This window comes from Coffea arabica, chromosome 5e, assembly GCF_036785885.1.
Source record: "Coffea arabica cultivar ET-39 chromosome 5e, Coffea Arabica ET-39 HiFi, whole genome shotgun sequence".
NCBI lineage: Eukaryota > Viridiplantae > Streptophyta > Magnoliopsida > Gentianales > Rubiaceae > Coffea > Coffea arabica.
The window spans coordinates 41,852,994-41,923,623 of record NC_092318.1 but is presented as its reverse complement, the minus strand read 5'-3'; the positions used below and the strand labels follow the sequence as shown (position 1 = coordinate 41,923,623).

Below are 70,630 nucleotides of genomic sequence, written 5' to 3'. Positions count from 1 at the left end.
TTAATTGTTAATTGATTTATAGTACTTTGTCATTCATTGGATATGTAGCACAAATGGCAAATCTGGTACAAAATTCTAATTTCACTCCCTAAAATAATATTTTAATCGTTTGGACTAAATTTGCAAAGGATTAGTAACCTCAGGGGAGGTCAGTGTAATTTTTCAAACCACAGGGGAGGTTAGTGCAAATGTCAGAAACCTCAGGGGAGGTTTCTGCAATTATCCCATATATATATATATCTATGTAATTTATACCATCTGATCACCTGAAACATGTTAGATGTGACTACATTTGAAAATTTGAATCATTGCAAAAGTTGATACATTAATTTTTGAGCGCCATACCTAAACATCAAATCCTAACTACATGTCTAGAGTTTTTGAGGTTTGGCATGCAGTTAATATATGAAAAGTTTAAGATGTAATGAAATTTGAACTATTGCAAAAGTTGATACCTCAATCTTTTGAGGCCCCATATAATATTCATGCCCCAGCTCTTATCAACATGTCTGGAGTTTTTGAGGTTTGGTATGCACATAATGATTTGATTATACTGGATTGGAACTGATGGAATCTAATCTAATCTAACTGCCAAATTCAACCAAACAAGTCGCTATGTAGTTTGTTTGAAGGATAAGCGTTAGATTTTTTTTTTAATTGAAACTTCTTGAAAGCCCATATGAGTTGGCAAATTGATGAGAGCAATTCAATTGTCAGATACCACGAGGAGATAGGTATATTCCAGTGCCAAACAATGCAAGTAATCACAAGGATGTACGAAAGATATAAAGGAAAGATTGTGCTTTGGTAAAAGGAATCCAGATAAAGGAATAAAATGAAAGAGAGAAAGAAAATGGAATCAAGAGCAGAAGGAAGGAAAGAAAGAAAGTCATGGAAAAAAGTGAATCATAAAAAACCAATTTGATTAAGCTTTGGCCTCTTTTTCACTCTCTCGATATTGAGATTGCTAATTACAACTGTTTGATCATCTGTACATCTGTTGAGAATCATTTTACCACAGCTACTTTTACTAGAGACATTTTGGTGTAAGAAATTCATTGAATTCTGATCACCGGAATTTCTGCTTTCCAGCTTCACTCCATTGGAATCAACATCTGTCAATGACCCACAAATTTCCATGGCCTCATCTTCCCTTTTCACATCTTTACTGCTTCTGATTGTGATCCAAGTTTCACCAGAATTCCAGCTTGGATACCCTGAATTTGAAGCCAAGAATTGTAGTCTTTGAGCTGGAGTAGAATTCAATGAACTTTCTTTAATTTCACCATCGCTCAGATTGTCTGGTTCCTCCATTGAATTCCAGATATCTTGATCAAGAATACTTGTTGGAGAACTGGTAATCAGTTCTTGATTCTGCTTTGAATTGGTATTAGCCCCCTCAAGAAACTGATGATTCAGAAGCTGTTTAGCGGTCCATCGCTCTTTCGGATCTCTTCTCAAGCACTTGCTCAGAAAATCTGTTGCTTGTTCAGATAGAAAATCAGGAACTTCAGGCAGTTCCCCTGAAAATCCAATCTCATACATCAGAGATGCTGCATTGGTTGCATTAGGCCAAGGCGAACCACCTGTGGCCATCTCAATAATTGTGCATCCCAAAGCCCATATATCAGCTGGAAGTCCTTGATCTTCCCCTCTGGCAACTTCGGGGGCCATGAACAGAGGAGTGCCACCCACTGCCACTTTCTTGATTTCCTGGCTAGTGATTCTGGGCACCGGTGCAGCCCACTTGGCACATCCAAAATCAGCAATTTTAGCACCATCTTCATCTAACAAAATGTTCCTCCCCTTAACGTCGCAATGCACTATGCCACTTGAATGCAAATATTCTAGTCCTTCAACGATTTGCCTTGTGTAACAGCTGATCATGGATTCCTCGAGCCGACCGCCTCTTCTGTGAATTGCATCCGCTATTGATCCATCAGGCAAATACTCCAACATGAGATTGAACATAAGCTTATTGTTTTCCATACTTATATCATACCCCTTGTAGCCAACTATGAAAGGACTGTCTAAAGTAGACAGAATTTTCTGCTCATTTTGCAGGAATTCAGACTTCGATAGCTCAGTGGACTTCGCGGCAAATGTTTCGCCGGTGTGGCGGCAGGTGGCTGCCGACACTGTGGCAGTTGAGCCATGGCCTAACGTGTGCCCTCTCGTCCAGTTCATGGTTTCTTTTTGGTGAGGAAAGAAAGAAAGATTATTGATGAAGAGAGAAGCTCCTGTTTGTATCGTGTTGCAACAAGTTGGTTAGGGACTTGGGGGCTTTATACTAGGTGACTTTGCATAAGTTGACGACCTCTAATTGAAAGGTGTGTGTCCAAATTAGTTGGGCAGAGGTACTACAGGTGGCTTTCTTTCTCTGTTTTTGAAAGAGTTGGAATGACAATTTCTTGAATTGAAATTTACAACGTGGCAAAAGGGTTAAGGTTTGGACAGCTTGGAGTAGGAGGGGGGAAGCGATGACTTGGCAAAATAGCCGGTCACCATGTGGTAACAAGGATTAGAGGCCAAGTGGACAAATATGGTTTCTAAACTTGGTCAAGTGGATACAAGTATAAGGAGGTGGATGAGGTAGATTGGATTGGATTATCCAAATTGCTCTACTTTTGGATGCGTTGTTTTGTAGGGAAGTGATGTTGATTCCCTTTGAAAGTTAAATTTCATGGATTAGGGGGCTGAATTTTGGGTTGAACAAACTTGTTGAATTTGTTTCTTGAGAAATTCTCTTTTTTGGTAGAGACTTGGATTGTGTTTTAGCCTTGGTTACTTGTTCTATTCTTAATTCTTAACTTTATGCTAACAAATTTGAAGTCAATTTCGCCCTTGATAACTCTCTCAGCATGCACACCAGGCAAGTTAGCAAGTCAAATGGTAATAGTAAATTTGTTTTCAGTCCACGAATTTTTTAGTATTCCATTGAAAAGTTCAACAATTTGATAGCAACATCGATAAGAGAGTTCATTAAATGACAATTGGCTTGTAGACTATAGATTGAAACTTTTCTTTGCAGGCAAAATTTTGTTTGCATGGTTTATGCGGCCATACGATAAAGTGTATGAAACTTTGATGGACAAGGTATGAAATTTGAATAGTACGTTGGATAACATAATAAATATCCCATAAATGGGTTTTTCAAGGTCAATAAGAATTTCAAATACAAAGAAGTTAAACCAACTGAGTTGAAATATTAAAAGTCTTTATGATTTGCAATTGTAGTCTTGAATATACAAAAGCGAGTTCGTGTAAGTGTGCGATCTCAAACTTGGAACCTTTTGTTTAAACTTTCTCGTCTTATATTCTCATCTCAATTCCAGAATCTCTCATTTATGCTTCCTTCCCTTGTATCATCCAATCCATCCCTTTTCCTTTCTTCTTAATTTATCTTTCTTCTTAATTTATTAAACAATGTAAATTAGGAATTAATGTTACGAAAGTCATACAAACACAAAAATTGTTGGTTTCCTTTGATTCTTGAAACATCAAGAAGTCACAATTCAAAACAAAAACCACTTCCAAGTTCCAATCCCCCTTCCCTTTTCATACTTGGAAAAAAAAATTATCTTTCTCTCTGTAGGATTTTCAGGAAATAATGATTTGACATCATTAGTTATCCTTGGTGCACTTCTTTTCAACAACCAGTTTCTAGAACAGCGTTAGGCTACGTTTTAATGATGCCGAACAATAAACTATACATGTGGAACTTTGTGACTTTAAAAATTTTCAAACCTAAATTGTCCAATGTAGTGGTTCGTAACTTATAAATCAAGAATTTGGGCTTTTTGATGCGGCAAAAGTGCACAAAAAGTCGTGATGATTTCCCAAATCTAAAAGCTTCATGAATGATTTATGACCGGCCAACAAAGCTGTTTTGTGTCATGAAGTAACCACCTGCAAGCTATTATTTTTACTTGCTCTATATCTATGAGTATTATTGACATGCTATTTAGAAATATGGAAATACTGTTTTAAAAAAAAATTGGAAGTACCTTTTTTAGCATGAATTTCAATTCCTGCCGTCAAGGTAGATATATGAGAGAGGAAAAATGTAAGTTTATAAGAGGGATTGTTGAATAAAGACTAAGATCATTTTCATGTGTAAGGTCCCAAAGTTGGATCCCTGTAGATGATTAAAGATAGAAAACTGGCCATTTTCTTTCACTTCTTGTTTTTTGGTTTTTTCTTTTCCCTTCTGTGTTTTTTGGAGGAGGAAGTAAAAGAGCTGAAAAGGGCCAAAAGTCAAGAATCCATTTGTTTAGGATTGTTGGAATTGACATTTTGGAATTGAACATCTTGACTAGTTGCATTGGTTTGAAATAGTTAGGCCATTAATAACAGCAAACTTTATTTTTTTTTTGGTTTAACACTATCAATAAACACAAAAATTTCTGCACATAAAATTATAAACAATCTTCAAGTCCACTTGCTTCCCCAAATTATACTTTTAAAAGCTAGAAACCTATGAAATTAGGTATATATATATATACATATAGGGCATTTGACAATTAATGAAGAATGCAAAAGGAGTTGGTTTGAAGAACAAGTTAAAGAAAGGTTGTCAAAGCAAAAGGGAGTAAAGGGTGCGAAAGAAGTTGCAACTAATTATACCAAGAGCAAGCAAGAGGGGTCATTTTATTTTATTGCTCACAAACTAACAATAATAGGTGGGGTTTAGTTGTAAAGTAAAAGCCAATTAAAAGGACCACCTCATCACTTCTTCCTTATTGTTTTCACACACTACACACAGTAGCCCATCTGCTTCTCCAAATTCTCGAGTTAGTTCATTTAGTTGGGCAGCTATTCATAGCATCTAATAGTTATTATATCAAAGCCTTGAGATTATACAACTTTATGAGATCTTCATTCTCCATGTGTGCACACAAGAAACACACACAACATGAAAGCGTGGCTTGTAAGATAGCCAATCATTACAACGCTTTTGTCTCACTCAACTCACGTGTTGCATGATAGTTTTTTATTCTCTCAATTGCTTGTGTACTTAGATCCAAGCAATCAAATTAATTAAGATCTTCCTCAATTTAATTTCTTGATTAACAAGAAGTGACCCTCCAAAAAAAAAAAAAAACTCATAGGTTAGGAGGCTCCCTCCAATTGGTGACAGCCTAAGAGGTGTACTTATTTTTTTAGTGACAATTAATTAATTCATATAGGACGTCATTAGTGGTATTGTCATGCAAATCTGACATGCCTCGTGGCTTTGTTTATGACCATATACCAAATGACCTTTTTTTGAGGCAGACCAAAATGGCTCTTAATTAGGTCTTGGCCTCTCAAAACGTGCCAATTTCGAAGGTTGAGCTCAATTAATTAGTGATAATTAATTTTAACAACCTCCAACAACTTTTGCTACTTGTTTTTCAAAAATATGCGGCATTTGGCTAGTAACAAAGATCTTTTCTTGATGAAAGACATTGGCAATCTCATCAGATCTTTAACATTTAAGAAAAAAGTAAATTCATTTACTTAATTACCAGATTAAGTGTATCTAGCTAACATTGAATTAACATGGACTGAAGTTCCCTAATACCTAATTACTATGACCCCATAACAAAGTTTTATTAACTAGGCATAGACCGAAAATTTGGGGGACCATATAAAGATCCAAAGCCAAAAAGACCCAAAAAAAAAAATATATATATATATATATATATATCCTCCATGCTTGTTAGAAAGCTGGCTATTTCATGACTACCCAACAATTAAATGGCTAAACCAAATAGCAACCATAGATTTTTATGCATCTGGGCCGCTTGATTTATTTCATACCTCATTTTAAAGATTTTAAAATCGATGGTTTGCAAGTTGCAATTGCATTGATGTATGACGGTTCAAGTTTGGTAATTAGTTTAGCTAAATACATTAAATCTTTCATAGTTTTAAGCAGAGGTTCGTGGAGCCACCTTGATGTGAGGGTGGGTAATTGCCCCCACCTCAACTTTGCAAGAATCATAAAATAGGCTTGAAAATTTTATAAAATTTTAGGTTTCTCTCACAATTGTCCCCCCTCGAGTTTAAAAAATATCCTTATCTCTTGACATTGCACCCCTATAATTTGGAAAATAGTCGTCTTTAAATAATCAATTTCTTTCTTTTAAGTATCTCTCCTACGGTTCAATTGTTTCAAAGCTATTAATTCAGATACATTTAACTACCACTTGAATGAGTAAAAATATAGAAAGTAGAACAAAAACTCAAAAATATTTTATTTTATTTTAAGTGTACAATCTTGCTCCCACTGAGCCTGGGTCCTCGCGTCGCTACTGGTTTAAGTAAGTTATGCTTAGTGTTTGAATTGAAGATTATTTGAAATATTTATTGTAATGCTTTTCTAATATGATGTTATATGTGAGTGATAAAAGAGTAGTTAAAAAGCGTTTTTATTGTGGTGAATAATGAAAAACATTTTGTAAATAATGCATATCCAAACAAACCTTCAAGGAAAAAAAAGCTAAACATATACAATATATCTAAAAAAAATAGAAATACGTGGAATGCAATACTTTACTTAATTGATTGAATTTAAGAGAGAGAGGGAGATGTGCATCTTAGTCGTAGCACACTATGCTTTTATGTTTATAAGCATTTCGAAAAAAAAAGAAGAGATTTTTAATGGGGAATTATGTGTGACGTACACTAAATAAAAAAAAGTATATATTTTGTTGATTAATTCTGTTTCTAACAAAAGTGATGTCTTTTTTTTTTTTTTTGAAAAGGAACTAAAAAGATAGATAAGACGTACGGCTAAATTCAGGACAAGGTATCACGCTTTTCTGATCCGAAACTTAGATTCTTCCGCACGATTTAATGAATCAGCCGCTTTTGCACCAAACTCCAATTAAAAAAGCGCCTGCAATTCTTGGAAAGAAAGTGCTCCAAGTCGGCTGTTGCTAAGTCTCCGACGTTCCTTTATTCTAGTTTTTGTGTTGAAGAACAAATTACCAAGTGTTGTTGAGGGATTGGTCAAAATGAATTTTCAATTTGACATATAAATTGTACGAGTCATCTATTAGATCTTGTGGCTTAACATATTTTGTTACACAATTCTTGACTTATAACACTGTTGTAAATTTCAATTCTCATGTATATTACTATATTTGTGTATGTAAGTGCAGATTAAATTTAAAGAAAAAAAGTACAACATAGCATCTAATTGAACCAAAAGTCAACCATATCTGTCACAGTCTCGTTTGTTAACCTCCTTGTTATACGTTCTTATAAGTTTTCGATAAGACCCTCAAGTTAAATTTAATTCTTAGTTACCCAATCAATTATTGTTGTTAGCATTGTAACAACGAGAGCGAGAGAAAGAGAAAAGGCTAGGATATCCTAAAAAAAATATTATTTATGTGTTATTGGTACTTTTGTCCTTTTTCACAATTTTAGTTTTCAAATAATACATACTAAAAATAAATTTACTTTATTAGTATCCATTCAACGTTTATTAACAAGTTTCAAACTGAAACACGTAAACTTCTTTAATAAAATAACAAGAAATTGAAAATTACTAAAAGTAAGTAGTAGGATTTAGAGATCATAGCTTCTAATCCCTTGTAGCTCTTCCCGCTTCTTAAATCACACACTTTCTGTGTTAGAAAAAAATTTAAAGGAGAAGTATTAAAGCATCTTTACTAATGCGTACTCCGTTAAAAAAATACAAAAAAAAAAACTATAATGATAAAGTTCAAAATATCAGAAGAATATTTACTCCACTTAGAAACAGTAGTATTACTGCTTCAGCCGGTTTTCCAACAACCTTCACTTGACATGCATAGAAAAAAATTCTGAAAAAAGAGCTGTTGCCATGTTATTTTGACGTTCCGTCGTAGAATTGTGAGTGCAGATTGAGAAAGATTCAGGCACTAAATTGCCATGTGTGGTTGAAGGGTTGAATCCAAATGTAAGGTGAAATAGTAATATTTGCTTTTGGAATTATTCTCACATGAGGAGTTGGGCATTCCTGGATATGCTGGCTTTTGGTAACACGGGACAGCTAGCTAAGAACTACAGTTGGATATGTAGTCACGTAATAGCTTTAAAGCCAAGATCAGTATCATGTTTTCAAGCAATTATAGGCTCTTTTTTTTATACGAGTACTTGACGTTACAACACAAAGGAACATTTCATCCGTAACCGATAAATCACGGGTTTAAGTCATCGAAGATGTTAGAAAACTTGTCAATCTCTTTAAGAAAAAGAAGGAAGTAGATTGTGATGAACCAACTCAATTTCCAAGTGATACTTAGCCCATATTAACAGCAGAACCGCTTAGTTTTCCTCCATAAATCTAGTAGAATTCCTTCATATCTTAATCAATACCATTTAAGATCTTCCTTAAAGAATAATCATAATAATAAGAAGAGAGATCTTCACAAACCCCAAAAAGACTATCACTGTTTAGATCAGTAGAGTGTAAAAAGAAGGGTGGTGTTAATGCCACAGTTAGTATTCAATGGAAGGTATATTTCTCGTTTTAGAAGGACATCATTTTGAAATTAAATTACCTGTTGTAATATCAGTAACTAAGAAGAGTATTATTCAGAACCAGAAAATTTAAAGGTCATTAAAGAGGATTAATTTCTTTCTATACTGATAATGTATATACTAGCGAGTCCGATACATCCTAATTAATCTTACCTTGGGTTCAAACGTCAAGTTTGCACATGTAATATGCATTCAGATCTACTAATGTATATATTATCAATGTAAGAAAGCTTAATCTCATTAATTCTACAAAAAAAAATTAGTATGTGAGATGTTATATTGGAATAAAGAAACATATGAGCTCTTCATAATCTTTTGGCTATTGTTATTCCACAGTTTTAGATTTTCTAGCAGTACTAATGCACTTACCACCGAGGAAAAAATATGAACAGTGATCGACTTTTTTGCTTATTGTACTCAGTTCAAATTTAAATAAAAAAATGAAAAACAGGAAAGGCTTTGGGCAATCTCGCACCGTGTCTAGAGAGAAATTGATCCCTTGACATTTTAATTACCCAAGGAAGGGGTGGTGTTGATGATTTTCATAGTATACAGAGTTGGAAATCCTATAACTTACATATTCATCTCTTCATGTGTATACAATTGCCTAATTAGGTGAATATACACATCTCCATAGCCATTGCAGAATGCAAGCATCTTTTCTTTGAAGTGTAGGCATTTCATTTGTTGGCCCCAATCCTTAATTTTCAATACAGTAGCTTCAAGAATGAAACTGCAGTATCATAGATTGCTTTGAAAAGGACACAAAAAATAAAAAAAGACAAATCGTATGCTTGTTTATTAGTCAACATAAAAACTAACACCATGGCTCATCATCAAACATTGGATAGTCAATATGTCAAAAATGCACCCACAAATGGTGGGCATTGCATATAAACATTGCCCCATGTTGAGAGATAGCAATTTTGTTGTTTCCTTTAGTTTTTTTTTTTTGAGAGCGGGGCAGGGCCCCCGGCCGCCGCAGGGGGGGGGGGGTGGGTGTGTGTGTCACCCTCTTAAACGCCTATAAACAGAATGTGGATATGATCCAAGAGAGTGTCCAAAGTCCCAGAACTCTGAAATAGGTCGAAATCACTTTAACCAAAGCCTTTTTGCCCTTTTAGCAAGCGCTGCAGCTTGAATAAAGATGAGATGACTTTGTCTGATCATCAAGATGGTACTACTTCTTGATGAGAAACACCATGGCCCAGAAATGGAAACTAAGATAAATTGTTGGATTTTAGACAAATTCTTCCAAGGGAACCCAATCGTCTTCCAGTAAGACCTCATAATTTCCAGCATGAGATGTGTATACAGCTAATACGTATTTTACAAACTTTGGAGGTTATATTCACTTAAACGTATGCAGTAAATTAGAGGAAACACAATCTTCCACCATACCATTTAGCCTGCCGTAAAGAACACAGGCCTAGCTGCCTGCTAGAAAGCACAATGTGCAGACACAAATGCAGATCGAAAGTAACTTAACAGTAGCACATTGGCAATTATTTTTTAGCGATTTGTTCTTGCTTATGATATACCACATTGAAGTGTTAGAAGTTTCTGTTTGTAGCATTTATATATACATAATGTTATGGAGATGAGCACAGCCAGCAGTCCATGTAACGACCCGTGAATACATAACAAAGAAAGGATTGCTGATTAAGGTTACATAGCACCTTGATCCAAACAACGAGGTTTAGGCGGCTTCAGCAAATCCAACTCTCATTTTTCCGTAGTCAAATACAGTATGGTATTGACCCATGAAAACATCACCCAGAATCCTGCAGTCCATGGGAACCATTAACAGGAATTAATGGGTATATAATTTTATAGAACTGAGAGTGTTTCCCAGGAAAAAGTCTAAATCAGAAGTACCCAAATCTCAGAAAGCAACTCCTGAAACCCACACCAAGTATGGGAAGCCAGCAATGCAGTTACAAATGAGCTTAATACTTGACTGCTTGCAGAATTTTAGATGTCATTCCACTAATGATGGAGGGAATGGAGTGACTAAAAGCTAATCAGCTATTATTTTTAGTGTAGAAGCTGCTCACTGCAGCATATAAACATGCATAGCAGGAGAAGATAAAGATAAGAACATACCATAGAGGTCCACGAGGAGGGAGGACATCCAAAGCTGTAAATCCACTAATGCACTGAGCTGCAGCTCCTTCACCAACTCGAAGAATATACTGAGAGGCCAGAAATGTAAGTTTGACATTTGTCATACCAAAAATATCATTGTAAATATTTAGAGAACAAAACAACATTGTGAGGAGTACAAGGCAAATTAACTTTACCATGATACGGAGACTCAAAAAAAAAAAATCTTCGTAACCCTACTTTTGTTATTGTCTACAATAGGACTACTCAATATCCAGCCACATTCTTCCAGATTCTCATGCACTATCTCAAACTAGACAACAAGAATTGGCAACTTTTACGCATGCAGTAATCATGTCCAGGTCCTGATCCAATAAGTGCTTCCAAGTTTGATCATAAGTTCCCATTGTACCTCAGTCAAGTGTTACAAATTGCAGACAATATGATCTGAAACTAAATGTAGTTAACAGTAGAAAAGTGCGAAAAGTGAGGTTTAGGAAATGGCCATATAAAACCATTGTTCTGTTTTTCTATATTCTTCAGCTGCTCCAAACATTGCAGCTTTGGATACGGAAGTCTGTAACAACATTCTCCCAACCCACTTATTAATGCTTTTAAAAAATTCACGACCATCGTTGCTATAATTGGCTACTATCAAATCCAATGAAATCATGCATAATTGGACCATAATTTTGAGCAGCATGAGCATAATTGTAGACTCTCTTCTTTTCCAGAAAGCCAACCTGTTTTAAAGTTTCTTCTAGTACAATACTAAAATCAATTCAGAGATGTCAATTCACTTTCATCTAGAGTAATTCCAAAAAGCAACTCTCATAGTTAACATCTAGTGAACTCATAAAACTTAATAAACTGACAACAAATGTAAGCGATGTAAGTGGTCTGTTTGCAATGCAGTGGTTTTATCAGTAAGTTATGGGTAAGGCAGGCAGAAGGTATAAAAGATTCACTGCAAGCCGCATGATACCAAACTAGTGAACATGTTAATGAGGTTTTAGAAAACACCCCCACCCCCACCCCCACCCCCCCCACAAAAAAATGTAATTTAGTGGTTTATTTCTTACATAAAACTGGTACCAGTCCTGCCAAACGCCACACTAGAATGTGGACTTTATTTATATTTTCCCTTCTAAAAAAAAATGCAGGTAAGAACCATATGGGCCAGTAGATCATGACTAAAAAGTTTTGCGAAAATGATGCTCGTGGCTATAATGATCAATTAAGTAAATTCAAAAAGAAATGCTAAAGTTACTAAACAACATTACTTACAAATTCAAAAATAAATAAATAAATAAAATACGAAGTGCTATACTTGACATATGCATAAGGAGTTGCTTTGAGTTCCTTTGAAGTACCCTCATGATTTTTAACTAGCGCATCACGTATATATCTTAAAGGATATTGATAAGACACAGGATTTGCATAAGAATGTCAATTTAATGTTTGCGCAATTATTTTTGGTCAATTTTTTTTCGTGGAAAATATTGCGCACTCTTCCTCCTCTCATTTTGGAGATCTTACTCATCTTGGATTCGTGTCCATAAATCCATGAAAATTTCAATGAATTTCACAATGATTTAAATGCCAAAGGAATTCATAAGAGTGGAAATATCTATATCTTTTCTCTTCCAGAAGTTAGTTGCTTAATCGGGAAATATCACCTAGGTGAACAAACTATAGAAAAAGACAGCCTTTAGGTAGTTGCGAGCTGCCCAAAAGGACTACATTGTAGAATAATCAAGCATCACAAGACAGATGGGAAAACATGCTGAATAGCTAAAACAGAAGCAATGCCGTATATAACCAGAAAAGAATAAGGAGAGTCAAAGAGACAGGTACATGTGATCAATTACCTGCTCAGGAGAAAGCTCAAACGTTTTAGAGCCAATAATGAAAGAAATTTTGGGCATTGAAGCAAGAGCACTGCAATCAACAGCAGACTCCCCCATAGGACTAGGTAGTCGGTCACAAAGCTGCACTCGCACACAAGCCAAAAGGTTAAGATCACCAAAAAACCAACAGTCTAAAACAGCATAGATTAGTGCAGGGACTAATTAACCTGATTAATATAGTCCAAGATTTTTTCTTCAGTTTGATTCCGTCTCAGTTGATTTTGCATCCAAACAACTGCCATTTGACATGCCGTGCACATATTATCACGTGGACCATCAGATGTCCTGTCAGTCTCATTCTCCACCACGCTTTCAATAAGCATACTGCAGAGACATACCATGGTTGACTCTTATTAAAGTTGAAACACTATATACCCTTTCTGTTTTGGTTCTAAATGATGAAAAACAGATGAACCTTTCTTCTTAAAAACACTCTCATTCTTGAATGCCAAATCAGAGAAGAACAATGCAACACTCTTAAGCTAAGTGCAACTGTAATCACACAGAAGTTTCCCATAACTTGTGGCTTATTCCACATTCACTAGTTTCTACAGTGCATCTCGTGGAATGGCTGTTGCTACAGAGAGTAGCTATGTACTTCTCCAGATAATGTGAAAATTTCATGATTATGTTTTCTTTCCAATGCGTTTTGGCCGTCTCTCATTTGCTTAATAGAAGCAAATTATAGCTGTTTCCAATATAAAAAATGAAATTAAACATTCTGATTTGCTTTTTTGCTTTTAGCTTGAAGCTGATATAAAAGTTCATTAAAAAGGCAGGCTAGAGGTAATTCCACCAAACACCTATTTGTTTTTTCAAAAAAATTAATAGCTTTTCCAGGAATCATTATCTTTTTCAGGTTTTAAAAAGTTAACACATACAATTCAGGCTCATAGGATGATCAGATTTGACATCCTTCTCCCATGCTGAACTCGTTTTAGCGATCAAAACAACTACCACGATATCTTGTAGATTCTTCTTCAAATAACAATTAGAACGAGTATTGTCCATCCTGACCATGCCAGCATTTGAAGGTCAGTAAGATATGAGAGAGAGAGAGAGAGAGTTAACATCATTCAAGGATGAAGATGAGAAGATACAAATATAATTACTATTGCCACAAGCTGAATTGCAGCATATACCTGACATCATGAGAACCATCAGACGAGCACAATCCAATTTTCGAGCAGATTTGCTGTGGCTCAGCCTAAAAAAACAGTGTGAGAAAGCAAAGTTTAGGTCTCAAACAAAGAATAGAAAATCGCCGGATTGGAGCAGTAGGCAACATCGTGTATTCAAATTACACATGTAATACCATAATCAAACCACTAAAAGAGTTAACAAAACCACAATCACCAAATACATAGCTCTTGTATACCTTAGCCAATAGCATTTCGATTATGGTTTTACCATACTCAGTAACCACAGACTTGCACTCTTGGCTTAAAACTCCAGAAGCTCCAATGGCATGATTAATTTGTGTTATAACAGTCTGAAAATGGATATCCAAAACATCAAATCACAATTCACGATTTGACTAAATGCAGAAGATGCAATAAAAGGGTAAGTGCTGAAGCATACAAACAGGAAACAGGATCAAAATGATGATATAGCACACAAATGAAATACCCAGAAAATAAATAAGAAGTGTATGTCCTTGTTTGCCACATGAATGATTATCAACGTAGTTACTCCCTCCACTCCGTAGGTTATGACCTTTTGAGGACTCAAGGTTTTATTCCACAGTATTGGACTTGTAATGTTTGTTCGTCAATTGTCAAGTTTAAGTGTTTAACACTCATTCAACCTTTTTCGGTTGTATAATAGCCAATGCACCATAGTTGTTAATGGTAAACAAGTTATGTATGTTGAATCACTAGCTTGAAATTCTCTTCCAAACTTCTCCTGAAACCAGATGTGTTAAGTAACTCTATTGTGTACGTTCAATGGTACAGGTCCATGCTAGCCTATTCCATACTTGAATGTTTTAGAACAAGTTGCATTGAGAGCAGAAAAATGCAAGGGTAGAGCGTGGAATTGGGAGAAAAAAATCATTAGACATTTTAACCAAGTGACAAGTAGTTTAGAACAGCCAAAAGAAGAGATGAATGACTCTATCGATGGGACAGAGGGATCATATACTTTTACAAGAAGAAAGTCAAACAGTAGCAGCAGCCCAACATGAACATGGGGCATTAATAAGCAGAACTCGAAGCAATTTTGAAAACTGATTGACAGTTCTGGTTACAGAAATTATAAACAACCCCCAAAATGTAGACAGAACTAGCTGATGAGATTTCCCAAACAACATTTCACTCACAAGATAAAAATAAGAAACACATATATAGAACCTTCCTAGTTCACTTTTTTCGCTGAAATCTTCAACAAAAGAAGTATTCTTAAGTTTAGGTCATTTTCGTCATCAGAAAAGGAAACATAAAAGGTGCAGAAGTCTTTAAAAACTGACAGAAACGACTCTACACCACACCATTGGATAAAAGAAAAATATATTTCTCCCTTCTTCCATGATGAAGTACTGGTGGCACAAAGAGTCCAGAAGACTAAAACTACACCCACAAATCTGATTCTTACTGATGCAGTCATGAAAATCAATCCTAAAAGTTAACAAGTCTTGAATTCAAAATTTTCAGCCTTCAACGGTTAAATCCATGAGAACAGACTAGTTGAGTAATTACCTCAATTCATTAAGTTGACCAAGAGAGAGTAAAAGACCTCCAATCAGAATCAAGATTGATATGAAGGCTTTTGCATCTGAGTTTGAAATGGCGCGCACTGAATAAGAATAAAAACTAAATGGTGACTAGGACATTCTTCATCACATACGGCACACACGAAAAGGACTAGACCTCTACTTTTGTGGCTGAGTTATGTACTCCAGCAAACATTCCAAAGATCAACTTAAACAGGAGTTTATAGATTGCACAGATCACTAGATTTACGAGTCATTACATGCAAAAAAAAAAAACTTAGGATAACTTTAACTGTGACGGTTACTTCCTATGCTGGTACCAGATAAAGTGAACTTCTTGATGCGAACCCGATTCTCCAAGCTCCCGCTCTCAAAGAAACAAATCGATCAGACAGCGGAAGGATCTATCTTGACCAGGCTATGGATAATTGAATGGAAACCGAAACCCTATAAACCCCTTGATTGTGACCTAAGAATAATTCTTACCCACAATAAGCGATAGATAGAACTGCCACAACCAACCGCGATCATTGATTGAAAAGCCAAACTTGAACAAAGGAGACAAGCTTTGTATCAAGGACGCTCCCAAAGGAACAAGAAAGAGAAACTTCTCAACGTTGCATAAGGTTGGCTATTTATAGCCTTACAAGACTCAAAAACCCTAGACCTAGTTGGAAAAACATAAGTTTCCTATTTTGATTTGACAACTTATCTTGACATAACCTTCTAAACTCAAATAAGACTAATAATTGTGTCTAGATATGTTAAATATGCCTTAATAGGCTTACAATCCTCAAATGGACGCTACGAAATAGAAACTAACTTAAAAACTACGAAAATAGTCTAACAATAGAAAAACTAATTCGACGAAGACCGGCCCGGGACATCACGCCGGTCATTGTGCTGGACATGACCAGAAGTTCACATTGAAAGAATGAAAATCATGTTTAAATGCAGGGATACTGGATCCACGGCCTGGTCCCTTGTGGATCAGGTCACGGATCCGCTCCTGGCTTCTTTTCCCAAGGTTTCCTTTGACAATGATCCATGCCAACATCTTCCAAGCCCGAGTACAATACAAACCCTGGTTTGTTAAGGTCTTTTACCTCCTTTTGCGCTTGAACTAACCCTGGAAAAGCCTTATTGATGCTTTGTTCTTCCATGATCCATTCCTTCAATAATCTTGAGTACTCCAAATGATCACGAACTGGAACTTCACATCATAAACTCTTGAAGGTAGCGCATGGATTCCTATCACTTCTCATGCCAGCCGAAGTGAGATCTATATTTTTCAGCCATAGAACGATAACATGGGACACATTTTCGGGAAAGAAGAAAGAGAACGAGAAAGGGGAAGAAGAAAGAAGATAGACAACAAACAATCTTTTCGTTTAGATTTTTCCAGACAGCAAGCTGCGATGCTAAATTAAGCAGCGACGCAAATTAGTTATCAAAGTTCAGAAACATTTAAATATTGAGATCAGCTTCACCAGTCATCTAGCTAAACTTGAAAACCATAAGCCCTTCAAAGTCGATAGATATATTTCTTCCAATAGGGAGAAATGACTAATTGATAATTTGGTTTCAAATATTATTGTCCTCCTTAATATCAAGCTTTTAGAGATCAATTTTGGCAGCTAGTTTTGTGATATGCTTATACTCCAGTTCCTAGACTGTAAAATAGGAAAGATAACTAGGGGTAAAAGATATAAGATACATACTGTTGGTCCTGCCAATAAGGAAGTTCCAGAGTCGGCAATTGCTGAACAACCTTCAGCACAAAATCCTGAAATTGAAGATTTGAAGACCGTAACAAGCAACAAGAAATGAATAAGCAACAATTACAATATTATCAATATCTCCTAAGCAAGAAATCTAAAAAATTACCTGTTGTTTCACCACCAATCAGTACGTCACCCATATTAAACTGCGAGAATAAGAAACTACATTAAGAACATTCTAGTTTTCAATCATCAATTTCAGGGAAAGAATGGCATAAGAATCAGAAAACCCACCTGCCAATAACCCTTCTGAGTTACATTAACGTAGGCATGGTCACCCTTAAAATGATTAGTATCAACCCCACCAAAAACAATTTCACCCCCTTGTTCCTCTTCAGCTTTGCGATTGAACCAGAATGAAAAAACTGGTTGGTCAACAAGACCCTGTTTCACCATGTTGTACCTAAACAAATGTAACAAAGAAGGAATTGAATTGAGAAAAAAAAATTGTATGTGAGATTTATCCAAGACTAAACAAATACTGTTGGTAAACTGGTTATCTACAGAGAGGAATCAAATTTGTCAGTCGAATAGCAACCAGCCAATTAACAGGAGATACACTTATACCTACCAGACGGGAACAGCATTCCCAACTGATATCTCTTGAAATCCTAGTCCAAGGATACCATCAAACTTGGCAGCCAAGAAAGTGATCCCTGGCTCTCTGGTTGCCTCTATGAAATCCTAATGAACAGAAATGTTAATACTGAGTTTCTAATCGTGAAAGAATATTTTAGTTCTGAAATATTATCAGTGAATTTATAATGATGTGAAAATGTTTATTCTGAACTTTACCTGATCCTTTACAATAAGATTGCCGAGCTTGACATGATCTTGGCTAAAAAACCCAGAGATGGATCCAGTGCCATAATGAATTTCAGCAGATTTTCCTGTCAAGAATGATTTACCATATAATTTCAACTATTGAGACAAAAAGTCAATTAAAGCTAACGCAAGACATCATGTTGCAAAATATTGTTTATGAGGAGCTATGTTTGACAATGCTGAAGAAGAATTTTGGCTTATATCCCTAAGATTATTCCTGTTTCTATGAGGGTTCTATCGATAAACAACTTCTAGCCATTCCTAGTAGGAATTTCTTTGTCTACTGTAGATCAAGTAACATTCCAAAGGCCTTGCCAACATAGTTTTCACCATTTTTGTATACACAAAAATGGTGTAATTTATTTCTTTTGTTGTATTACGAACTGCAGATTGAGGAGACGCTTAGAAACCACATGTACCCTAAAAGCGAAAAGAATGTGAACTATGGTAGTCTTTAATACGATGAACTTTCCTAAGAACGGTCAAGAAAAATGCTTAATTGAAGTGAAAACTGCCCTAATATAGAGTTGCTACAATCCCATATGGAGAACAACTTAAAAAATTAATGATCAGGAACAACAGCAAAAGGATGTAAATAACTAATTTCAGATACCATTTTTCTTGTAAGTACTTGAATGGCCTGCCTTATACTTTGAATGGAAATAACATGCAACCTGCAGCCAATTATAAAATTCAGGTGACAGAAACAACAGCAAGTATGCAAAGTAAATGGGAAAGCGAAGGGGGGTGGGTTGGGTGAAGGAATTGCATTCCGAGGAATCAAAGAATTCCTCGAGATGAAATTACCGAAAAATAACACTTCACAGAGGGCACCCATAGATTAGAACTTCCGGTATCAAATATCACAGTGAACTTCTGAGGAGGTGTGCCAACACCAATTTCACCATAATATTGCGCATCCATGTAGTTCTTTAAAGCAATAATATCAGTATCCGACTGTACTACATTTCCACGACGACGATTAATTCTTGCAAAACCCCCTTCAGTAAGATCAACATTTCCAGAAAACCGGCTGATCTGATCTAACTTTGTTTTCTTCAGTGCAACTCTAATCAATTTATCATTTGATGCTGAAAACACAGCAGGGGACAAAAGCAACAACAGTACAAAAGTAACTGCAGTGGCCCCACATTTAGTCCCCATAGAAACACCTAGGATTGAAACAGCAAAAACTTAAAAATTAACCTCCAACTTTCAGCAATCCATATCTTGAAACACAAAAGCAATCAAGTAGGAAAAGAGAGTCTATCCAATGTTGTCAAGAGCCCACATGCAAAACTTGTTTTCTCTCTTTACACATTATTTTTCTTGCTATTTTTAGGGCCTGTTTGGATCCTAAATTTTTGTGGAAGACGGAAAAAAAAAGTGCAAAATAAAATTACTGCCTCCACATTTGTCTGGTATATAAGCTAACTAAATCTAGGGAGTCCAAATTAAATAGGATCTATAGAATTCAGAGCCTGCTTATGTCTAATTCTAGTATCACTCCATCATTTTAGTCTCAATTCACATTTCTTTCACTTTAACAAACCACATTCTCGGGATAATTACTTTCCTTCAAGAATCATATACTTCCAAGTAGCCCTGCACAAAAGTGAAGCTTTTGACAACATTTTCTTTCCTCATCTTTGAATTAAAAGAAACTTTCCTTAGTGTCTTTCCCAAACTAAAATCCAATAATTCTCCAGTAAATTTAGTCAAGAAACTCAAAGATCACAAAATCAACTCGACCAAAACCAAACATAGATTTATATCCCCAGCAAATTCCCCAAAAGTTCGCCCCCATCGTCCCTTTCCTATGCATTATCTCAACTAAAACCGAGAAACCCACTAAAGATGCTGAATTTCCTACCTTATGTAGTAATCAAAAGCAATAAAAAACATGAAAAACTTTAAACCCAGAAACTAAAGTATGCTACTTCCAAAGTCAACCACAATCATATGAACTTTAGCACTAACCACTAGGAAAACTATGATAGAGCAGCATAATCATATGAGTATGGATTCAAGTAAAATAAACAAAATCACATACAAAAAAAACTGTTATGGAGAAAGAAAAGGGAAGAAACTTGCTTACTTGATCAGATAATTGACAGCAATAAAAGGTTGGGAAATCTGAAGAGGGAAGTTGGGAAATGATCCCAAATAAGAAATATACGTGAAGTCAACGCATAATCAGCTTTCTTGTGGAATGTTAGAGTGAGGAACTGAGGCGGCTTCATGATTGGTGGCCTAATTTTTTAATATAAGATAGTAATTCATTATCGTTGGAAGTTACGAAAACTCATGGATAATTGCGTTTGTGGGTTTCCCTTAAATTGGACTGTAGCCCATGAGGTTTGGAATATTTCACATTGAGAAACAAAGAACGTTACAATGAGAAATTTCGTTAATAGACAAGTTAAGAATTGGAGAAAAAAACATCATTTTGAACTAAATCTATCTTTTGTTTTTGTTTTTGATAATTAAACTAAGGGTGTGTTTCATAAAATTGAAGTCTGGAAATTGAAATATGAAATATGAAATCTGAAGTGCGAAATTATTAAGTTATTGAATTGTTAAGTACTAAATCTAATACATTTGAGTGTATATCATATTAAGTGATAAATAAATAATTTATCACTTATTTTTTAGAGCAAATTTTGTTTAGAAAATTCATCGTCACTTAATTAATTAATTCAAATGTTTAATTTTTGATTAACAAATGTATCTGAATCTGTTAAAATCTGCATTTATTAAATTTAAATGCTGAATTAGTTTATGAAATGGGTTTAAATCTATCTTATAATAAGAAATGTATATGGGAACAGTTTATGATGTTTCACCTAGATGTTCAAGTTCTTGACAACTTTAGAGAAGGCTTTTATTTTTGTTTATAATAAGACAAGTTGGAGGTTTTTTTATTTTGGGTGTTCAATTTTAGCAAAAAAAGAAGGCTTGATGCTAGTTCGAAGGATGTTGACAAAACTGGTTACAGGAATAGGTTTAACTCCAGATTTCATTAAACAAAACCAATTGAAAAATGGTTACACTATAATTTTCCAATTCTTTTAAAGCAAAAAATTAGTTTATAAAAGACATCAAGTAGGAATGTACGCGAGCCGAGCTCCTCGCGAGTAGCTCGGTCAATGACTTGGTTTGAACTCAGTTTGACCAAGTTTGAGCCGAGTCTCGAGTAACTCGATTATACATTCAAGTCGAGTTCGAGTCAAGATTAGGCAACTCGTGGCTCAATGAGTAATATAATTTAAATAATATATATGTATTATACTTATAAAATGACCGTTATAGGTATAATTTATACTGAATTTACATGATACTCTTCTTTATAATAAAATTCCATAATGGCAGAAAAGTAATAACATAATTGTAAAAAGTACTGAAAAGAAAAAATGTTGGGAAAAAGCAAAGAAAAGGTGGAAAATTCATCAAAAAAATTGTGAAATGCTTCAGTCTCTTTTTCTCTGTTCAAACCACTAAGACTAAAACTTCTAAACCCCCATCTCCGTCACCCTCAATCTCTCACTCATCACCGTTGCTCACCGTGTCTGTAAGCCTCTAACGCCATCGCTGCAGAGCTAGTTGACCTCTAGGGATGTTTAGCTAAAATCTAAAGAGCAAAGAAGGAATAGTGAGGTGCCATCGGAGCTGCTGTTTGGGCTGATCGCAGACCAGCCACCAGAGCTCATTTGAGTTAGAAGTAAGCTTTTATTTGCCGACTTAACTACTAGAATTAATTGTTGCTTAGAAAATGTTTGTCAATTAAAGAAAAATTGGGAACTTGAAACAATATTACCAAAGGGTTGAAACCCTAATGCGCAAATTTCAGTGGAATTTGCTAAATGCTACTGTAAATGGTTGATTGTTAGTTGGTTTTGTGGAAGTTTTCTTGAGTTAATTTTATTTTTGTCAATGGCCGAAACCCTAACGAGATTGGTCACTGTGCATATGAATTTATCTTGATTAATGAGTTAATTTTATCCACAAAATTTTTTTTTTGTTTCGTTCTTGGATCATTTTAGTTTTTAATGTTAGGAAATTTAGGTAAATTGGCATTTGGCATGAGATAGATATGCTACAAAAACACGGGCTAATTGATCTTAAATTGTCCAAGTGATGAAATGTTTCTACCCAGTACTTTCGGATGGCTTATGTTGTAGGTATATGTATACATTCCACTGATTATATATTGCTTGTTAGGGAATAGTTTTAAAGTTGTAAGAGTAATTGAAAATCTTGTATTCTTGTATGGCTGACCATTATCAACTAAGGATGTTTTATTAAAGTTGTAACAGTAATTGTAGTATAAAAATTGCAATCTTGTTGACACTTAAGAATTTGCCCAATTTGACACTTAAAGAACCTTTGACAGTTCTTTATAAGAACCTTTGACTCACTCCCTAGAAAGTTGTCAAGAAAATGTAAAGTGGCACTAGACATTTGATGAGTTGCTCAAGATTAGAAGGCAATGCCGAAGGAGTTGGTAAGTTAAATGCACTTGATTTTGGGTAGTTTTTGTGGTGATATGCTTGTACTAATGAATGTTTGTAGTGGCTGTATGGCTGACACAAGTGTGTATATACATTTACTTTTTGGGTAAATTGTAGGTACGGCAATTAGTCTTCTTGAGGTATCTTCTATCCCACAATTATCCGCTATAGATTTATCTACTCCATTCACGCTGGATACCCCTATCTTTATAAGTAATGATACAACACCAACAACTGGAGTTCAAGCGATTGCTCCTAACTCAATAACCGGGTCTATGCCACCTGAAGAAGAAGAAGAACCAGCTGCCCAAATAGGAGGAGACACACGAGAGGTGATTGAAGCTAAAGATGAATTCCGCATCCACAAAAGAAGGAAAACATCTGAGGCTTGGGATGATTTTGATGAAGTTGAGGAAAATAGATTGTATTACACTATTTGCAAGCATTGCAAGAAAAAACTGTCAAGAGATAAGACAAAACAAACAAGTAGCATGTGGAGGCATCAAAACAGATGTTCAGCCCAAAAAGTAAGCATTAGAAAGGCAAAGCAGCAAAACAAACTGAATTTCCAGCCAACTGATGAATCTTTTTCGACTTTGCCACTCCTAAGCGGAAAGTTTGACATAGAGAAAGTTAGAGACGTTGCTGCACATGGGGTGCTAATGCACAAGCATCTGTTCACCATATTAGAAGTAGAGGGCTTCAATCTTATGATGAAATGAGCGATCCGAGAGTGGAAGAGAATCTCTTGAGCAATAGCAAAAAATGATTGTATACAAGTATATGAGGTTGAAAAAATTAAGATGAGGAACAAGTTGAAAAATGTCAAAAAAGTGAGCATCACCACAATCGATCTTTGGAAGTCAAAAAATCGAAAGATCGAGCACATGGTCATCACCGAGCATTGGGTTGACTATAATTGGAAACTACAAAAGCGAGTCCTAAGTTTTGTGCACATACCACCACCTCATTGAGGAGTTGAGATAGCATCTTCAATTTTCAAAAATGCAAAAGAGTGGGGCATTGAGTACAAGATTTACTCCATATCAATTGACAATGCCTTGAACAATGATGTTGCTGTTAGAATATTACCGGATGACATCTCCAGGTCCAAAAAGCTTCCTTGTGATGGAAAATTCTTCCATGTTCGATGCTGTGCACATATTTTTAACCTTGTGATTCAAGATGGCATTTCTGAGATTGTGGACATCATCAAAGCCATTAGGGACTCTGTGGAATTTGTGAATCGATGAGAGAGTTGAGCGTTGATGTTTGCTAAGATTACCCAACAACTCCAAATACAAGGAAAAATGTTGCTTTACGATTACAAGACAACATGGAATGCCACTTTCAAGATGCTGAATTATGCCATCAAATTTAAGGATGTTTTTCCCTGTTTCCAAGATAGAGAGCAAAGTTACAATTTTTGCCCATTTGCTGAGGATTGGGAAAAGGCAAAAAAGGTTTGTTTGGTCTTGGAAAAATTTTGGCAATGCACACATATAATTTTTGGCTCAGATTATCCTACCAGCAATCTTTTCCTTCAAGAGTTGGTGAAGATAAAAAGAGTGTTGGATGCTCGAGTTAATGATGAAGACCCCTTCATTTAGGCCATGGCTCAAAATATGAAAGTTAAGTTTGACAAGTATTGGGGTGAATGTAATTTGATATTGGTTGTGGTAGCCATTTTAGATCCGAGACAGAAAATGAGGGTTGTAGACTTCACCTACCCTCAATTGTATTCACCTTCAGAGGCTGCTCATAACATTTCCACCACTCGTCAAGTAATCTCTGAGTTATATGATGAGTATGTTGCTTTAGCATCGAATCCAACTGGAGGGCCAATGGCTTCTGGCTCTTCACAAAGGCAAGCAACAAATGTGACCAAGAAGACTAGATGGGGTGACTTTGATCAATATTGTGATGAAGTCGAGACCAACGAACCCCATAAGTCAAAATTGGTTGATTATTTAGACAAGCCTCACCAAAAGACTGGAGAAGATCTCGATGAATTTGATTGTTTGGAGTGGTGAAAAATAAATCGAATCTCATACCTAGAACTTTCTTGAATGGCCTGCGATATCTTGGCCATTCCGATAACTACAGTTGCATCGAAGGCCACATAAGTGTTGGGATTCGAATAATTGACACCTATTGAGTTGCACTTCACTCAGATATAGTTCAAGTGTTGATGTGTCCAGGAAATTGGTGTAATAATCTTCACGGGGTCAAAAAGAAGATGAAGGTCAACTTAATTGTTTTATTACGAAACTTCCATATTTGAGTTATTGACTATAAGTTACTTTATTTTTTTGGGAAATTGTGCAACTTTTTTGTGTTTCCCCCTTTCCTTTTTGTAGGAAGCCAAGACAATCAAAGAATTCGACTTGCCCAAGCTTTGAAGATTTATGCTGCTATTCATTTCTTCAACCTAGATTAGCTCATAATTTGGAGCTTGTTAATTTATAAGACATGTATTTATTATGTATTGTGAAGTATATTTATATTTTGAAGTTTCTGCCTTTCATTTACAGTTTGAATGACTATTAACAGGAATGTGTGAACAGGATGTTCCTCCAGTTTTCCGAGCCAAGAAGCTCGATTGATCAGATTACTTAAATCAAAGGCTTGATCTCAACTCGAGCCTTATCAAGTCGAGTCTCGAGCTTTTTAAGCATTTCCTTGAGTCAAACTTGAGTCCAAATTTTTCGACTCGATCGAGTTCGGGCTCAAGTCGAGTATGGTAATATTATAGTACGAGTCAATCTCGAATATGGCAGTACTCGTGCACATCCCTATACCAAGTAGATAATATCATAGCCTTTTTATACTTTGCATCTAGAAATTACAAAGGTATATCCACTAGGGACTTATGATGGCTTTCAAAACTTTCATTTAATTTAGAAATTTAGCTATTTTACATTTAATAGTAAACCAGGCCAAAAGAACTTTTCACATGAAGACCTGGAATTGAGGGTAGGCAATTTACCCTCCCCCCTCAACTTTGAGAAAATTTTGTTTCAAGTATGGAACTTTTAAAAATTTTCAAGTTGCTCCTTTGTTTGCACCTCCTGAAATATTTTAAATTCTCATGCCTATCCACCTTGCACCACCAATATTTTTGAAATTATCATTCTTATCTATATTATATTATTATTTCCTCTAAAAAAATTTTTGATGTCTCTTTTTTATTTACATTGGCCTCCCTTAATGAATTAAAAATTCTTAATTCTTATACTTCACAAGAGTGTTGGATCTGATTAAGATTAGTTATTGATGTAAATTGAACAATGAGACTTTTGACGTTTTGAAATTAACACTACATTATAGCGCAACTTTTAGATGTCAAAGTATAATTGACATAACGGAAAAAGATATGTTTAAGATAACCGCCTTTTGGTTGTAAATTGACCATGATTATATTTGATGTAATGTTGAAAATTGAACCCCCTAACCCTAGTGTCTTAGCTTCGCCATGGATAAAAAGTGATTATGGTGCATAATCAGAGTCAGCATGCAAAAAAACTAATTTTTGGTAAATTATAAAATTTAGTTTTCATTATTAAAAAAATCTATAATCTTAAAAAAAATTGAGAACAAGCCCGAAGCAAGGTAATGTTGTTGTTATTGAATGAAGTTTTAGAAATACTTAATAGACAAGCTATTGGAGTAATAGTTATTACCATCCAAACTGAAAGATATAGAAACATCAAGGACCCTACAACCAACCTACTTAGGAAGTAGCAACTGGTCTTTTGGTAAAGGGAAACTAGCTAGAGGGGTAAAACCTAACATCTATATCAGACAAATATAATTTTCTGTACTCCATAAACACAAGAATTTAATAGGCATTTGAACTTCAATATAAGGGGGTTTGTCAAAATACAATCCAATTTGAAAAAAGGTAATTTACTTCAAAAACTTGACTCTAGAAGATATATTATTGTTTGCTCATAAGTTCTGAGACCTAAATGAATATAGTCTCTCCACAAGCTAGTTGTATTACATAACCGAATTTACAGCTATATACATTTAATGCATGTTGAAGATTGAGATTCAGAGAGTACAACAACAATGGATAGCAGAAGCAATCAACGAAGGAAATTAGCATGTGGAACCCAAAATTTAATGCCGAGGATGATGGAGATAGAATTAGCAATCTACCAGAAAGTGTTCTGTGCCACATACATCCCTTCTTCAAGCCAAGGATACCGTACGAACCTGTGTTCTAAGCAAAGCTTGGGAATACAAGTGGATTTGCCTGTACAATCTCAAGTTTGATGATAGTTTAAGCTATACAAATTAGCAACCTAAAAAGAAACTTTTTGCAAATTTTGTTGATAGAGCTCTAGCACATTGCACAATGTCTATGATAAAAGAATATGAGCTCTTGTGCAAATTATCTTCCTACGATCCATCTCATGTGAAATCATAGATCTCAGTTTTGTTATTGCATAATAATTTTGAGAGGCTTCTCATGTTTCGTATCGAGAACATGGCACGCGAAAGTTGGAACTTCCGTGCTATTTTCACACTTGTGATTTTTTAACAGAAGTGAGATTATGCTGTTTCAATCTCAAATTTCCTCCCATTGTTTGTTTGCCAAAGCTCAGAATCTTGCATCTTCTCAAAATTGGATTTCTTAATCACAATCTTTCATTTTCTTCGAGCCAGTTAGTGTTGTCCTTCCCAGTTCTTGAATCTTTTCACTTGGAAGATTATAAAGGGTTGGATAAAGAAAAGACATTGAAGATAGATGCTCATTTGCTTGCCAACTTCCTGATGTTATCTAACCATTGCAGCACACGAATTAGAACAAATGATGAGCTAAATCACTGTGAAATAGAGGTTAGTGTAGCCAAGTTGAAAAAGTTTAAATGTAGTGGTCTTCTATTTCACAAGTTTGTTTGGTCAGGTGCATCACCATCAGGGGCAGTTAATATCTCTATCAAGCATACAATTCAAGACAACATTCTTGTGTTAAGGAAATTCATTACGTTTCCAACCTTCAGATTGTTGCAAAAGCTTTCTGCTTCCGTTACAATTCTGGAACTCCCAACCCATATAGTTGAGGTCAGTGAACAAACTTCCTCATTCTATTCTCGTTGGTAAACTAAACCAAGCCTAGAAGTATTTATTTATTTATTTATTAGTTTTATTGGAGTTAGGTTTTTAGTAGTTGTATGATTTAGAAATTTGTGTTTTATGTGGCAATTTCTTGTGCAAGTGGTTTCTTTTCCAACAAGTCAGGTAGGTTATAAATAGGGCATTAGTTTAGACTATTTTCTTAAGAGAGTTTAGAAGAATTTGTTAGGTTTTCTATTGTGTGTGACTTTTTTCATTGTTTGAGATTTCAATAACATTGTGAGTTAAATATTTTCTTCTCTTCCACATATATTTTGAGTGTTTGTTTTATCCCTTCAATTTTGTAACCCTATATGCATTTATTATTATTAGAACTCTAAAATTGGGGTTCTACAATTGGCATCAGAGCCAGACTACGAGGTTAGTTCTAGGCGTTTCTGCTGTCAGAGAATTAGGGCAAAAAGTTGCCGAAAAGTATTCAATTAATTGAGTTTGACCGCAAAGTTGGTTCTGAAGTGTGTAGTTGGTGAAGAATCCAACCATAAGATTGGTCCAAAATTTGTTAGATTGCTGCAGGTGAAGACAAAGATCAAAGAAGAATCTTGTGAGATTTATTGATTGCTGTGGGTTATCAGATTGAAGGATTTGATTGGTCAATCAACTAGGGAGGCTAGGAAAACCAGATAGAAGGGAGAGAAAAATTTATTCAGGTATATGAAATGTTAAATACTGGAATATTATACAGATCTGATTGATGGTGAAAAATTTTCATATTGACTCCCATAAGTACAAATAGACATACATATTTTGGTTGGGTTTTAATAGTGGAAAAATATCTCAAACATGTAATTTGGATGATATTCTTTGTTGGGTTGATGCAAGTGAGTTGCCAAAACATGTTTTTAAGAAGAAGGCACAATTATTTTTTTCAAGTGATGCGTAAAATGATGGCAGAATGTATTTACAAAACTTTTGTTCGTTGTACTAAAATACCTTGGAGATTTTGGAAGGATATTTACTATGTTTTTGTAGACGATTGAGAAGAATTATGCTTTCAAACCGAAGTCTAGTTGTTGGAGATGGTTTGTGAATTTTGAGAATGATAGATTTGTTGATAATATGGGTGATATTGAAAATTTTGAATCAGTTGATAGTTTTGATTTGCATATTTTGTTTGAAGAAATTGGAAGTGATGAATTTGTTGAAGAAAAAGAATGCAATAATCTGGTAGGAAGAAAAGAAGTCTGATTTGGTATGTAAAGAAAAAGAAATTATTATTGAAAAAATCATTGGTTTGAATTTCCTCAAGATGATAGAAAGATATTTGATTTGATAGTTATGGATTTCATTGGAATTCAAAAAATTTTTGCTCCAAAAGAGTTGATTGACAATATGAAATTTTTGGATATTTTGAATTATTTGGTGATGATAATTTTGGTAAGAGAGCAATCTATGATTTTGTATTTTTAGGCACTTACATTGGTGGTAAATATGGTGATTTTGGTGATGAATGGACTTGTATGAATAAGTACTTTGATCGAGGAGAAATTGTTGAAAAATTATTTGTAAAATACAAAATGCGCCCAAAAACACGTGTAAAGATGAAGTTAATAACCAACAACAAGATGAAGTTGCATGTCAGTTATACAGCAACAGAAATTTGCATAGAAATTGTTGCTTGAGATGGTGTTGGACATGCCTCAATGGAGAGTTTTGGTTTAAGGGAGGCAATATTGGCAAACTAAACCAAGTCTAGAAGTATTTATTTATTAGTTTTATTGGAGTTAAGTTTTTAGTAGTTGTATGATTTAGGAATTTGTGTTTTATTTGGCAATTTCTTATGCAAGTGGTTTCTTTTTCAACAAGTCTGGTAGGTTATAAATAGGGCATTAGTTTAGACTATTTTCTTAAGAGAGTCTCGAAGAATTTATTAGGTTTTCTATTGTGGTGTGACTTTCTTCATTGTTTGAGATTTTAATAATATTGTGAGTTAATTATTTTCTTCTCCCCCACATATATTTTGAGTGTTTATTTTATCCCTTCAATTTTGTAACCCTGCATGCATTTATGATTATTAGAACCCTAAAATTGGGGTTCTACAATACTCATGAAAAGTTTGTCAGTCAAACTAAGTGTGATTGGTTATTTGGCTTAATTCTGTTAATTAAGGTAAATTTTTTCTCCAGTTGAAGTTATTTGTCCTGAAACACATTTTTTTATGTTAACTTCTCTTTCTTGGCAGTTTGAGTGAATTGATACTAGATGCTAATTTTTTAGGATTAATCTTGTACATATTGATAGTGTATACACTATAAGGTATGGATGCACACTATATATGCAAGGATTGAACTTAAAATTCAAACCAAAATTAGGTAGCATGCATCATACCCTCTAGTGTATTATGCATTGTCAATATATGCAAGATTAATCTAGTTACTCAATGTAGATTGTGCCGTCAAATTAGTCTCAATTATATGTAACTAAGCAAATTTAGTTCAATGGCTGTGGCATTTATTTGCTAACTAGACCAAGCGGTATGTTGTAGAAGTTTAGGGACTGATGGTCACAAATAGTATAGTAAACTACCAGTTGTTAACATCCTAATTATACTTTGAGGCTGCAAAGAAGAATCAACCTATCTTTTACCTAATTGGTTGGGTGTATTTGAGGCCTCACATTACAAGATTCCACAGAGATTGAAGGCGGCTGCTAAATTTGCAGCCTGAAAGATTATTGATTAGACTTTTAATTTCTTACCAATGATGAGTTTTGAACTGATACTTATCAATGGTATCAATGGCAGAGATTATGGCAGAGATTGTGGCAGAGGTTATGGGAAAGATTATGGCAGATTATATGGCAGAGGTTATGGGAAAGATTATGGCAGATCATGACAGACATTATGGCTACAATCTGTATATATTTCTTACCTAGAATAGAAAATCAGTTACCATAGCTGTATATTAGGTCAATCAATCAAGTATATATAGGGGTTTACCAAAAATAGATTGTACAGGAATTCTTATTTAATAGAAAGGACCAGGAAGAGGAACAGCATCCGATTCCAGTCAATTTACTCGAATTTTGTCATGGTATCACAGCCTACCTTTTGAATCTATAAGATATTTTGAGTATTTTTTTTCTATAGCTTTTTGGGTTGATTTCTAATCAACATTCTGGTTTTGATATTTCTTAGTTTATCAATCTGTGATTTCGGATTTGAATTTGCGTTTTGTTAAGAATGGCTGCTGAGAATTCTTTTGGAAGACAATCTGCAGAGACTTTGGGTATCAGACTTACAGGGAAGAATTATGCAACATGGGAATTTCAGTTTAGAATGTTTCTGAAAGGGAAGGAGCTTTGGGGTCACATTGATGGGTCTTCTACTGCTTCTGGAACTGAGAAAGAAATAAGTCAATGGGAATCAAATGATTCACAAATTATTTCATGGATTTTAGCATCCATTGAACCTCATATGGTGAACAGCTTACGTTCATTTAATACTGCAAAGGAGATATGGAATTTTCTGAAACGCATATATCATCAACACAACACTGCAAGACGATTTCAGCTTGAACTTGATATCAGTAAGTTCAGTCAAGGTAATCTCTCTATTGAGCAATATTATTCTGCATTTCTAAATCTGTGGGGTGAATATTCTGATATCATCTACGTTGAGATACCTAAGGAGGCCTTAGCAAGCTTTCAAAAAGTTCATCAAGTTAGCATGCGTGATCAGTTTTTGATGAAACTGAGGCCAGAATTTGAGACTGCTCGGGGTGGATTGCTGAATCGAAATCCAGTTCCTTCTTTGGATGTGTGTGTTGGTGAATTGTTACGGGAAGAACAAAGATTGGCTACACAGTCAATTCTAAGTGCAGCTGGTGGGACATCAGAGGTTGTCAATGTTGCTTATGCTGCACAAGGAAGGAATAGAGGAAAGGGACAAATGCAGTGCTACAGCTGCAAGGAGTTTGGCCATATTGCTCGCAATTGTGGTAAGAAATTCTGCAGTTACTGTAAGCAAAGTGGACATATTCTAAAGGAATGTCCTACACGTCCCGAAAACAGGCGAGCCCAAGCTTTTCAAGCTACTGTTCCAGATGCTCCTGTTATTGGTCCTACATCTACCACCAGCCAGACTGCTCTGACCCCAGAAATGGTCCAGCAGATGATTCTTACTGCATTTTCTGCCCTTGGACTTCAAGGTCAAGGTAAGCCAGCTTCATCTACTTGGCTTATCGACTCAGGAGCGACCAATCATATGACTGGTTCATCTGATTTTTTACAAAATTTGCGGCCATATACTGGTTGCCAAAATATTCAGATTGCTAATGGTAGTAATCTTCCAATTACAGCTATTGGTGATATTGGACATTCTTTTCGCCATGTATTTGTTTCTCCTAAGTTGTCTACTAATTTAATCTCTGTTGGACAGCTAGTGGAGAATCATTGTGATGTACATTTCTCTCGTGGTGGTTGTCTTGTGCAGGACCAGATGTCGGGGAAGGTAATCGCGAAGGGGCCTAGAGTGGGAAGATTATTTCCATTGCAATTTACTATTCCTAGAACTTTATCTTTAGCCTCTATGATTGTTGACAATAAGGCTGAAATTTGGCATAGACGATTGGGTCATCCAAATAATGTCATTTTATCTGATTTAATAAAGCGTGGTTTTCTTGGTGCTAAAGATCAAGGTTTTGCTCATGCATCATCTCTTGGTTGTTCTGTGTGTAAATTGGGGAAGAGTAAGATGTTACCTTTTCCTACTTCTGTTGGTTGTGCTAGTGCATGCTTTGAGATAATACATAGTGATGTTTGGGGTATTACTCCTGTCATTTCACATGCGCAGTATAAATACTTTGTGACATTCATTGATGACTATAGTCGGTTCACATGGATATATTTCCTGCGCACTAAAGCTGAGGTGTTTACTGTTTTTCGAACCTTTGTGGCTTACATTGAGACACAGTTTTCCACTTGTATTAAGATCTTACGGTCTGATAATGGTGGGGAATATGTGTCACATGACTTCCAAGCCTACTTGCAACGCAAAGGGATTGTATCTCAGAGATCATGTCCTTATACCCCTCAACAAAATGGGGTGGCTGAACGCAAAAATCGCCATTTGTTGGATATGGTTCGAACATTACTCTTGCAATCTTCTGTACCCCCTAGATTTTGGGTTGAAGCTTTGTCAACTGCTGTGTATTTGATTAATCGATTGCCTTCTCAACAATTGGGTTTTGATTCTCCTTATTATCGTCTTTTTGGTGTACATCCTAATTATCACATGCTACACACATTTGGTTGTGTTTGTTTTGTTCACCTACCACCTCATGAGCGCCACAAGCTTGCAGCTCAGTCAGTTCGGTGTGCCTTTATGGGATATAGCACCACTCAAAAAGGATTCTTATGTTATGATGCTGTTGCTAATCGTTTGCGTGTCTCTCGACATGTCATTTTCTTTGAGCATGAGTACTATTTTCCGCAGCACACTTTTCCTTCCAACAATGTTCTTCTTCCTAGCTTTGATGATATCTCTCCACCAATTCAACGATTTAGACCTGGCATTGTCTATCAACGTCGACGACCTCCATCAGTAGAAATCCTTCCCGATCCTGCTCCACTGCCTACCACTTCTGATGATTCTGTGACTCTGCGACGATCTTCCCGTATCAGCAAACCTCCTGATAGGTATGGTTTCTCTGCCACTTTAGTTGACACTGCAGTACCTTCCTCTTATTATCAAGCAACTAAACATGCATGTTGGGTAAAAGCTATGGACGAAGAACTTCAAGCTCTTTTGGAGAATCATACTTGGGACATCGTACCTTGTCCTACTGGTGTAAAACCCATTGGCTGTAAATGGGTCTATTCCATTAAACTACGGTCCGATGGAACGCTTGATAGACATAAAGCGAGATTGGTGGCCCTTGGTAATCGACAGGAATATGGAATCAATTATGAGGAGACATTTGCTCCTGTAGCAAAGATGACTACGGTACGACTTGTTCTTGCCATTGCTGCTTCTAAGGGATGGTCACTGCGACAGATGGACGTTAAGAATGCCTTTTTACATGGAGATCTGAAAGAAGACATTTATATGACTCCACCACCAGGGTTATTCTCCACACCTTCAGGTGATGTTTGTAAGTTGAAACGATCACTCTATGGTTTGAAACAAGCTCCACGTGCTTGGTTTGATAAATTTCGTTCCACACTTCTTGGTTTCTCCTTTGTCCAAAGCCAGTATGATTCCTCTTTGTTTCTTTGCAAGACATCTAAAGGCATTGTCATACTTCTTGTATATGTTGATGATATTGTTATTACCGGGACTGATTATGCATTGATTTCTCAACTTCAAGACCATCTTCAACGTTGTTTCCATATGAAGGACCTGGGTTCTTTACAGTATTTTTTAGGTCTTGAGGTATATTCTAGTTCCACCGGTATTTTCTTAACCCAGCACAAATACATTCGGGAGTTAATTGCTTTGGCTGGTCTTCAAGATGGTCGATCCGTTGATACCCCTTTGGAAGTGAATGTTAAGTATCGTCATGATGAGGGTGATCTTATCTCTGATCCCTCTTTATATCGACAGCTGGTGGGTAGTCTAAACTACCTGACTATTACTCGCCCTGATATCTCTTTTGCTGTTCAACAAGTTAGTCAGTTTATGCAAGCACCTCGGCACCTTCATTTGGCAGCTGTTCGCCGCATTGTTCGCTATTTGAAAGGCACTTCTTCTCGTGGTCTTTTCTTTCTAGCAAACTCTCCTATTCGCCTGATTGCATATAGTGATGCTGATTGGGCTGGTTGTTCTGATACTAGACGTTCAGTTACTGGTTGGTGCATGTTCCTTGGTACTTCTCTCGTTTCCTGGAAAAGCAAGAAGCAAGACAGGGTGTCTAAGTCTTCTACGGAGTCTGAGTATCGTGCTATGTCTTCTGCATGCTCTGAAATTGTTTGGCTCCGTGGATTGTTAGGTGAGCTCGGGTTTCCTCAAAAAGGGTCTACACCGCTTCATGCCGACAACACTAGTGCAATTCAAATTGCGGCTAATCCAGTATTTCACGAGCGTACCAAACACATTGAAGTGGATTGTCACTCTATTCGTGAATCATATGATGCTCAGGTCATCTCTCTTCCACATATCCCCACTGATCTCCAGATTGCGGATGTGTTTACTAAAGCTCTCTCCAAAAATCGTCATCACTTTCTTGTTGACAAATTGATGCTTGTTGATCAGCCAGCATCAATTTGAGGGGGGATATCAATGGTATCAATGGCAGAGATTGTGGCAGAGGTTATGGGAAAGATTATGGCAGATTATATGGCAGAGGTTATGGGAAAGATTATGGCAGATCATGATAGACATTATGGCTACAATCTGTATATATTTCTTACCTACAATAGAAAATCAGTTACCATAGCTGTATATTAGGTCAATCAATCAAGTATATATAGGGGTTTACCAAAAATAGATTGTACAGGAATTCTTATTTAATAGAAAGGACCAGGAAGAGGAACAGCATCCGATTCCAGTCAATTTACTCGAATTTTGTCAATACTTGAATGATTTCCTCCCTATCCTAAAGGGACTTGCATACGCAGAACCCACATTTGCTCTTCCAGTCTTCAATAAGCTGCTCGTCCTTAAAGTATCTGGAGAAGTTTTCAATGACAACATTAACGTAGCCCTAATGGGCTTAGCAAAGATGGCACCAACAAGGTAAATGAAGAAACAACAAAATTTTGGAAGCTTTATCTGCATTTTTCCATTTAGTTATGTAGTGTTTGAAAACTGCTGTTTTTATACAAATTGGAATTCCTTTTTTTTTTTTTCCTTTTTTTGTTACAGTCTAGGAGATCGGCCGGCAACGATCAAGCAACTGAATCCTTGCCTACACATGCTTTACCATGTTTGAGACAAGTGACATTTGGAAGATTTAGCTGGGATGATCTAGCATTAGTGAAATGTCTGCTGAAAAGTGCATTGGTTCTTCAAGAGTTGGCAGTTGTTACAAAGCATTTGGGAGATGCAAAGTCTGAGATTGAAAATCAGCTGTCCATGTTGATGTTTCACAAAGTTTCCAGTAATTTATCTATCAAGCTTTGTTTCAAAATATTGATAAATTGTGCAAAGGTCGCAATTGGATGTTTATTCAAAAGAGAGCACAATTTCAGGTCATTTTATAAAAAGCGTTTGTACAAATGCTTATTGACATGAAAATCCCAATTAGCATCAAAATGTATACTCATAAAAATTAGCGCAAGTTCTCCTTGTAGTAAAGGACTTCATCTTCAACCCTTTTTATGAACCGAATCTAAGCTCATGTGCCTAATTTACAAAACACTTGCAACCCTTTATGTCAGTCCACCAAAATTCAATCCTCTTTGACAATAATTGCAGGGATTTATGCAGGAGAGCCAAAAACACTCACAAGGAGTAATCCCTAAAAATTAAGAATCTACTGGAGGCCTAATCTAGATTAAGTGCTCTCTGGCAGACCAATTGAGTCTAAATTATTAAATATAACTTCAACCATGAGGCACACAGAAGATCTCTAGTGATTAAGATTCTAATAAGAAGTTTAATTGTAACATGGTGATAAATGATGATAACCAGACACGAAAATATTTGCATGGTAGCTGATGTTATTTTGAAACTTTCCAAAACGGATTGTGGTTATAAAATGGCATCATCTTGATTCCGTCTCGTTGGAAACAAGGTGCCTGTTGTCGATTATTGCACCTTCAAGGTTCTTGCACGTACGTTGGTTTCCAAGAAATTGTAATACAATCAAGATGCTGATGAGTAAGAAGGCAAATTATGCTGCTCGATTCTGAACTTATTTAGGTTTCCACGGCTGCAGAGAAGGTGGCATTGATGTCATGGCATGCGCTTTGCTGCCTACAACCAGCATACTGGTTACTTCAACGAAAAAGCAAGGCAGCCTTTCCCGGGTGTGCTCGAGCAAAGATTTCTTTGCTAGAAGAAGATTAAGAAGATCATATTCCAACAATCACCTCTGTTACTCGGTCAATCCTCGATCATTCTTATTTGATCTGTTAACTGGCAAAAATCTCCATGGAAGAGAACATGGTGGAAAGAGACCAAGGCAGTGAGATCAACGTTAAAGAGGAGCTGAAAAGTGCAAACTGGGTTGAAAGCATAACCAAACTTGTGCGCCGGTGGAAACAGAAGCAACTAAAGAATGATGAATATGGCAAACAAGACAATGATGATGGTGATGAAGATGGAGCTGGGGACTTATGTAAAGCAGAATACGATGATGATGCAGCTGATGGCAGTGCGAAGAAAAATGCTGGATCCTTCTTGAGGTTGTTGAGTCCTGTGCCCTGGTCAGACACCAAGCTTTTCTCTAAGTTGGCTTTCCTGTGCAACATGGCTTGTGTGATCCCAGAGATTAAAGTACGTTTATCAAATACTTGATACACTTCCCACTACGATGAGAACTCTCCTTGACGGAACCAAGAAACATAGTTTATGTGGGATGCACCAACAAAATCCCTGTATCGTCTGAATAAAGGAGGAGAATGATTCACCTGTATACTCTCCATTTTGGTCCACTATTCCAAGGTTATACATTCACCACGTTCACTTCAAGAGCTACATCTTGGACATTATTTCAGATCAATTGACGACGTGAACCAAATTATGAGCAGGCTGAGATACTATGGCTTAAAATTTGTAACTTCTTCTCTAGCAAAGAAGGCAAATGCATCAGCTGTGAAAACCAAACTTGATCAGAATTCCAGTCTTGAACCTCTGGCGGCATCATCAATGTGTAGAATCAGGTACCCAGAAAAAGGAGAATTCTAGGCATAAGCGCTTACATCACTCATCAGTTGCATATGAGCTTGTTGCTTCTGCTGCATCTAATGTCCAAGCTCTTGTCAAAGACTATCAATTGGTTCTGGATCCCAGCTGCAGATCAATAATGCAGTTCTACATGCCAAAGGAAAACACCAAGAAGATGTAGTGGGAACTCCACGAGTACACAAATCAGATACAGCTGCATATCTAGCATCATCAGCAGTGATTGCAGCAGATGCAAAGCAAAATTGTGAGGCAGCAATGGATCTTGAATCACATCATTCCTCAGCTTCTGAATGGTTTGTTTGTGATGACTCAAAGATATATACACGCTGCTTTGTTATCCATGTAACAATTCAAGCAATCCGATATTACATCGTCACAGTCCCAAGATAGATATGTTATCAAGAAACTACAATATCATACTGACCAATTAGTTATCTGTGTCAAGAGGAAGCTCAATAGCTTCAACTGCTCAGTTAGAGAGGATTCTGCATATTTTTACACACTTCTTGTGAACCGCAAAGTTCAGACTCCTTTTCGTCATGGCAGGCAAATCTCTTCTTTGAACCCACTATGTTTGTTATATATATCCTAAACCTATACAGATGTTATCTGGGAAGAAGTGTGACTATTTTCCATCAAGGGTATTGAAACTTCTCAGTCTAACTTCCTGTTACAGGGAACAGATGTGTTGGTTCACAGGGGAATCTATGAAGAGTCAATGGGGTTGTATGAGCAACTCATGCCAAAAATGATCCAGCATCTAGAAAGAATTGGTAATCAAACCAAGCTTCAACTTACAGGCCATTCTCTTGGAGGTAGCCTTTCCCTTCTAGTCAGTCTGATGCCACTAACAAGGAAAGTTGTTAAACCCTCTGCTCTTCTACCAGTTGTCACTTTTGGATCACCTTTTTTATTCTGTGGTGACCAAAAGGTCCTTGACCAACTCGGCTTGGATGAAAATAATGTTCATTGTGTGGTGATGCATAAAGACATTATTCCAAGAGCATTCTCTTGCAACTATCCAAAGCATGTGGTACAAGTCCTTAAGTGCTTCAATACTACCTTTTGTTCAAATCCTCTTCTAAATAAAAATGTATCCCTCTCATAATCAAGAAAGGAGACTGTTAACACTTCTTATTCCTAAAGAAACCAGTTAAAGGAAGTACTACATTTAGACGTAAATAAAGATTTCACTACCAGATTTAAAAAGCAAAGGATTAAATTATGTAGAAGTAATGTAGTACAAATATGACTAACACACCCAATGTCTTCAATCCTGACTTTTTTATTCCATCCCCCTGTACTGACAATATTTTTCTTCCTTGGGGCGCAGAAGCAGCTGTACTCTTCCATGGGTAAAATATTTATCCTCCAACAAGATGAGAGGTCATCCCCTGCGCATCCTTCCTTCCCCCCAGGCAGTGCTCTATATGAATTGGAAAATGCCCATGGTGCTACTACAGCAGGCGCTCATATCCGGTGGAAACCCTTAGTGACCCTACAGCATATGGTTCTGAAGGTTCGATTTTTAGGGACCAGGATCTAGCAACTATCTGAAGGCAGTGAATAAGGTTGTTAGACAACACACAACGCAAAATATAAGGAAAGCAAAAGAGAAAATCAATCTATTGTGGCCCCTCTTAACTTCAGAATCTCCCCATGCATGAAGCGATGACTAACTTTTTGGAAGAGATATTGGCACTAAAGGATATAATGACTGGTATCTAAGTGTTTTGACGACCTGATGTTGTAAACAGATGTTCACAAGAGCTTGAATGGGAACTCATAATTGTGCATATTACGAATTATCTTGTATATGCACAAAGTTAGTATCACTAACACCCTTTATCCCATGTTAATACCAGTTAAAGAGATGTTACTTCATAGTACACCTGCACCAAGAGTTTATACCCCCGTGGCTTTCCTCATTAGTGACCAAAGCTACAAAGAAAGTGCAAAAAATCAAGATTTTTGAACTTACATAGAAGTATAAGGTTTTCTTAAAAGATCAAGGGAGCCAAAATTACCATATCCCTTGCAAACTATGTGATTTTCTTGTCAACCAAACTAAAGATGCATAAAATCCCATCCCAATTCAAGAAATGCTATCACAAAACTCAATTATCCAACCAAAGAGAGTATTTCACATGAAAAATGCATAATTAACCATGATACAACTAGAACAGAACTAAATTCAATCCTTGCAAACTCAAACTACAAAAGAAAGATATAAAAAGGAAGCACAAGACTGAAGTTAAACAATCAAGAAACCAAACTGAGCATCAGAAGCAAAAATCTTTTCTTTTCCAGCAAATGCTAAAAAGCACCTTCAACGTCAAAAATTTTATTTAAGGATAGCATCTTGTGAGAGAATAATGCAATCCCTTTACAAGTAAAAGCCAAAACATGAAACATTTTATTTTACTGGGAAGTACGTGACTGCGAGTGTAATATGAATTAAGAGAAAAAAAGAAAAAGCCAAAATAGGGATTACAATATGTACAGGGGCTCTAATATGTTGTATGCGTAACAAAAGAGGAAGAGCGCTGATGCTCTGTGGGTGCTGTGTATGTAATATCTTTGGTTTATGAGAAGTTGAGAGCCATTTATTGGGTTTTTTCAGTGAAGTTGTGTGTGTGTGTGTGTGTGTGTGTGTGAGAGAGAGAGAGAGAGATTGGAAGGTCAGAAATGCAGAGTCTTAACCTGTAAGTGGCTCAAAGGAAGGCCTTTATCTACTAATAGCAATATTAGTGTTAGGCAATGAAATTCAATTCAATCGAGGGACACAAGACTCCACTGACTGTCCAACCACCTTGCCCACTCCTTGCCCTTTCCACTTTTGTAGTCGACATTATTCTTTTGTAAAGAATCTTATGTCTGTTCCCAATGCAAGGTTTCATGCGTGTTGGTATTTGCCTAGATTATTGTTTCCCCCCTTTTTCAGTACTCAGATGGAAAGGTAGGTCTTAGGTACCTATACACTCCTTAGCAGAGAAAATTGTGCCTATGTAACAATACTGTTAATGTGTCTATATCTTCTACAGCCAACCTTCGGATGCTATCCACCCTGTACTAACAAAAATTCTTTTTTTGGGTGTAAAAACTGCTATACTAGCCCAAGGTGAATGGTCATCGTCTTACAAATGATTAGCATCACCTGTGGATCACAAATGAAAACGCACACAACCAAGCTGAATGGTGATCGTCTTGCAAAAGCATCAGCATCACATTCACATTCAAGTCAATGGTATTCGTCTTATAATATATAATATATACACATTACTCAGCATAAATGCTGTAGAGTTTTGTAAAATAGCATGTACCAGAAGCAATGCCCTTACCATAAAAGATGTGTAAATTGGCCAAAGTTGTACTATCTGATCAAAAAAGAACTTACACTAGAACAGAAAAATAATCATAGCATATATAGGATTAGATCATGATGCACAAGGCAAATGGCTCAGACACATCATTTCCCTTCAGCTGACATTCTCTTGCGTATCTCAAATGCTGTGTTGAATATCCCATTGGTTGGCTGGTTGCACACGAAGCACTTCTTGTTTCTTGCATGATGCTGTCAGCCATAAGGATTGTAATCAATAACATATTCAAAGTTAATCAAAGTAACTCTTCACATATTGTATTCATGAAAAGAAAAAGCAGGGATGCAAAGTCTTTATACTATGGTAGCCAAATGTAACACATATCTCAGCTAACTCTCAAGCCAAAGGGAAGATACTGCAGAATGACAAGAAGTTGGAAGAACAAAATTAAAAGGTGGATTTTCACATATGAAGAAATTATGAATACATTTAAGCTCCAAAGCATGATAAGTAACACAAATGCTAACAATAATGATATGTAAAATATTTTCCAATAAATGAGAATTTTGCTTCATACTCAACATTTTCATATATCAAATAGAAGGGAGATGGGGGTGAGAAAATAGAAGAATTACAATGACAACTTGGAACTTAATCTCTTTTCCCAATTTGAAGTAAATAAATTTTCTCCCATCAACACTACTGATGTCATCCTATTTTAAATGAAGAAAGATATCTCCATCTGATTGATGATAAACATTAAGCCCAAAAATGAAACTGCCATAACAATCATGATCTTAATAAGAGTTTCAAAGTTCTCCCACAATCTTAAAACACGTCTAAACACTTTCCAAGCCAAAAGTTGGGGATATTAGAAAAAGAAAATCAAACAAGACAATCATTTCTAAGCTCCAAGTTGATTTGAACTTTAAGGCAACGTAATCATTTAAAATTGTGTCAACCAGGCATATAAGTTCTGTGCAAAAAATTCAAGTAATCTGGCCCAGATGAAAGAAATAAATTAATAACCAGTATTACCTTTAATGCACAATGCTCGCAGAAGTAGTGCTTGCACTTGGTCACCACAGGATCCACAAAAGGTTGCCTACAAATGAAACAAGCAAAGGGCAAGGCATCATCTTCATCTTCATCACTCTTCTCAGCAGTATCCTCATCCGCATTATCAATTCCCAAAGCCAAATTCCTTTTCCTGATCTTCTCTGCTTCATCCCACTCCTTCTCTAGTTGCCATCCTGATTTATAATCACCGCGGTCATGCATAAACTTGCATGCATCCCCATATCCACAATAACCTGTCTCTTTATAATCCTTGCAGATATCTGGCTGATAGTCAAACCTTGCTGATACTCTAATGTGGGCAGATGCTCGAAGAGGTCCATGTGAACCACCAGCTTTCTCACCAGAGACAGTATGCTCTCTTCGAAACCCAGCTTTGTAATCTGTGTATCCATGCATTCCTTTATATACTTTTTCATCACTAGTACCTTTTCCTTGCAATGCCTCCTCTGCTTGCTTGAGAACTCTCTCCCTGATTGCCCGAGCATCTCTTGAGAACTCGGTCTCAGTTTCTAATGTTGCTGTTGCTCTACTATCATTATGAACCTGAATCTCCTTAGAAGATTCAAAATGAAAAAATGGGGTTTTTGAGTCTGCATTAGTTTCTGCCTCGATAGAACGCTTGGAGGATCCAGTAGAGAAGTGCAATTTGTTGTCAGCTGCTGCTGGCTTCTTCTTATTAAAAACCACGGAGCTTTCATCCTTTGAATCTTCATCAGCATTATCTTCGTCAACAGCAGGGCGTTTTCTAATATTTTTACCTTTGGATGGCTTTTTAAAGAAATTACAAACTGCAAACACATAAAAAATAACTCAGTTTAATGTCATGGCAGAGAAACCAACAGTAGAACCATCCAAGAAAGCAAAAACAATTTCTTTTAAAAGATAAAAAGAAAAGGACATGAGGAAAAAATTAGAAACAAAAGAGGCAGCATTACTGCTAATACCTGGATGACCACCGATCAGTATTGTAGGTAAAAATCATTTCAATAGACCAAATCATAACTAAATAACAAGCCATCAGCATTTGGCTTTCAGATAGAACTTCTTTGTTGGACAACAAGGTCAAAAGGATGAACTGGTAAAGGGGAAAGGGAAGGGGAATGTGAGAGTTAAGAACTGGTTTGAACAACGACTTATTTACTCCTACTTTTAGAATTCATTATTCTCATTTTTCAAAAAGTATTTAAAGAAAAGAGAAAAAGAAGAAAATGAGAATCCCACAACAATCACAAAGCTGCAAAAAATGCATTTTTAGCCTACAACTCTAATCAGCAGTAACTTTCTTTGAAGCTCAACACCCTATATACTGAACATCTTCTACTATCTTTATGTTACTCCCTATAATCCAAACACTAGAAATTAGGGACATGAGAGAAAGCAAGTAAAGTATAAGAAACACAAATTCCCAACATTAAAATAGAAACAGAAAACAGAACTACTAGTTACAATTTAGATGGGCAAAAGAAAAGAAAAAAGGAAAGGAAAACCGAACCTTCTTGTTTTTGTTGTGGAGCTTCGCCGGAGTCTGACATTTTACACTTGACCCGAACAGTGTGAGCTGGATAGCCCAGAACACGGATACCAAATCCCGCGCTGATTCAGGCCTAGAATAAAAGAACATAGCATTGTGAAATAAAAAACTAATCTTTAATATTATGAAAAAATAACATATATGATTGAAGGACTTCAACCTCTAGTTGCACATTCAGGTGACAACAACGAAGTCAGCAATATACACTCTGAACCATAATCTGTGTTTCATGACAAAGTTGATTGATTCCACAAACTTACAATCTACTATGGGAAATCATGAGAAGTTCACTTTCTCTTTTAGCTATCTTCCTTTATAGCCAAAGATAAAATCAACAAGAATAACAAAATAACAAACTTACTAACAACGCTTAACTCATTCAACTGATTTCACCAATCCGCACAAAAGCTCTTCACATCTGGCTTAATCTACCATCAGAAAACCAAGACAAAATCTGCCAGTAGCCCACTTGTGCCCCTAACTAGAAGTGCTAAAAGACACTAACCTAAACACAAATGAAAAGTTCTTCTTCTCATATATTTCGCACCTCTTAATCAGACACACAAAGCCCTTCATCCCATATTGGGAATATGCGGTTAACACTATTTATTGCCTGATAATACTACAGGATGTGGGCTATTGATACATAGTCATTAATACTGACACAATGATTCGGGGTATAAACGGGCCAAATCAAGCAAAACACTCTAGATTCAAGCTTGTTTGTCTTTTAACAAACTTGAAATTGTAATTGGGTTCAAATTTAGCTTGTTTAAAAATCAAGCCAAACTTGAAAATCTTTTATAGAGCCGAGCTCAAGTGGCTTGAACACTTTTTATCAAGAAATTAGAACAATATTAAGCAATACCAAAACAACAAGGCTTAAATCCAAAATTTCTCTCCTAAGAACAGCAGTTTCTCATCTAAACTGAAGCCAGAATCAGAAGCACTTACCGTTATTGTTGAATATGCCTGGTGTGCTAAAAAGTTAGAGGGATGGGCCTTGTCTCCTCCTCCGCAGCCGCAGCCGCCGCCGCCGCCGCCGCCGTCGACACCAGCCAAAATCAAAGCTTGTATCTCCTCAGCCAATTTGCAAGAAAACCCAGAAAACTACTGCCTTGAACCTCTCTAGATTGCAGTTTTTTTTTTATTTGGGTTTTTCGAGCGGAGTCAGCGAAGAAAGGTGCTGAACGTTGAGGAGGAGAATTTTGGCGAAGAAAGAGGAGGAGAAGCAGGGATCAATTTTGGAGACTAAATGCCGCGAAAAAGCCCTTGGGGGTTTTGAGATTTCGATTTTAGACCACAGTAAAATTAAGAATTACATGGAGGTTTCTAAAATATGATTTAGTTCACAAAAAAGTATGAAGATGTCGGTTGAGCCCTTAAAAGTTTAGCAAAGTGGTTAATTAAGGTAGGATCGGATTCAGATTAAAACCAGACCAGGGTAACTAATACATTGTCATGTGTGGAGACTTCGAATTTAATAAGTTAATTTGGACGAGCGATTATTTAAAGTTTTTTTTATTAATATTTTTTTATAATATGATGAATGTGAGATGATTAGAAAAATAAAAAGATTCTTCATGAAAAAAAATGATGGAATTTCACGATTTTGCATCCTAAACTTTTATATTTAAATCAATTTCATTCTTTATAAATTTTTTTTAACCAATTTAGTTCTCGAACTATTTTTTTTAGTTTTAACGCGGGACTTTTGGGACGACACCATATCATATTTTACATATTTCACACTATTGAACAAGGATAAATTTGTCACATCAAGTCACAATTTTATTCATTATACGGACGATAACTACACCAAAAACAACCACAAGGCCCACAACCAGGCTCCCCATCGCTACCAATCTCCCAAGCCCCTTTGAACAGTCCCTCCCAACTAGGGATGGCAATGGGGGCGGGTGCCCACGCGGGGGGCTCTCGGGGCGGGGGGTGGGGCGGGGGCGGGGGGGAATTTTTCCCCCCCGCTTAGAAACGGGGCGGGGGAGTATACCCCCGCCCCATCCCCCGCCCCGCCACCCGCAAAACAAAAAAAAAAAAAAATATATATATATATATATATATATAATTATATATAAGCCAAGTAAAGCAGTAGTTGAGCAGAAAAGAATTGATTACCCACAACCTTATCAATCTGCTTGGTATATGATACATAGCTACTTGTGCCTAATACACTATGATCTTTTGTTACAGGATTGTACGATCATTACCGCATTGTAAATGTTCTAGGTGGGTTCTAGGTTCTTTTACTACAGTCCAGTAATCTTAAATTGCATCATCCTTTCAAAATTAGTGAGTTAAAGCAGGACCAAAACCACATACTTGCAAAGCATATTCATCAATTGATTCGCCTCTGATTGGCTTCTCACTCGAGGGCCAGCCTCATATTTCCAGGAACTTTGGAGTTTGCTATGAGCTCTTAAAGCAGCTTCAAAACTAGGAATTCGCACTGGATACTATCATGAAAATATTTGATCAAAGTCACAAATTTGATTCTTGGACAAAATGTTGTTAGCTTCAACACGAACTCTGGGATGCAAAATCCTATGAGCAGAACTACCATTTCCGATTGGAAAAGCTCCTTGACCCAAAATTCTCAATTTATTCATGTGTTTGGGGTAATGATCATGAAGATTTGGGAATCTACGTTATTCTCAATATAAAATTTTATTAACCCCGCGGGGGCACCCGCGGGGGAAGCGGGGCGGGGCGGGGCGGGGGGAGCGGGAGGCGGGGGACGGGGCGGGGGACGGGGGGAACTAATAGGCAACGGGGCGGGGGGCGGGGGAGGGGTCCCCCGCCCCAACCCCGCCCCGTTGCCATCCCTACTCCCAACAAGTCCGCCCGATTCTCCAAAGCATCTGTAGTAAAAACCCAATATACTTAAAATATAGATGATCCATAACAATCAATCCAGAAGTCCAAACGGCCAAAACCCAAATAAGATATTTCTCTGTGGCTAAGTTTCCAAGTAATTCTACTAATTATCATTATAGTAAATATTGCAGAGTTTTCTTAATTTGTCTTATAGTTAACATCTTAATTAATTGTTTTCTTTCATGGAATTACTATATAAATGATGCATAAATAACATTTGGAGCTCATGAAATTCATTGGATTAGTGCATGTCTGTGATGGTTATTGTAAAAGTGAAGCGGGGATATATTGATCAAATGAGTTGGTGGCATTTGAATTTGGTCAAGTGAATTGGGGATATATTAATATGTTGATTAGATTTTGACTATCCATTTGAAGAATTTTAGGGTGGATTCTCTCTAATGTTTGAATAATTTAAGGCAGTTCGTGGCATTTAGTAGTCAACTTGGCCATCAGCATTAACGACAGAAACACAGCATGGAAAGGAAGAAATTCATCATTCCAACTTGGCTACTCCACCTTTTGCCCGCTAGCTTCGGCGACAGCATCAACCCGCGCGTCCCCATGGAGGCCCTACCATAGTGGTTGCCAGAAACCTCAAGGCCGCATAGGTCTATATGATGGTAGATATCACGGTGGTGAGGAGGCCAGAGAGGGACATGAGTACGCAATACAGGATGAGACAAATATACCCCTAATTGGTCACGATAGAGATGTAAAAATTGGTGGCGCCGCGCGCACGAATCTTAAGTTAGAAAAGGAAAAATAGTTCGAGAATTAAATTAGTTTAAAAAATTATGAAGGATGAAATTGATTTGAGTGTAAAAATTTAGAGACCAAAATGATGAATTTTCCAAAAAAAATGAATCTGATGCAAGTAAATAATTTGTTTACGAATAATGACCGATCCAAACACACCCCTTTAAATAATAGGGTAAATTACATCTATCTTCCTTGAGGTATAGCTAAACTATGAATCAAACCCTAAGGTGTGGCCATATTTACATCTACCTCCCTTGTCACTGACACTGCCTATAAAATCGATGGATGGAATAAATGAAATGACGAATTTATCCTTTATTTAGAAGAATTAAATAAAATCCAAAAGAATTAGAAAAAGTTGCAAAAGTATATTTTTGAGTCCCTACAAAAATGACTGAACTAATTTAAAGAAAAACATAAGCATGAAAATTGCACCCAAAAAAATCACTGTTTCAAGTTTCCAACCCCTAACATAATAAGAAAAAAAAAAAAAGAAGCAAGCAAAACGAATTATGGGAATTGCACAAAAATATAAAAAGAAAAAGTTAAGTACCATAAAAATGGTAATGAACAAAGAGATGTAAGGAATAGAAATCTGCCCAGAAACTTTAGAAAAAAAAAAAAAAAAAAGAAATCTGCCCAGAAACTTTAGAAAAGGAGAAATCGTGAAATGGTTAAGGCTTCTAGGAGAATAGAACCAGGCAAGAAAAAAGAAAACAGGCAAGATAAATAATAATTAAGAACAATATTCCATTTCAGTAGTATTCCAGAAATCGTTTTCTCCATTTTTGCGTCTACATCACATCGTCTTTTCTTCTTCAAGTTCATCTTTAACTTTGCCGCCTCCATCCTCTCCTTTCATAAACTCACAAAGCAATAGACCCATTGAATTGAAGCAGGAAGGCATTCAAGATTTAATAGCTAGTGGAATCATTTTTTGCATGTTTGCATGGCCTTTGGAGGATGAAGAAGATGAGTTGAAAGAATTAGGCTTGTGGGTAGTAAGGGACATTCAGTTCTACTTTTATCAAACGTCAAGCAGTCAACATTTGTGGACTACCAGCTTGGGTCTCTTCGCTATGTTTTTGCGTATATGGAGGGTTGTTTTCTTATTTTTCCAAACCTCAGGGTTCAATTTATAATTTGGCCATACCTCAAGGGAGGTAAATATAATTAACCCTAAATAATATTTGTGCTTTTCCATACTTTAATACAAGTCCAATTCTTGATTGGATTTGCATTAAATCCCTCTTAAATAATAATATTTGTGCTTTTCCATACTCTAATACAAGTCCATTTCTTGATTGGATTTGCACTTAATTTGTCCATTCGTGATTTGAATGCACTGACTACACCGTCAACTTTAGCGGTGGTTTTTTTTTTAAAAAAAAATTTTGCACATTTCATGGTTGCATATGTAGGACCTTTTTATATAACAGGAAGCTTAGAAGTACCTTTCCTCTGGTATAATTCGGAGTTTTCCCTCTTTACTTTTGTTTCTGCTTGATTTGGGGTCGTAAGAGTTTTTTTTTTTTTCCCCTGAGATTTGCATTCTTCTCTATAATTCTCAAGTGTTGCTCTAAATTCAACCGTATAGGCATATATGTTTTTCATTAACTAATTTTTCTTAAACTTTTCTCTTTAACCCCTTACAAATCAAAGAATGACACATATTCTTGCTTTGCCACCTTGGTGCTGCAGATTTTTCCTCTTTTCTTAGATGCAAGACCAGAATCATGACAAAACATAGCATTCTCATTTTCTATTAGCGATAATTTCATAAAACTCCCTCGAAGTTTCAGATAATTGCACTTAAATACCATCTAATATCGAAAATTACATGCCCTCCCCTTAAATGACATTTTTTTATAACTATTTCAACCCTTGTCAAAGCTTCCTTAAAAATTGCGAAAAAATACTGACACATAATTTTCTACCAAATTGGCCCTCATTGTGTGTAGGAGAAAACATGTACTACTTTTTTATGAAATTAACAAAGCAAGAAAAAAAACATATTGGCACTTCAATGATACATATAGAAAAGTCAACTTTTGTCTATTAAGGCCAAGAAGAGCTATTGCATTATCAATTGCAATGACTCTACCCGGGCAGCATATAAGCTAGAGGGAAGTGTGAAAAACATTCATTCCATTTTCAAAGAAGTTTTTTCTTTTTTTTTTGAGAAATGAGTTGCGACCTTCATCAAGTATTAGAGGTACATATTGACTAGCACAACCGTCGAAGAACAAGTATGTCTTCATCAAATTAACACAATAACTCAATTCATGGAGGAACATCATTAAGGATCTAAAATAGAATTTGTAGTTGCGGATGCAACGCAACAATTAGAATTTCAGAAAAATGAAAAAAATCCAAATAGATTATATTTCTGTTGTGCCATATGCGACTATTTCAAGTAGTATAATGGCAATGACGAAGAATAAGTGAACAATAGAAAACGGCAATTAGTTTGATTTTTCATGATGAAAGATCATCAATTGAGGATGCACTGGTTTCTTGAATTCTCTCTTATCAAACCTAGTTTGGTTTTTCTCGCAATAATGGTATTATTTAACATCTTGACTCCTCACCACTAGCTAATTGGCACAAGAGGTAGGAAAAAAATTATATTTGATGCAATTTTATTTTTCTCATTTTTTTTTCAATAGCAGAAAATGCACAACTTTTTTAGGGCAATTTGATCATTTGGAATCTATTGATGGTGACATTTGGCCATATCTATCAGAAAAGAGAGGGTAGTGTAATTTTCAATATTAGAAAGGATTTAAGTACAATTGTAAGAAATCTTGGGGGAGGTTTTTGAAATTATCCCTTTCTATTAAAATGGATTTTCGAAATCTTTCTGCAAATCATTACGAATTGATAATCTCGTTGACACACTGAAATGTAATCTTCTGATGTCTAGCTGGTTGATTTGATTCATTTGAATGTCACGATAACCATTTAATTAGGAGACTACCTTATGTTTATTATTCTAAAATTGCATGGTTGTCTGGAATCTGAAGGTTCAGTTTCCCACGTTGCATAGTAGTCTGTGCTGTAGCTTCACGGTGTCATAAGAGCCAGCTTTGTTTAAATTTTAGCCTACTATCAAAAATATCATTGGAATTTGTGTTTTTGATCGATTTTTGAAAGATGGAATGACTCAACCGCAAAGATGTCATGGTGTACAGTGCTTTCTTTAGATTTGTTTTGTGAGACAAATGCTGCGTGATTTGATGCTTTTCTTCTTGTAAATTTGTCACTAGAAGTTCACTGTGCCAAAATTTATCAATAAAAAAAAGGCCTCTAAAGGTGAAAACTGAAAATTAAGATCTTGAACGATGATATTGGTTCGGCTAGATTATCCTTTTCAATAATCCTATCCAGGGAGACTTAATCTCTATTTTGATGTGAAACTTCAAATGGGCCTTGACTAGAAAGTTATTTGACCATGAAGTTTGGAGCCACTTCTGGATTTCAGGAGGAAGTCAATGGTTCTCTGGTCGGCACCATTGGAGTTTGTCTGGTGCTAAGATATATATATATATATATATATAATTTTTTTTTTTAAGGTTGATGCATAACAAGGACCCCGGATTCTCGCATTCTTCATTTGTATTGATGAGATTTTTCCTTCACTCCAAATTTTAAAACTTAAATATCTCATTTTCTATGAATGTAGATGTCAATTCCATAAAGAAGATTATCAATTACCGGTGTGATTTTAATCATCTATTATTTGGACTATCACAAATAAATCAAGTAAATTTATACTTCTAACATGAAACAAAAGTAGTAAAAATAATAACAAAGACATCAATAGAGTTATTGATTTATTAACTACTCTTGCAAGTAAAAATTACGGATTAAATGAGTTTATTTACCTTGACTAGTTATAGTGTAATTTCTAAATACACATGATATATGCTTTCATAAGTATACCAATCATTTATATAACTACTCCACACCTACTAACCTGACATGAAAATAGTTATAAATTCATTAAATTATATGGAACAAACTACTAAAGCCACAAAGGTACAACCATACTTTAATGATTTAACTCTCTAAGTTTAACAATTCCATGAACGAGTACTAAATCATAATGGTTATTGGTGAAACAATACTTTTAGATAATCACAGGTAATGAGACCAAGTAATCATGATTGTAGAACAAAAGTGTTAAATAACTTACTCAAGAAAAAAATTTAAATGACCATGAAAATCTCATTTAACAATCATAGAAGTTTATCCACTCCTTAGATATACAGACTAGCAAAACATACAAGTTAAGAAAACGAGAACCAAACTTGTATTATAACAAAACATAAAAACCAATGCAAAAAATAAAGTATAGAAAAGATATCACGCTTGTCACATAAGTTCCAAACTCTCATTTTCATCCTTATCTCCTTCTTTTAGTTAGCTACAAGGATTTGAAGAATTATACTACTCTTATACTAATCTAATGACTTAAGGAAATGCTAATGAAGACTATATTTTTATATTGTTTCTCTGGACTTTAAAGTTACAAAACAAATTCTCTAAGACCTCTATTTATAGCAAATTAAAATTCCAATCAATCATGTTAAAGTTGATGCAAGTTGACTTTTGGAATTGCCAAAAGTTAATTCTTGAAATCTCTATGCTTCCTTAGGCAGTTTCTACCAAATTTTGATTAGAAAAATGGTCAAAAAGTTGTGTAAACAAACTGCAAATTGCCCTACAACTTGCATAGCCGAAATATGCATACCGGGGAGGGGTAGAATACGTAGAGGAGGGTCGCGCATTGGTCCGCATATTGTCCTTCCCCATAGGTTTCTCTTGATTTTGGAAATTGCTCGATTTTTGCATCAATTAAAGCTGCAAATTTCTCAATCTAGGAAGCTAAACTGACTCTTGCACAAAACATAAAAAGTTGTAATTCTTTGAATTAACTTTCTAATGTATTAAGAATCATCTCATTTGAAATTCTGTAAACTGGAAAATGATAGAAATACCCCTTGACTGGTCATAAGACATTTTGTAGAAGATAGACATAAAAATGCACCTCTATATTGCAGCATTTTGACCCTTGAAACGTATGAATTAGACTTCGATGTCTCATAATAATTGTAGCTATGGATTTTTGCTTTAAAATGATATAAGAATCATTTCAATCTAATTCTTATGGCTCAAGTTATAGCCAAAATTCCAGATTCTCTTAGGGTTTCCAATGCTTTCTTCACTTGAACCTGATTGCATTTCATATTTTGAACATTTTGTACTTCATGTTCACTTAAAATTACTTAAAATTATCCAAAATCATCCAAATATCTTCTCACTTCATTCTAATTGATGATTGAATCATTGAAACATTTAAAGACATGAAGTATAAACTACTTAAATATGTAGAAATGCAATTTTTTAACTTAAATTACAAAATGCAAACTTCACTAGATTTCAACAAAATGTATGTTTTAACATGAAGTACAATTAAATGTGTATTAGTAATTTTAATTGTTAAAAAACTATATAAAATATCCTATCTAAATCCCTAAATTAAGTAATATTGATACATGACAAGTGCTTATTTTACATATCTTTAGCATGCTTTACTATGTAGTTTTTGGTGTGTATTAGTACCCAATTAGACTCCGCAGTGAGCTAACGCTTGTCTTTGTCGCCGGGGGCTGTAGATCTCTACGAAATATGGGTTTTCAACTTTTCATACATTTTGTTTAGTGACATATATTGACAACAACCCAAATATACGATGTCTTGAGACCATTTCAAAACCATCTGGATTCATCATCAAAAGGCAATATATAATCCACGAACGTTAAACGTTTATTACAGCAATAAAACATGGAGTAACTTCCATAGGATACTCTGTGGTTACAGGATTCCGTTTGGTGTTTGTTTTGCTAATGCAGAATCCAACCGGCCAGCAAAACAATTGAGTGCATTCCAGAATTTGAACTATGCAAATGGATCATGATAAGTTGCAACTAAAATCAAGCTGCTCTTTCTTCTTGCAGTTGCACCAAAGGCCTCGGTCATATCTGGCATTTGAGGACTTATAGTTCCATTTGGAAGTGACCAGTCAAAATGGTAGAGCAGCTTAGCAAGAAGAAGCTCAACACCTGCTGAACCAAATGATACTCCTGGGCAAATCCTTCTTCCTCCACCAAATGGGATATACTCGAAATTCATCCCTATTGAGTCACTGCCACTGTCAAGAAATCTCTCCGGTTTAAACCTTTCGGGGCTCGGCCAAACTTCAGGATGCCGATGAATTGCCCAGGCATTTATCATGACTTTAGTTTTGACGGGAATATCGTAACCAGCAATCTTACATGGCTCCCTGCATTCTCTTGGAAGTATCAGTGGAAGAGGAGGGTGCAGCCTCAGAGTCTCTTTGATCACTGCTTTTAGGTAATTCAATTCCTTCAAGTCTGTCTCTTGTACTGTTTCCCTCCCCTTGAGGACCTGTCTCAGCTCGGCTTGCACCTTTTCCATCACACCTGGGTTTCTAATCAGCTCTGCCATTGCGTAGTCTATTGTGGCTGCAGAAGTTTCAGTCCCAGCTGCAAAAATGTCCTGTATTACAGTTGGGGAGGAAATGGTTACTTAAAAATATGATGAAACGGGAAATTTACTTGAGGTGTCTGTGATATGTTATATACTTACCCAAATAACAGCCTTGACGCTGTCTGTTGAAATAGGAATATTGAAGTCACCACTTTCCTTGAGTCTTAATAGGACATCAACTAAATCTTCCACTTCTGATTGAGAGCCAACGGGGATTGATTGATTTGCTCGCTTCTGTTTGCGCTCACTGATTATGTTTTCAAGCATCTGGTCAATCTCGTGATGCAGCTTTAGCAGTGTTGGCTTCAAACCACTCAGGGAATGAAGGAATTTTAGCGAAGGAAACAAATCAGCTATATCAAAACCTCCGCTTGCTAAAATTGCCCCATTTATCAGCGTTATCAGACGATCTTGGTGCGCGAAGCTCTTTCCAAAAGCTGCTCTGCAGACTATGTCATTCGTAAAAGTGAAGGCTTTGTCAGTAATATTGACTGGTGAGTTTGAAGACTTGATGGATCTAATCACCTTCGAGGCCTCATCCTCCCGGAGAGTGCCAAAAGACCGCACGCTCTTGGGACTGAGGAGTTCTAGGAGACAGATTTTTCGCATCTGTTTCCAGTAATCACCGTAAGGAGAAAAGGCGATATCCAGGTTATCATAACCAAGTATCTTAGAAGATAGAAATTCTGGCCGATCTGCAAAGGAAATGTCATGAACTTTCAGCACTTCTTTTGCCTCCTGTGGTGCTGATATGACCACTGTAGATATTTCTCCCATCTGCAGATGCATGATGGGTCCAAATTTTTCAGCCAAGTCTCTTAGAGCATGGTGTGGCAAAGAACCAGCTAGATGGTGCATACTTCCAATCAGAGGTAGCTTCCATGGCCCTGGGAGTTTTCTGGGACTATCAGTGCTCTTGGAACTTTTGATGAATAGCCCAGTCAACTTCCATAGAAGAAAAAAGAGGAGGAGGCTTACCAGAAGAGCAGGAAAAGTAATCTCCATTTCCAAAAGAGAGGACAGAGGAAATGTAGAGGTACCTCCTCACCTGTCCCAAACTATATAATTGCAGGCTTGGTATCAATTTTGTGTTTACTTCTTAATTTTTGGACTTTCTGTCAAGTAAAGTAAAGATGCTTTTCTAAACAGAAATTGATTCTCAGGTCGTCGCCTTTTTCTAATGTTTTTTGCGCAATAATTTATGGCACTGACCTAGTCATAGATACCTTCGGAAAATTGGTTACAATAATGTTAACATTTCTATATCCTTATTTATTTTGTTCTATGGAAGAGTTTAAGGAGGGTGTACGCGAATTTAACATGTATACAGATCTAATTAAATTAAAAAAATAATTTAACACCATCTTTAAATTTATTTCCAAGTAAATGAGGTTCGAATCCCACACTTCCAATCCGAAGGGAACATAATCCTTTTACCTTCAGAAAAAATTTGCTAGTGTTTGGTACTGTGATCATTGACCGATAACATCTGAATGACAATTTTTCTAGCCTTGTGATTGTCGCCTCCCAGCTGATGGTGAAATCGGTCGCACAAATACAATGGTGACACGTATCTCTGTCACATGCCTTTCGGCTCATTTGCTTCCCTTCTCCATCTGTCCACGCTCCTCCGAAAGCCCGCCTTGTCTCGTCAGTCGTCTCCAAGGCTAATTGCTTAGAATATCGACTAAAAAAAAAGTCACGTGAATGTTGATCTGACAACATAATTTACTTAAACTATATCGTGTTTAGTAAGCATGGCAGGCCGTTGAGGATTTTTTTTATTTGCTAAAAGCAAATGCGTGCCGTGCTTACTAAACTAAAGTAAATCCTTGCCCTTGGGAATTTTTCTTTTAAACTAAACTAAATAATATCTTTCTTTGTTCTCTTGTAGGAATCAAATTATTGCGGTGCCACAATTTGGTAGGGACCAAGTTTGTCTACAAACGAGGCAGGAACGTAAAAGCGGGAAGACCGTACACTAGTATCATAAAATAAATAAACATTACACTAGTTAATAAAATAAATAAAGTTAATATTTTTAAAATGAATAAAATAGGCATTACACTAGAATCATAAAGATAAAAAATAAAATAAGTTAAGACTATTAGACTCGCGAACCTTTGTATTGAGTGTCTTTGAAATACTTAAAGGCTTGCTCGAGCTATTCGAGCTCTACTTGAGTGTTAACCAATGTTTTAAAATCCGGACCGTTAATTGAACCGATGAGGTAAAAGGGTCGAGATTCAACCGGTCGGACCGGTTCAACCTCGGTTCAATGATTTTTTTTAAAAATAATTTATATAAATATATATATGCACAAAATAAGACATGCAATAGACTAATTTAAAACTTTATATGATGAAAAGTTCACTATTTTTGAATAATTTGGATTTTCAAAAAATAAATTTTTTAAATTATAAGTTAAAACAAATAAATTTCATCTCAATTTTAATTATATCTACCAAAAAAATCTCAAATCCAACCCAAAAATATCACAATATTTTGAAATTATACAAAATTCACATCTATGAAAATTTGACATTGTGAACTTAAATTTTAATTTACATACTTGAGATTTAAATATTGTAATTTAAAAAAGAAAGTTTGGAGTTCGAAAGAAGTCAAGATAATTCAAAATAAAAATGCAAACTTGATAAGAAACAAAAAATGAGATAAAAGTGAGTGGTTGTGGCATTAAATAATTTGGGTTAAAGAAAAATAATTCTTTTTTAACTTTTTTCAATTTAATGGACAAAAAAAAATTAAAAGATAGAAGAAAATATTAATAAATTAAAACTAAAGAGGTTTGATTAAAAAAGGGAGTGACAAAAGAAAAGATGAGAGAGAAAGAGAGAGTTGAAAATTAAAAAGAAAGAGTCACGAGAGAATGAGATTTTGTAAGAAAAATGGAAAAATGAAATATAGATGTTTGTGTTATATAAATAAATTATCAAAAAAAACAAATAAGATGTGATGGTGCAATGGTTATTACATTGGTCTTCTATTGCAAAGGTCTTGAGTTCGAATCTTGATAGAAGCATTTTGCAAAAAAAAAAAAAAAAAAAAAAAAAGGGAAAACTCGAAAACCGGTTCAATCCGGTTCAATGCGGTTCAACGGGTTTCACGGTTTTTACCGGGTTTGACCGATTTTCTGGCAAAGTCAACCTAAACATGGAACCGGACCGGTGCCATGGCCGGTTCGACCGGTCGAACCGGCCGGTCCGGTCCGGTTTTCAAAACACTGGTGTTAACTACATTCATTAGTTGACTCCATTCGTAATGATCCAATATGTTCAACAGCCCCATTTATTTAAGGCTAGATTAGTCTAAAAAAATTAGTGTCAAACTTTAAATTGAAAAAAAAATATGAGATACAAACAACATGATATGCATTAGTTTTCTAATAATATCTAGATCTTGTAAAAACACATTTGATAATAAGATTTTGTGCAAAATTATTTACCATAATAAACTTGCAATATTAAATAAATTAACTACGAAAAATTTTATACATGATCCAAGAAATTCTATATCTTTACATAATTTCATCCCTTCCTCTTATGACATACTACCAAAGGGGAAATTAAGCAAAACCATTTTTTGATTTTAAAATATATGATGTAGGCATGTTTTAATCATACCGTAGCATGTTCCTTCCAGATTAATGATTAAGAAAAGAAAAACCACCAATCAAGAAAACTTAAAAACAAAAGAAAGAAAAGAAAAGTAGTTAAGCCTAAATAGGACAATGAGCAAAAAATGCCAAAATGTGAACATAAAGGTGATATAACAACCACGCTAATCTTACTATAACATAAACAAAGGTCCAAAGTTTCTGTTACAATTCTCCTTACTGACACATGGCACTATGGATAATTTTTTAGCTTTCTCTTTTGCTTTCGCTATGGATTTGGCATTGTCTTGTCGATTTGATATTACATTATAAGGTTGACTAAAGGAGTAAGGCCCTCTACCTACGGTTATAAGGTTGAAATATTTTTAATAAACTTTTCAAACTCTAGATTTTGGAGAGATATAATTCAATTGGAGTATTATTTACATGATCATTTCAACTTATATTTGATAAATTAACTTAAGTTTTAATCGGATTACAATGTTATTATCATTATTATTATTTGAATTTATATTTATATTTATTTGAATATGAATTATCATTTAAAGTTATATTTGACAAATTAAGTTGCATTTGTTAAAAATTGTCGAATTGCATGGATTTTTTCAAATTGTTATATTCTTTGACATTTTGTTATTTTGTTAATGTAACAAAAAAGATTATTTAAAACTAATTTCATCTTAGTATAAAGAAAAAGATTATTACTGCTGCTTAATGTAGTATGCATTTTTCTGTTTCAAAATTTTTAAATTTGTTCATATTAAAATTTTTGGTAGCATTTGACTTTGTGTTTGTATATTTTTTTATCAATTCTATTTTAATTCATTTATACCTTAATATGTGTTTTTTTATTATAATTAATTTTTTCCTTTCTTGATCAAACGAATGCATTAACGTCTAAATGACAAAAATATTTGTATCTCTGTTATATTTCATTAAAATGCTCTTTGTTGTTGTTTTCATGGTAACAGTTAGATTTGCATTTTTTTTCTTATTTTCTATGCTGTTACAATATTAAATTGTTCAATAAAGCTTATTTATTAGAAGTTCTAATTTGGAGAGAAAAATGTTTTTCCAAATTTATTGCATTATTAGATTATTCAATAAGTCAGTTTACAGATTGCTTGGTTCTCCTATTTTTCCTTTGCTTTGCTTTTGTAATAAGTCATAAGTCAAGTAATGCAATCATTCTTGAACTACTCAACTTTATCTTAATTACATAACCAGATTAAATACTTACATTTTTCTGCAACATTAGGTTGCCCTTCACAAGAAAGTCAACCTTTTAATGAATTATCAATTGTACTCCATGTGTTTGTAACCATTAGATTGAAAGACAAAGTACTAGCTTAGTTTAGCTTTCATGAACTACCTTTTTAGATGAAATTATTATCAACAAACTAATCTTGAATAGTACAATACACACCCTTACATACACTACCAACCTTTATTGTGCTCTATTTCCTTCCCATTTTATTTCATTCTCATTCTCACCTTCACTTTCTTGTTTTCTCACATGTAGTAATATAATTTTTCTTACTTTTTACTTCAACAGATCTATGCATTTATATCTTGCTGTAGTAACATATACTTTCTTTTGCATGTTTTGTGTTTTCTTTTTGCAGCATTACTTTCAATACTCAAGATTTTTGCTTCACTTGTCACTTCCAAGTTAGTCACTTCACTTATTTTATTTAGCACCAGTTAAACCTGTATAAACCAACTGAAATTGCCACTAAACATAATATACACTTTTTCTATAAATTTTATTTTACTTTATTTATGCATTAATACTTGCTTTTTATTACAACGAATTTTTACCCTTTATTAACCAGCAATGTATTAAGATGCTCTTTAGATCATCCACAATGGTTTACACTGTTTAGAGTGTAATCAACATGCTACGTCAGCATTTCGCTTTCTCCTCTTTTATTACACTTCCACTCACAATGGATTACACTCCACAAGGTGTAATAGCATGGGTCTACAATTAAATCAAACATTTATTTTAATAATGCATAACTCACATCCCATAAATAAATAAAGTAATTTTTAAAAATAATTTTGTTATTTTTAAAAAATAAAGTATTAACTTGCATTAAATTTTTTACCTTTTGAATTTTTTATCTTCTAAAAATAATATTATTAATTTCTAAGTTTGAACAATATATTTTTTTCTATCTCTCAAAAATAATATATTGTTATTTTTTGAAAAATAATTATGCAGAACATTAAACAAATATGTGATACCTCAAATGCGAAGATATCATAATAATCCATACTTAATTAATAATTCTTTAAGTAATTAGTTGAACTCCATAACATAATATTACATAACTTAAATCAAATAAAATACAAATAATAACAAAATGAATACTAGTTTTCATTGTTATTGCCTCCGAATCGTTCCCAAATATGCTCGACCAAGTCTGATCGAAGTTGATGATGTACTTCTCGATCACGTAATTCCACGTTCCTCTGAAGGCAATATTGAAAATTTTTGGCCAAACCTTGAGTCACGGGAATCGTTGGATCGTCATCATCAGCATCCCAGTTTCTTATTGCATCTCCTTCATCTTTGACAATCATATTGTGCAATATGATGCATGTGTACATTAAACCTTTCAGTTTTGCTCTATGCCAAAATCGAGCAGGACAACGTACAATAGCCCAACGAGATTGGAGCACACCAACGTCTGTTCTTGCAGCCTCCTGCATTTGCTTAAACTTGATCCTATTTGGATCTCTAGGAGATGTGAAACTTTTAACAAATGTTGCCCATTCTGGATATATGCCATCTGCTAGATAATACCCTTTACTGTATTGGGTGCCATTTACCATAAATTGAACATCAGGAGCGTATCCTTGCAATATGTCGTTAAATAGTGGAGATTGATTGAGCACATTGATGTCATTGTTAGACCCCGCGACGCCAAAAAATGCATGCCATATCCATAAATCTGCTGATGCGACTGCTTCTAGCATTATTGTGGGAGATCCTTCATCATCTCGAGTAAATTGATCTTTCCATGCCACAGTGCAATTCCTCCATTGCCAGTGCATGCTACCAAGCATGCCAGTGAAGCCATGCCGCTAGGAATGCAAATTAAGTAAACGTTCAACGTCATTAGCATTAGGCCTTCTCGAGTGTTGTGCCTCATAAATATCGATCACACATCGGCACAATAACACTCGATTGCAGTGGTTTCACCCATTCTTATGTATTCGTCCGACTGATTAGCTGGTGCCCCATATGCTAACTGTCGGATAGCTGCCGTGATTTTTTGAAGAGGAGAAAGTCCCTTTTTGCCTGCTACATCAGCCCTCATTTGAAAAAACTCAGAATGATTTGTAATGGACTCCACAATTCAAAGGAATAATTCTCTTCTCATTCGAAACCGTAGGTAGAATATATGTAAAGGATAAACTGGATTGTCGGCAAAATAGTCATTAAAGAGTCGGACATGCCCGACACCCTGCTCTCGATCGTAATATCTTCGACTACGTGGATGCATATTAGAACTTGAAGATGTGTGGTGCATTTGCCACTGCTCCAACAGCATCATAATTTGATCCTCTGTGCCGTCCTCCATTTCATCGGCTAAAATTTTTTTTACTTCTTCTATAAGAGAGGGATCAGGATATCGAGACATTTTGGAGTGTGTTGAGTTTATGGTTTCAATGTGTGGAGTCTTACTAATATATATATAGTGCTAGTTTCCAACGGCTAGTTTTCCAACGGCTAGTTTTAATATTAAAATAAAAATAGTAAAATGCAAAATTCATTATAAGTACATGTTGCAAACAAATTATTAAGCACTCAAATACAAAATGGAAAATTAAAAAATTACATTACTAACCATGAAATTAAAACTAAACTAAGAAATATTATACTTGGCTTTTAGGATGGAACACATATGCTCATGAATTTTAAGCTGCTGCTCGGACATGCCTGTGGTATCCTTCAATAGGATTTCATAATCACTTCGGAAATTATAATTGTCTAACTTATTTGCTAAGTTTTCCATAGCTTGCAATTTTTCTTCTTTGTGCTCTTTCAACATGATCCGGATTTGACTAAGTTCTCCACCCATATCTTGTTCATTCATTTTTTATTTTCCCTTTCTCTTTCCCTTCTTTGCTGTTTTTTGACCAAGTGGATGAATTTCACGTACTTCACTGTCATCGATGTCGAAACTTGAATCTGCATTGGATGAAGAAGTGTATGCCCCGCTTTCATCAGTTCTTACCTTTTTTGAAGAACGCTGCATAGGAGTATTTGCTTTCCATTTCGGATAATTTTTCAACAACACCCATACATGTTCATGTAAAAAATGCTTATTCTTATTCTGGTGAAAAAGCTCTCGTGCATGTTGTTTGATCTGATCATCATTCCATCCGCTATGATGTTCTCCAACCAATTTGTTGTAGTATTGGTTGAATTCATTGACCATTCGACTCAACCAGTGCCAATGTGATTTCACAGCTTTATATTTTCTTGGCAGCCCAAATTGCCGATTCTCGTTGAAGTAGTTTGTGACTCGTTTCCAGAAACTCTCATCATTTTGAGAATTACCCACAATGCTACAATTAGAAATTGTGAGCCAAGCACTTGCAAGCATCTTGTCATCATCCACACTCCATGGAACGCGTTTATAATCACATTCTTCCATCGCCTCATTGGTGAGAGTAATGTTATCCACTCCACGTTGTGTTGAATATGGTGGAAATTGAGAGTCCGACGTTGATTCCGTTGACGCAGCATTTTCTTGTTGGCCGGCAAAATTAAAATCCTTCCTTATCTCCGTCGGAGTTTTTGAGCCTCCACAACCCATACCAAAGTCATAATACCCCGATGTGTAGTGATTTTCCATATTTGGATTAAAATAAGTAGGTGGAGGATACATGGGAATTGGATATGAAAAATTTGGTTGACTTTGGAAATTTGATGGATGATTGGAAGTGGATAAATTTAGGGGATATGTATAATTTTGCACTTTTGTAGGAATACCAGAAAATGGGTAATTTGGAAAATTTTGGGGGTTTTGATTTTGTGAGGATGATATATTTTCTATATTTGGAGCATTTAACATATTTGTAAAAATACTAAAATTTTCATCCATAATCACAAAATATGGAAATTTTAAAAAAATTGTGCACAGAGTTTGAGGAAAATGAGTGAGAGAGTAAAAGAAATAATAGAGTAGAATAGTGGGATATGAAAAAAAAAGAGTGTGTTGTGTGTTTATATAGGGAATTAAAATATGACCGTTGGAAAAAAATGAACGTTGCAAAAACATTACCGTTGCAATAAATGAACGTTGCAAAATTTTGTCAGTAAGTTGAACACTCTGGCTGGCCCACCCATTACACACATCATCAGAATAATTTGTGTAATGGGTATTACACGGCCACAATGGGTGGCCACCAAATCTCCTTTAATAGTATATCCAAAATTTCCTTTCTTCCAATAGTAGCGTCCCATGGCCAAGAAATCTCATTAATAGCTCCTATTCCAAACAAATCGAAAACAAGCATCAAACAATAATAAAATATAAACAGATATACAATCCCTATTATATCCTGTACATTTTCCGTTATTCATTCAATTATTACTACCAAATTATATTTATTCCATTTTCTTTATCTTCCAAATTTGATGTCTACAGTTGTTAGTAGCAACATAGAAGGGATTGACTGTTAGTGTTGGTTGTGGCAAAAGCTTTCAGGTTATAGGATAAAAGCAATAATTCAACCAAAACCTGAAGGAGAAGCTTTGAAATCTTGAGCATCATATTGTTATTAAACAAAAAAAAAACAGTTAAAATTGTTACAAAAAGTTGCGGTGATGCCTATATTATGAACAAAATAGACATCAACGTATAAGAATTATTGTAAGTCCTTTTACAATCTGTTCCAATTATTGTGTGAATAACAAATCAATTAAGAAGCAAAAACTGTGATAATGAATAACAATCACGAAATTATGTTACCATGTTTCACTTGTAAAAGCTACAATCTTGTAAATGTTACAACAATATTCTTGACTTATGAACACAAACGGCCTATCAACCATAAAATTATAATCCCTTTCTATTTTCACTATCAAGAGTCATATGGTTTTTTGAAGAGTACAAATGCCCAATTGTTAAAACTTCTTTAGGTTCACCTTCCTACCCATCACCCTTTTTGTGATACCTATATCATGAATAAACTTGGTATAAAATAATTCAAAGAATTGTTAAAACTAAATGTTCCAAGAAAAGATAGAAAAACTTGCCTATTGATGAAGAAAAAAATTGTACAAAGCATAGGAGTTCCAAGGAAAAAAAAGAGGAAAAAAAACAACTAAGGTATTGATGAAGAAAAAAAAAACATGTGTATACAACTACACATTATGTAGAAGTAAAAGCACGGAAGGTAATCGATATCCCAAGTTTAATTGAGAGTATTAGGATGAGAAAATATTTTGAAAATAAAGTGGGAAAGATAAGCCTCATTAAAGAGATAAGCCTATCTAAAATTTGATGAAAGTAAGATTAAAGTGTAACAACTTGTTTTGAGAAGAGAGAGAGAAAATAATTAAAATATAAGAGCACATAATTTATCACAGAGTGCATTACAAAAACTCACTCAATTAGGGTGCCATGTATGAAAGAGGAAGTACTATAAAATAAGTATTAAAATACGACTTTATTATATATGCATATGATTCAAATCATGAGGGGTTATACATAAGTTTTAGGCCTTTAATGATTAAAATTTTCGAACATGTTTCATTGGATAAAGATGGATGACATGTCCTAGTCAAAATTAAAATTATTATCCGTGGGTGATTGTAAAATAATTGCAAAGAATTAAATTTTTGCACCCATGAAAGTTTCAAAAGGGGGCCGCCATAAATCGTTCTCCTCATCAGCTTTATACTTCACATGACATCAACTTGTTTCCTTCTTTCTTCTCCTTTGCTTCGTTTTCTCTGTAACAAAACAATGGCAAAAGGTTTAGCTATAGCATCCCACCAAATTCTTTGCGTGCTTTTAATAGCAATCTTGGCACAATTGAAGACGGTGTTCACAAATTTGACAGTATACGACCATGAATTTCAAAGTGGAGATGCTCGTCACTTGTCTTGGCAACCAAATTCCTTTCAAACCTTTCACCTACAAAATCAACAAATCTAATGAGTACTAGGAAGCAAAAGTTCTAACATTTAATCACCACACTCAAACAAAATACGGAACAAAATACGAGTAAAACTTCTAAAATGACCGCAAAATATAGTGCATAATAAGCACGGCTGGCACCACCACAGAGACTCCGGCATAGTATTCACTTTGCTAGGGGAGAGTACAATGGTAGCACTGTGGAACTAAACGGAATCGGCATAGGGTCTCAGGATGTCAATTAAATTGCAATTGTAGGAGGAACCAAACCAAACAATTTCTGTACGCAACAGGGCGTACTACCTTCGAAGCCGTCTGCGTTGTAGCAGATTATAATGCTGCAAGGTTGAACCTCCACATTAGACATATATATATATATATATATATATAAACTTGGCCCTCGGAACTATTGGTCATCAGTAGGCCTGTCAACGACCCGAACCCGGACCGGATCCGTCAAATTATTCCGGATACGGGTAGGGATTTAATTCAGTTATCCGGATCCGGACTCGGACCCGGATTCGAATTTGTTTTGTCAGACAAAAATGGATCGAATACGGAATATAGTATTTCGACCCGTATACGACCCGGATGCGGATATAAATGAATTAATAATTTAAAATATATATATTTATCAATATAATTTGATTAGGGTGATGTATATGAGTAAGATCAATTTGATTTCTTTTCTTATTTGGTTTTTTTTTTGTATTAGTTAGAAATTAGTTTACAAATATATTTTTTTCTCATTTTTGTTAGAAATTGTAAGTTTTGATAGTTTTTATCGGGTAAACCCGACCCGGATCCAGGACCCGTCGGATTCGGATTCAGATTCGAATCCGGAACATAGAGTGGAAGACCCGTCAGGTAAACGGATCGGATCTGAATCCGATATAGTATGCCGATCCAAATCCAGAATAATAAATTCCAACCCGTTGACAGGCCTAGTCATCAGGTCTAGAGTTTCTACATATATTAATAAAAATGCAACAACTATGACGCGTCACAACCTGAAAAGATGTACCTTGACCTTTGAAGCAATACGCTCCACTAGGTCTGCTAATAGTTATATCAAGATATGTGAAGGGAAGATATGTGATTCAAGGACCTTATTTTGTTGCCGACAATATCTTGCTTTAAATGGTATGAGTAGCAATTCCAGAAGACATGGTATGAGCATCAATTTCAATGTAAAGGATCTTTTTTTTTTTCCTTTGGTAGACGTAAGATTTTTACTGTGTTTACCATAAAAAATTTAATACTACTAAAAATTTGTGTCGATTGTTTGTACTTTGTACTCTCCATAAGTTAATTATTTAAATGAACTTTGCAAATATATTAGAACTAAGCAGTAATAAGTCATCTATAACATTCAAGTTGAAAGTTTATAAAAGCAGAGAATATATTAATGATTTGTGAAATGAATGAACCTACTGCAGTTATTGTGATGCTGACAAGTGGTACCCAAGAGTTAAGCCTGATGCGAAAACTTGTCAAAAATGGATTCTGTAGTTACGTCAAGATGTAACCCATGGATTGTTTAAGAGAGTAAATTCTTTCTAACAAGCTAACTTCTTTGTTGGACCAATTTTGTTTCTAAACTTTTTTATTGATTGTCGATCTAATTTTTAATTTTAATCAATTTGATATTAAACTTATTTTGCAATTTCAATTAAGGATCTCCACAATGCTACTGCTACATAAAGCACTCGTAATTAATTAACCAACTAAGAATACTATGATACCACTGCTTGAAATTGATCTGGCTGCATTATGCGTCTTTACGGAGCTGGAAGGTGATCAAGATGAGGTTGACTCTGGCCCCCTTTTGAGGACATTCATGACGTACGAAAATTTGGCTCTTTGCAATTAGTTTAGCACCGCCCCCACAACCTTGGTACCATTAGTGCTTTTCCAGTGCATAAGCAATTACCGGTTTTCCAGTATTTCAGTGCTGCCCCGACAACCGTAGGACCATTGCCGGTTTTGTCAGGCACCCCAAACGTGTCGCACACCGTGCTAAGAGAATAACAAGTAAAAACACAATAAATTTTCTTATCAATTGAAATTTGTGTCTTAAAATTTGTTATATTTTTACATATCATTATATGAGTGGTTACTTTTATTATGTTGGTGTTTACATCTATTTTGTCAGTCCCTACACTGCACAATAAAATTGAGACTGATAATTTTATAAGCACTCGCTAGTACAAATGGAGGTAGGAGAGCCTTTAAAAAGTCAATTTCTTTCAATTGTTTAATTCACCATGTTCTTCAATTGGGCAATTACTTTTTACCTAACTATGTCCTTTTAGTAGATATAGCTATTTTTGGCTGTCAAGCATTTACAAAATCTCCTATCGTGTAACACACCATTCTAAAAAAATCTTTAAATTGATTTAAGACCCTGAGGTTTCTGATTATTTCACTGATCTCCCTCCAAATTTTGAAAATTACACTAACATTCCTTGAGATTTATTACCTTGTAACATTAAGTGATATTAGAAGAGAAAAGGTAATATGATTCCTCCATTGCCTTTCATCTACTATGTTGTTTAGTTAATCTAATACCAATCTAAATATTAAAGAAGACACTAGAATTTGCTATTTATTATTAGGAATCAAATCACATATGATATTAAAACATAGTATATTATTTTATCTAATTCATTTAATATAAGATCCAAATTACTCTTTTCAACTTATGATTAACAACAAATAATCAAAAAATTCTGTAACCAAAAAATTAGAAAAAGCGAATTTTAATACCATAAAAATCTCAACAACTAATCTTAATATGTTAACAAGAATATTTATAATGTTAAAGTTTAGTCTATCTAATATTTTGGTTGCAAATTTTTTGATTATTTATTGTTGATCATGTTTGATTTTGGGTATGTAATTGAAAAGAATAATTTGGATATTGCATTAAATGAAAAATATAAAATGACATACTATTTTTTGCTATTCTATGTGATTTGATCCCTAATTATAAATAGCAAATTTTAGTGTTTTTTTTTGTAATGTGTGGATTGGTATTAAAGTAACTAAATAATGTAGTAGATGCGGGCAATGGTGGAATCAAATTATTTTTTTCCTAATATCATTTTTAATTATTGGTTGGGCCTAAATCTTACAAGATAATTAACCTCAAAGGAGGTTAGTGTAATTTTTGAAACCTGGAGAGAAGCCAATGAAATAGTTAGAAACCTCCCTTGAAGTTTCTGAAATTATCCCGATCTTGAAATGTATATCTTGCAGATGCATTTGTCCTTTTTTTTGGTCTTATCATATCTATGGGTTTCTGGTAATCATTGGTTAATTAAATAAAGATTAGTTTAATTGTAACGTTCCAATGCCACTAGACTGCCAACAACTTTTTGAGCTGAAAACACAAGGTCAAAATAGTTAATTCAAAGTTATTAGTAATTCAATGGGCTGGTCGTTGTATTTCCTTCCCTTCTCTTTACTGTCCCGATGTGGGACATTTCACTTTAACTTTGCGTCCTCGGAATGTTCTTTACAACCTAAACTGTCCACCTAATCATGCGTGAATTTTAGAGGTGGTTCATACGAATTCTAGAAGTGGCTTCCATCTAACATGACACTTAGTCCTGTAGGTTTCAAAGGCTCTCGTTGAACATTGCACTTAACTCTACACAGTACTTTGTTTCTTGCACTCTCTTGCGTAAGTCAAATCATAATGCCATTTGGCACCAAACTCACTCCATGCAGAGATCACGTGAGAATTGCTTTGAATCTGCGAGAATTGCTCTGATACCGTTTTGTAACATCATGACCCCACTAGACTGGTCCAATAATTTTTCAAGTTAAAATCATGAGTTCAAAATGGTTAACTCAAAGTTATTAGTAATCAAATGGGTCAGACATTATATTTCTTCTCCTTCTCCTTTAAATAAGTAAAGGACAAGAAAAGGCTCTAAAATTGCTATGTTTAAATGTTAGTATGGCCCTACCATGGGATATGATAGTAGGTAATGGCTCTATTATGGTTATTAAGTGACCATAACATATTCTTTAGATGAAGGCAAAGTGGAAAAAAAAAGAAAAAAAGATTCCACATATCATAATTAAAGATTAAAGAAATATGGATTTATGCACAGACATGCATTGTGTATGTGTGTGTGTATGTGTATATGTGTGTGTGCGTAAGCATGTAAAATATTAAATTATGATTGAATTATGTGAAGTGACTTTATTAAATGTTATATATCTTATTAAATATGCTCGAACTAGTAGAGATATTATTGGACTATTTATTGGGCAAGTAGATATTCGTTCCACTTATTTACTCTTCCATAGATGTGAATCAAGTCTATGTGAACTTGAAGAATAGTTTTTGTGACAGCCTATATGTTCTAAGAGTTAAATTGCTAAAATGTAACCTATATAGCTATTGAACTCTAGTAATGTATAGATGTTTGTGAGTTTAGTTCAAAGTGTTGCATGAGTGATTTTTTATTTTTTATTTTTTTGACAAACGATAACATTTTTATAGATATTAACACTTGATAGTACAAGGGCTAATTACAAAAAGGGGTAACTACCCCCATATCTTTTCTAGCTAATGCTGAAAGCCAAGCTGGGAATGAACCTTCCTATTCAAAATTTCTAGTTGCCTTGACTGCAAATTGTGCCAACTCATGGCTACAACTATTAGCAGTTCTGGGGACAAAAGAGAAATTGCAACTTTCAAATCTTTTCTTCACGACATCAATGTCTTCCAGGAGAGTTTGGAGTCTACCTTCCTGGACATTGTCGGTATTGATGAGGCTCACAACGTACTTGCAGTCAGATTGGACTTCTATGTTTGTCCATCCTGCACCTTGAGCCATTTCCAGTGCACTTCTGATTGCTGGAGTTTCCTCTGTGGCTGCATCCCCTTTCCTCCTGTCAGTAATTCCCTTCGCTTTCACTATCACCCCGCGCCAGTTCCTTGCAATGATCCCCAAACCTGATCTGACCATTTTAGCTGAAATTGCTGCGTCTGTGTTGATCATCATTGTTCCTTCCTTGGGAGGCTCCCACCGCTGCTGGACCTGTCGTTCCATTTCAAGAGCTGAAGTTGTTCTTGTGTCTGATTCATTTGCTGCATCGTACTCTATCCATTCCTGCTGTGCCTTGTCAATTATTTCTTTTGCATCCACTACCTCACACTGGAATGTTAACTTGTTTTTCGCTTTCCAAATCTGCCATAAAAGGTTCATCGTAAGCCTGATCCTATCTACTCCTTGTGTTTCCTTTGCTACTTGCATCACAGCTTCCCACCATCTCCATAAGTTACCTTGTAGTGCAACTAAGTCTTCCCACCGTAAGCATGAGTGATTTTTTAAAAGTGGACATTTTGTAGCTTATATTGTGGTTTATGTAATTATTTAGTTTGTATTTATAAGTTCGATAGACAGCTCGTATCCTCTTGAGAGGGTATGCCGATGCCGCCCTTCAAGTTATAAGTTAAATATTTTTTAAATGTGGTAATCGAAATTGGGGCATGACATTTAGTGGTATCAGAGAAAAGGTTTAGAGATTTTGTAAAAACATTAGGTATGAATTGCTTATTGTGACTTAAGGTATAGCTTAAGAATAGAAAGTATTGTTTATCAAATTTAGTATGAAAATATAAGTAAAGGAGGGGGAGAGTGAAATATCCCACATTGGGATGGTAAAGGAGAAGGAAAGGAAATATAACGTCCGATTCGTTGGGTAACTAATAACTTTAGATTAATTATTTTGAATCATGGTTTCAAATCAAAAAGTTATTGGGCCAATCCAGTGGGGTTGGGACGTTACAAAATAGTATCAAAGCAAATTTCGTATGGTTTTTGTCTGAAATGAGATTGGGATTCAATGGCATTATGATTCCAACTATGCAAGAAAGTGCAAGAAGTTAAGTGTTGTGTAGGATTAAGTTGCCATGTTCGACAGTAATCACATTTAGAATCTACGGAACTAAGTGTCGCGCTTGATAAGAATTACCTCTAGATCTTGTGCGAGCCATCTCTAAAATTCATACATGACCAAGTGGATAATTTGGATTGTAACGGGTTTTGCGAGGGCGCGAAGTTCTAAAAGTGGGGTGAGTGAAATGTCCCACATGGGGATAGTAAATGAGAAGAAAACGAAATATAACGTTCGCCATATTGGGTTATTAATAATTTTGGGTTAACAATTTTAAACCCATGATTTCATCTCAAAATTTATTGGACCAACTCAATGGGGTCGGGAGGTTACGCTAATTCTAGTGATCATATCCATCTTTGGAATGCACAATGCCTCATGCGGCAAGGTAACTCTAAAGTGACAGATGAACACATGTTTAATTAGTTGATTTATAAAGTAAA

At 35.4% G+C, this 70,630-nt stretch overlaps 8 protein-coding genes and 2 long non-coding RNA genes across 12 annotated transcripts; 4 read left to right on the top strand and 6 right to left on the bottom strand.

Annotated features, from left to right (window-relative positions):
- Positions 1–892: 892 nt before the first annotated feature.
- Positions 893–2,518, bottom strand: LOC113687377 (mitogen-activated protein kinase kinase kinase 18-like). Its single transcript, XM_027204997.2, has one exon. The coding sequence runs from the start codon at positions 2,185–2,187 to the stop codon at positions 907–909; it is 1,281 nt and encodes a 426-aa protein (XP_027060798.1). The 5' UTR covers positions 2,188–2,518; the 3' UTR covers positions 893–906.
- A 7,482-nt stretch (positions 2,519–10,000) lies between these two features.
- On the bottom strand, positions 10,001–20,087 carry LOC113687891 (cyprosin). The gene is made up of 14 exons (XM_027205421.2): positions 19,951–20,087; positions 18,660–19,024; positions 18,466–18,526; positions 17,823–17,917; positions 17,599–17,711; positions 17,262–17,430; positions 17,134–17,173; positions 16,968–17,032; positions 13,915–14,028; positions 13,679–13,743; positions 12,704–12,860; positions 12,498–12,617; positions 10,627–10,715; positions 10,001–10,304 (listed from the first exon to the last, which is right to left on the bottom strand). The coding sequence occupies exons 2-14, from the start codon at positions 19,014–19,016 to the stop codon at positions 10,220–10,222; spliced, it is 1,530 nt and encodes a 509-aa protein (XP_027061222.1). The 5' UTR covers positions 19,017–19,024; positions 19,951–20,087; the 3' UTR covers positions 10,001–10,219.
- Positions 20,088–30,803: 10,716 nt separating this feature from the next.
- Positions 30,804–31,476, top strand: LOC113743734 (uncharacterized). Its single transcript, XR_011813928.1, has 2 exons — positions 30,804–31,050; positions 31,137–31,476. It is a non-coding gene; the product is annotated as an uncharacterized lncRNA (long non-coding RNA).
- Positions 31,477–31,594: 118 nt separating this feature from the next.
- On the top strand, positions 31,595–32,286 carry LOC140006576 (uncharacterized). The gene is made up of 2 exons (XR_011814274.1): positions 31,595–31,662; positions 31,941–32,286. It is a non-coding gene; the product is annotated as an uncharacterized lncRNA (long non-coding RNA).
- A 1,217-nt stretch (positions 32,287–33,503) lies between these two features.
- On the top strand, positions 33,504–34,715 carry LOC140007033 (uncharacterized mitochondrial protein AtMg00810-like). The gene has a single exon (XM_072049720.1). The coding sequence runs from the start codon at positions 33,504–33,506 to the stop codon at positions 34,713–34,715; it is 1,212 nt and encodes a 403-aa protein (XP_071905821.1).
- A 1,827-nt stretch (positions 34,716–36,542) lies between these two features.
- LOC113687375 (phospholipase A1 PLIP1, chloroplastic-like) lies at positions 36,543–38,844 on the top strand. The gene is made up of 5 exons (XM_027204996.2): positions 36,543–36,887; positions 37,056–37,273; positions 37,379–37,640; positions 37,975–38,331; positions 38,632–38,844. The coding sequence occupies exons 1-5, from the start codon at positions 36,543–36,545 to the stop codon at positions 38,842–38,844; spliced, it is 1,395 nt and encodes a 464-aa protein (XP_027060797.2).
- LOC113688212 (zinc finger CCCH domain-containing protein 1) lies at positions 38,404–44,468 on the bottom strand. Of its 3 annotated transcripts, none has more exons than XR_003447893.2 (5): positions 44,187–44,458; positions 43,194–43,305; positions 41,660–42,489; positions 40,696–40,872; positions 38,404–38,851 (listed from the first exon to the last, which is right to left on the bottom strand). XR_003447893.2 is itself a non-coding variant. In XM_027205962.2 (4 exons), exons 2-4 carry the CDS (start codon positions 43,231–43,233, stop codon positions 40,768–40,770), a joined length of 975 nt encoding a protein of 324 aa, XP_027061763.1. In that variant the 5' UTR covers positions 43,234–43,305; positions 44,187–44,468; the 3' UTR covers positions 40,534–40,767. The 3 variants fall into 3 exon arrangements, 1 of the variants encoding a protein (XP_027061763.1); XR_003447894.2 differs by having other exon boundaries at positions 38,707–38,847; positions 44,187–44,327; XM_027205962.2 differs by lacking the exon at positions 38,404–38,851 and having other exon boundaries at positions 40,534–40,872; positions 44,187–44,468.
- An 8,210-nt stretch (positions 44,469–52,678) lies between these two features.
- On the bottom strand, positions 52,679–54,637 carry LOC113687900 (premnaspirodiene oxygenase-like). Its single transcript, XM_027205429.2, has 2 exons — positions 53,565–54,637; positions 52,679–53,474 (listed from the first exon to the last, which is right to left on the bottom strand). Exons 1-2 carry the CDS (start codon positions 54,468–54,470, stop codon positions 52,854–52,856), a joined length of 1,527 nt encoding a protein of 508 aa, XP_027061230.1. The 5' UTR covers positions 54,471–54,637; the 3' UTR covers positions 52,679–52,853.
- A 4,841-nt stretch (positions 54,638–59,478) lies between these two features.
- Positions 59,479–61,976, bottom strand: LOC140007032 (uncharacterized). The gene is made up of 2 exons (XM_072049718.1): positions 61,278–61,976; positions 59,479–60,195 (listed from the first exon to the last, which is right to left on the bottom strand). Exons 1-2 carry the CDS (start codon positions 61,974–61,976, stop codon positions 59,479–59,481), a joined length of 1,416 nt encoding a protein of 471 aa, XP_071905819.1.
- Positions 61,977–68,887: 6,911 nt separating this feature from the next.
- LOC140007031 (uncharacterized) lies at positions 68,888–69,544 on the bottom strand. The gene has a single exon (XM_072049717.1). It carries the CDS (start codon positions 69,542–69,544, stop codon positions 68,888–68,890), a length of 657 nt encoding a protein of 218 aa, XP_071905818.1.
- Positions 69,545–70,630: the final 1,086 nt, after the last annotated feature.

What these genes read in the sequence shown, in the direction of transcription:
- LOC113687377 (XM_027204997.2), bottom strand. Translation starts at nt 2,187, where the DNA reads ATGAACTGGACGAGAGGGCACACGTTAGGCCATGGCTCAACTGCCACA.
- LOC113687891 (XM_027205421.2), bottom strand. Translation starts at nt 19,016, where the DNA reads ATGGGGACTAAATGTGGGGCCACTGCAGTTACTTTTGTACTGTTGTTG. An exon ending in ATCTTATTGTAAAGGATCAG is followed by an intron (nt 17,712 to 17,822) that starts GTAAAGTTCAGA and finishes TCTGTTCATTAG; the next exon opens with GATTTCATAGAGGCAACCAG. An exon ending in GGGAATGCTGTTCCCGTCTG is followed by an intron (nt 17,431 to 17,598) that starts GTAGGTATAAGT and finishes ACATTTGTTTAG; the next exon opens with GTACAACATGGTGAAACAGG.
- LOC140007033 (XM_072049720.1), top strand. Translation starts at nt 33,504, where the DNA reads ATGGACGTTAAGAATGCCTTTTTACATGGAGATCTGAAAGAAGACATT.
- LOC113687375 (XM_027204996.2), top strand. Translation starts at nt 36,543, where the DNA reads ATGGAAGAGAACATGGTGGAAAGAGACCAAGGCAGTGAGATCAACGTT. An exon ending in GTGTGATCCCAGAGATTAAA is followed by an intron (nt 36,888 to 37,055) that starts GTACGTTTATCA and finishes CACTATTCCAAG; the next exon opens with GTTATACATTCACCACGTTC. An exon ending in CACGCTGCTTTGTTATCCAT is followed by an intron (nt 37,641 to 37,974) that starts GTAACAATTCAA and finishes TTCCTGTTACAG; the next exon opens with GGAACAGATGTGTTGGTTCA.
- LOC113688212 (XM_027205962.2), bottom strand. Translation starts at nt 43,233, where the DNA reads ATGTCAGACTCCGGCGAAGCTCCACAACAAAAACAAGAAG. An exon ending in TCCACAACAAAAACAAGAAG is followed by an intron (nt 42,490 to 43,193) that starts GTTCGGTTTTCC and finishes ATGTGTTTGCAG; the next exon opens with TTTGTAATTTCTTTAAAAAG. An exon ending in GCGAGCATTGTGCATTAAAG is followed by an intron (nt 40,873 to 41,659) that starts GTAATACTGGTT and finishes TATGGCTGACAG; the next exon opens with CATCATGCAAGAAACAAGAA.
- LOC113687900 (XM_027205429.2), bottom strand. Translation starts at nt 54,470, where the DNA reads ATGGAGATTACTTTTCCTGCTCTTCTGGTAAGCCTCCTCCTCTTTTTT. An exon ending in GCGTCAAGGCTGTTATTTGG is followed by an intron (nt 53,475 to 53,564) that starts GTAAGTATATAA and finishes ACTGTAATACAG; the next exon opens with GACATTTTTGCAGCTGGGAC.
- LOC140007032 (XM_072049718.1), bottom strand. Translation starts at nt 61,976, where the DNA reads ATGGAAAATCACTACACATCGGGGTATTATGACTTTGGTATGGGTTGT. An exon ending in TCGACATCGATGACAGTGAA is followed by an intron (nt 60,196 to 61,277) that starts GTACGTGAAATT and finishes TTGCATTCCTAG; the next exon opens with CGGCATGGCTTCACTGGCAT.
- LOC140007031 (XM_072049717.1), bottom strand. Translation starts at nt 69,544, where the DNA reads ATGCAAGTAGCAAAGGAAACACAAGGAGTAGATAGGATCAGGCTTACG.